We start from the raw sequence: 69,342 nt of genomic DNA on the forward strand, positions 1-69,342 counted from the left end.
ACCCAGCGTTTTCCTTCATCACCACGAAGGAAAACAGTCTGTGGTCGTCCGAATTTGGTGATTTTTGTGTCACAGGTCTACGTGTTTAATACAGGGACTTCCACAGCCTTTTCAACAGCGCTGCGGACCGCGGGGTGGGGGCGGGCAGTGTTTTGGAAATGACAGTCTTCATTACAAAGCTTTCTTCGTTATGAATTAGCATACATGTTTTTATTGAACATTTGAAGAACTAGCAAAAAAACCCCACAAACTCTTGTAGAGGACATAAAGTCAGAGATAGAAACGACAAGGAGCAGGTGCATCTAGTACAGGTAGAGCTGCTGCAAAAACCCACAGAGCCCAGCAGCCAGCAACAAATTCTGGATCCTTTGCTTTTAGTTAGCAGTTAGCATTAGCAGCACATCCTGCGTCCGATGTGAAAGGACTTTTATGCTGCGCACTGTGACTCACAGCAATGGTCCTGGGTCAGCCCTGACGTTGTGTTAAACTAATCCTAAAGTAATAATGTATTTCTAACCACTGACATACCACAACTTTATCATTTCAACAGCTGCTGAAAGTAAGGGGTAGTGATGTTCGATTCGTGAACGAATCGTTCAATACCCGAGAATCACTTTACTGACTCGTGAATCATGATTCACAAGCCCAACTGACTCACTGACTCATCCCTGTTGCTGTTAGCAAACTAATTCCATTAGTAGAAATATATCTAGCTTATAATTAAAATTGTGGGGGAAAAAAACAACAGCCAGTTTCGTAACAAAAGCATTTCTGCTCTGAACTGGAAGAAAAAACCCTGAGTAGAAGCTCACATCAAGAAAATAGCTCCTCGGTTCAGAGTAGCATCGCGCTGCTAACAACACATTTGAGCTACTCACCCCCTCCCTCCTGTGCTGAATCAAAGAGCGAACGAATCACTCAGGACTCACTAACCCCCTCCCTCCTGTGCTGAATCGTAAGCGAATCACTCAGGACTCGCTCACCCCCTCCCTCCTGTGCTGAATCATAGAGCGAGCGAACGAATCACTCACTCACTCACCCCCTCCCTCCTGGCTCACAGCTTCTTCTTCTTCTTGGTTGGCAACCAATGTTAAGGCGCATTACCGCCCCCTGGCTCACAGCGCAGTGGACATTTAGATGAGAAAATATATATTTGACACACTTAAGGAAAATACTAATAAAATACAAATAAACAAAATAAATGTTTATTAAGCAATTTTGATAGGAAATTGCTTAATTTTAGAAATGTTTTTGCTCTTTTTTTTCTCTATAAAATAGTTGTTGTTGTTTTTTTAATCATTCATCTTAGCAGTAGGATTTACATGAAAAGGGAAACAAATTAAGTTTGAGTGAAAATGTAAAATTTTGCACTCTCTGATCAACTGACTCAGTGAATCAAATGACTCAAAACACCCGATTCACTTTGGTGAGTGACTCATTAACACTCGATTCAGTAAAAAGAATCAAATTTACCATCACTAGTAAGGGGACCTAACTGCTATCGGATATTTATATAGAGATCCTCCAGCTTCAAACTGTATCACCCTTCAAGGACCTGCAGTTCAAAAAAGTGCCCCTCCGACAGCCAAACCCATCTGTTCTCTGATTGGATTGTTTAATTTGTGATTGACATGACATTGACCAATCAGCTTAAAGGAAGAAAAATAGGGTCAAAATTCGTAGTTGTGACTTGCAGGGTTTTTTTTTGGCTAAGTCCACACACAAATCTTTTTTTACACATACAAATCTTTTTTACGCACGCACAAATTTTTTTTACACATACAAATCTTTTTACAGTACCAAGTACAAAACCGATTTACAAGTACAAAATATTTATGACCATATTTTGAGCCCATACAATTCCACCATCAGGCCGGGGTCTTTCTGTGTGGAGTTTGCATGTTCTCCCCGTGTTTGCGTGGGTTCCCTCCGGGTACTCCGGCTTCCTCCCACCGTCCAAAGACATGCAACTTGTGAACCCTGATAAGGATAAGCGGTAGTGGATGGATGGATAGATAATACTAACAAAAGTCAATCAAATGGACCAATGCAGCAAGGCTGTGATGATCCACTTGGTAAAATAAATCCGTTGGACATGCAACACAGAGCACCTGTATAAAAAAGCCCAAAGCCAACTGTACTTCCTCAGGAGGCTGAGGTCTTTTAACATCTGCAGGAAGCTCCTGAGGATGTTTTACCAGTCGGTGGTTGCTGGAGTACTTTTCTATGCTGTGGTGTGCTGGGGGAGCAGCACAGCAAAGAGGGACTCATCCAGGCTGGAGAAACTGATCAGGAAGGCTAGCTCTGTGGTCGGCATGAAGCTGGACACTCTGGTGACAGTGGCAGAGAAAAGGACATTAAAGAAACTGCTGGACATTATGGACAATGCTGGACATCCTCTGCACACGGCCATTAACAACCAGAAGAGTCTGTTCAGTGACAGGTTGCTTCTCCCCAAGACAAGAGCTAACAGACTTAAAAACTCCTTTGTCCCACACGCCATCAGACTGTTTAACTCCTCTCTGGAGGGGAGAGGGAGGGGAAACAGGAGGACAAAGGAGGGGGGAACAACTAAGCTGTAGTGCCTCTGCACCTCACTGTACAATACCTTGTGCAATACTTTTTGTAAATAGTCAACAGTGCAATAGACTCAATACTTGAAATGTGCAATTCACTTGTATTTTTATTTTTATTCCTATTTATTCTATTTATCCCCTTCGTATATTTTATTTATATTTGTCTCTGTATTTATATATATGTGTGTGTGTGTGTGTGTGTGTGTATATATATATATATATATATATATATATATATATATATATATATATATATATATATATATAACAATTCTGTAACTGTAACTTCGGTCGGTGCTGTGCTTTTTTTGGAAGTCGAATTTCCCAGAGGAACCCACCCGAGGGATTAATAAAGTTCTATCTTATCTTATCTCTCTTATCTCTTATCTTTCTTGGCCTTCAGACAATTCCGATTGCCAAAGAACCAAACGGGACATGCAAAACAAGAGAAAAAAGAACAATAGGCTTTATTGAGTGAGTTGACACTCGCACAGAGAAGGAACACACCTAGTTGTTGGTGCCTAAAAGCCACCAGGAAATGATTTTCTAGGCGGCTCATTATAACCCCAGGGCAGGGCAAGTGGGATATGATAAGATTTGTGCACCGATGGTGTGTGTCATACCTGGACCGGGTTAACCAGCCAGCTGTCCCAAAAGCACCTTTGCACCCCTTACCATTAATGGAGGCCCTGTTTGAACGCATTGGCATGGACCTCATCGGGCCATTTCAGTGGAGTGTACATAGACATCGCTTTTTATTAGTTGTGGATTATGCAACGCGATACCCAGAAGCAGTGCCGCTGCGCACCATCTGTGTGCCCCTGTCAGTCAGCCATCACCTGTTTCTGTTCCTCCCTGGACATGTGCAGTCATGTTATCCTATTCCTGACAGCACTACTGGAAAATAATCTTTTACCACACCTTCCTTTTCTGAGTCTGTTCTCCTGCATTTATCTGGCATCAAATTCACCTAAACAGACAAACATAAATATAGTTCTACTACATAGTTCTTGGCACCAGTTTTGCTCTCTTCATTTTAATTTTGACCTTGAAAGTCGGCCACTACATTTATCAAGCTTGTGAAAGTCTTTCTTTTTATAAAAGAGTTTCACATTTATTCCATATATATTACACTTCAGTGCTCAGATAAACTATGTTTGAAGTCATTTATGACTTGTGTAGTTTGTTAATACACATTTTAATGTGCTTTATGTCAATGGTCCAGTAATACCACTTAAAGTTAGGAAGTGAACCCTTCTCTCTATGTGCAGAAATGTAGATCTTTAAGATTTTTTTAGATTGAACTATAAGAATGAGGACAAATGATGTTTTTTCTGCTGGTAAAGTGTTCGGAGAAATCACTGAAAATTGCTTCTTTGTTAAGTTGTCTATTATGGATGCAACACAGCTTTACCTCTTCAGTTAGGAGCCTTCTTGTGCTTGAATGATTCACAGGTCAGTGTTAAGTGGGTTAACGAACACAGCATTCCTGTGAAAAAGGGCAGGTACAAGGACCGGATTGAAAATGAGTGAAAAGCAGCCGATGTCTAAATAAAACCTTTGAATCAACAGGCTGCTGCTGCTGTGCATTAACAGAATAAGAGTCTTTTCTGTTAGTAGAATTTATGGTGCCGTCTAACAACAGCAGCATGTTTAAATGTCCAGTTGACATTTAAAGATTAAAACATCAAAATGGTAGGTTGCTCATGCGAGGGAGAGGCAGAGTGGATATATTGGACAAAGGATGATGAAGATGGAGCTGCTAGGCAGGAAGAAAAGAGGACAAACCCAGAAAAGATTTAGAATGTAGAGAATGAGGACATGAAGGGGGTTGGTGTGACAGGTATAGGGGTCAGATGGAGGCAGATGACCTGTTGTGGTGATTGCTAAAGGACTAAACTGAAAAAAGAAAAGCATTTTATAGCTGTTTATAAGCTGGCTGCCTACTGTACACATGCAGTACACAGAGTTGGGCCAAGTCTTGCAAGTATTTTTACCGCACTGCATAATTGTAGCCACGTTCTAATAAATTTAGTTATTTTTGGTTCCTTAAAGTATGTTTATAGAACTGTAAATTTATATTTGTTTTAATTTCTGTTGCCCTCTTTTGATTTCAATGAAAAGTTTTACCCAGGATATCTAAAAGCCACTTTGTTACAAACTGATGGCTGCTTTTAATTTGTTATAGTCAAGTTATTTCTGGCTTAAAATTACTTGATATGATTCACGGTTGCATATATTTACAAAGGTTTGGCCTTCATATTTTTTACAGCTTGGAGTTGTTCATGTCTAGTAGTAGATTTGTCACGTTCCCGGGTCTGTTGATACAGCGTTTTGAGTTTTAGTTTATTTTGATGTTTATGGGGTTTTTTTTGGGTTTTTTTTTTTACTTTTATTTAACTTTTTTCCCCAACAAATATAAGACTGGTTCACATCCAAAATAATAACACTACACAGCACTAGAATATTACAACATTATGTCCATAATTGTTGTTCACTAGGATCCAGTTTACAGGTTACACCCAGTGCTTCCAGTGGTTTCTTCCATTTGTCCACAAAAATTCGGGAGCTCCCATCAACATAATGTCCCAGCCTGATCAGAGTCATAACTTCAATGACGAGCGACTTCCATAGAGGAATGGAGGGAGGCTCAGCCCCCACCCATCTCAACACAATGGTTTTCCTGGCCAACATTAACAGTGACTGAATTACATGCTCATGTTGTACCAGTGAGACAGGAATATATCCCAATATACACATTAATGGGTTTTCTGTCACCCGATGACCAATGGCTGTACTAACATTGGCACAGACCTCTTTCCAAAGTGACTGGATAATAGCACATTCCCACAAGCAGTGGAATCTAGTGCCCACTCTGACCTTACACTTGAGACAGTTTGGAGATGTTCCCATATTATACTTACTATAAATATACGGAGAAATCTACACATTGTGCAAAATTTTGTGCTGCAGTTCTTTAAATTGGTTACAAACAGAGATTTTAGATGGAAGGAGCAGGATTTTGAAGGTCTGTGTCCTATGTCAGTATAGTCAGCTTTGCTTCCTTTGTCTCGTTATGTCAGACCAGTGTCCGCTCTTTCCCCGTGTGTTCCCACTTCCCCTAATCACCCTTGTGTGTATTTAGTCTGTGTGTTTCTGTTCATTCCTTGTCAAGTCGTTTGTTGTTCATGCCACGTTTTCCATGGCATGGTTCATGTCTAGGTTCTTCTTGTTGTTTATTTAGTTCTCCCAGTTTAGGTTGATGTCAGTTTACTTCAGTTTGCCCTTTCTTTGTACCTTTTTTACCAGCCTTATTTAACGGCTCGCTTTTTGTTAATATTCAAGTTTTCTTCCACGTTCTTTGTGTCTGCATTTTGGGTCCTTCTCGTCAATTCATACAGTCTGCCCTCGCCAGAATGTGAGAAGATTGCTCATGTGAGGGAGAGGCAAAGTGGATATAATGGACAAAGGATGATGAGTGATAAGGATGCCAACTGTTACGACACACCTTTGTCAGTTAAAGCCTAACTGATGGCGGCCTGATGCAACATTGAGGCTTCTCACAGTTTGGCTTCGAGTTACGACACGAGCTTTGTCCGTTAGGCTTCCTGAGAAGTGACGTTAGTCTCACGAGGAAAATATTATGTCCTGCTTTTTTTCTTTTTTAAAGCAAATGGCGTCATCACTCAGTAGGTGTTATAAATATGAGCTCTGTTTTCACATAGGCCAGAGCATTTGTAGGAAGAAGTGAGCAGCTGCAGCTTAAAGACACCAATTCAAGATGATTGACAGAGAGGTAGCACTTGAAGCGTTGGGTGTAATCTGCAATGCAAAAGTAACTTCAGTTCAAAAACTAAGATCCGGAGCACGCAGTGCAGCTTTCCAAGGCTTGGCCTCTTCCAGTTCTGCAGCACCAACTCTGTCTGCAAACCAGCTCATTTCTGCGGTCTTGGGTGGCGATGAAACCTGGTAAATATGATTGATGTCACTCTTGTTAGTCATCAAAACTGAATGCAGGTTTTATCTTTATGTATTTAGTCTTTTTATTTAGTGGTCTAGGTAGAGACTTAGGACCTTAAGTGTTTGTTATTTTTTAATTCAAATTTCGACATTGTTCATCGTATGCTGGATTAAATTTAAACTACCCCTGAGTCTCGATTTTTAGTCTTAATTTAAGAAAGATTAATTTCACCCAGAGATTGTTAACCTCTATAACAGAAAGCAGCCTGTTGAGGATAACATGAAGAAATGGCTAATCTGCTTTGAACCTGCATCCTTTTCTGCTAACTTACAGCCCACTGTCAAGAAACAACTTTGCCAGGATTCAAAGTGTTCTCCAAGGTGGAAAGCTTTCTGAAAGCTCCACCAGCTTGACATTTGATGAAAGGACAAGAGGGGGAAAGACTTATATCATCGATCAGGATGAATTCTTTGACCGCAAGTTTGACTTCGACTTCACTGGGCTGAGAGACACAGAGACCTATTGCAGAGGTGGAGAGGTGTATGAACGTCCATGTGGTTGGCAACGCTTTGCCATCAAGGTAAACACAGATGACTGACTTCAGTACTACTACATTACACAGTAAAAGATCTGGGCAGTCATCATCGATATTATCAAATATATCACAGTATTCGTCAGTAATGCTAAATCAGTAACATAGTCCCTCAGTTCATCCAGTTTAGCACCAGTCGTAAAGCTCACCTCAGCGCTGGCGCCTGTGGAGAAAGTAACATGCTTTAATAGCTTTTGCTCCTTTATTCATCAACGGTGATCAACGGTTTTGTTCTGAGTTTCGCTCCAAACTTTGCAAAGCTGTTCCGTTTTTTAAAGTCATTTTGTTATTTTACGAAAATGTTTTAGGTCCTGGACAAGTATGATGGAAATGCATGGCTCGGAACCCAGTACCGGAGCACCCAGTCAGTGCCGGGGGAGTGGCCCGTGTCCTACCACGGGACGTCAAAGGAAGGTGCTGAGGGCATCATCGAAGGATTCTACAAGGTTAGATTTTATTATTACTGCTGTTAGTGCATTATTGTCTCCAATAAAACTGTGTTACTGGTTAGCCCAGAGTAAATTGTAGCTGTAAATGTAAATTATGTTTCACTTTTATTTAACAGCCGGGCCCGGGTCAAGTCTACGGCAGAGGGATTTATTCCACTCCTTACATCAAAGAGGCCATCCCTTATTCCAAAATATTCACCTCTGCTCATAATGGCAAGAAGTACAGAGTGATTCTGCAGAATCGGATCAACCCAACTTATAGAGAGAAACACTACGACAGTAAATACTGGCTGGTTAGCATCCCAGCTGGATTACCGGTGGAAAAAGAACAGGAGATGGTGAAACGGGCCATCCGTCCTTATGGCCTTCTGCTGAAAGAGGTCTAAAATGGAGAGAAACACATCTCAATAAAACCCACAAATCTGACCTATAAAGTATTTTTTTATACTTGTATAAGTTTACTAAACGTAAACTCTGTTGTAGTTGATATAAGAAAAAATGTGGGTAAAGGATTCCAAGGCTGTGTGACTGCTGTCTGAAAGCTGGAATAAAAAAGCTTCACTAAAACTGCTTCTGTGAATTTCTTGCACTGAAAACATGTTTCTGTGTTCAGATGTCAGTAAAGAATATCCCATTAAATTGTGTTTTAAGAGGTGAAGCTACAGCCCAAACAAATGTTTCTACTATCAGACCAGGGGACAGGAGTTATTAAACTTTATAAGAGAACGCTAACCAACAAAGCACGTTATTCAGCATATGAATGAGTTTTAATGAACAATCTTGGGCATTAGATTATGACAAAAACATACACTAGTAAAACATCCAAACTCCTGTCTGAGGGTCAGTCCTTTACGAGTGTACTTGGATCACGGTGCAGGTATTCTGTCCTTCTACAGCATCTCTCAAACAACGACTGTCCACAAAGCAAAACTAAACTTTACAGGCACAAAACAAACAAAATATATAAAACAGTTAATAACTGTATATTTTCATCCTCGTGAAATCCTCCACTCCTGTTTCCAGACAGAATAACAGATTCCTGTGATTATGTTTATCAGAGCAGTGTCTCAAACGTCAGTGTGAAAATAAACATTCGTATGCTACAGGACGCTCCAGCACAGAGTGAACACCATCCCCACAGATACAGCCGTCAGGGAAACAGAAGAACACCACATCATCAAAGCCCTGAGTAAATGTGCTTGTCCCAGCTGGGCATTTGTCAAAGCTGTGAGTGGGCGATAAGGCGTCTAGGAGAGGATCTCAAAACTAGATTATAGGTGCAGACAGGTGTAAGCCAGCTCCTCTGTTCAAGGATGGTCGTTCACAGTGGACGTGGACGCCTTCTTTCACTCACACCTTGTGTTGATCTCAATAACTCACACAATCAGGTGAGGCAAAGTCTCACAATAATTGTGGTAATCTTTACTGACTGTACATCACCTGCAGAAGCTTTTACATGGTATTTAATTTTAATCAAACGACAACAAACAAAATGTTCACCAACTAACTGACAGAAGCATGTTCTGACTCACATCAGTCCTAGCTGAGTTTTCAGATTAAAACACACTCTCGGGTCGGACATTTAAAGGTTACTGAAGTGTCCTCTTGAGAAACTCGACCAGAAGGTGATGAGGGAAACCAAAATCCATCTGAATCACCACAAAGCCCTGCAGCAGAGATAAGAGGCAGAAGCTGTGAGAATGCAGGGATACAACACATGCAGAAAGAGAGGAAGGAGAAGACTCACGTCCCGGGGAAGCACCTCAGGGTTAAAGAGATCAAACTGGTACAATCCCTGTTTGTCCAGAAGCCTGGTTAGCTCAACTCCCAGAACTGGAACAAACCACAAAAGCATCCTTCAGAGTGGAAATGACACACTAACTGTACAAAGGCTTATTTACACCATCTGCTCTCGCTCTCTGACACAGATGTAACACCGGCTGTGAAGCTGGATTTAACCTTCTAGCACCTGCGTCCACATATGTGGACATCACACTTCGGGTTATTTAGACCAAAATACTCAATTTTGCTCTACAAGGGCCTGATATCCACTTACGAGGACATTATACTGCTACTGTTCTATCGAAAATTTAAACGAATATCCTCATAAGTGGCTCTGATTTTTCTTAGAAACAAAAATCAGGTAAAAAAATAAAATCAGGTAATTCTTTGTTTTTACATTCATCGGGCCCCAATCAGCCCAAATAGCAAAGAGAAATTAAAAATGCTGTCGTGGAAGAGTTCATGTCTTAGGAGGTTAAGGAAGAAGTGCTTCAAGTTTTTAGAAAGTGTCTAGCACCATCTTCTGTCAGTACACAAGGTTACGTCACCAGGTTGATTTGTGCTATTAGATTCATTAATGCCAGCTGACTAATGACAGGACCAAGAAGTACTTTGAAAAAATGTAGGCAACAGAAAATAGTTGTTTTGATGAAATTCTCCTTCACTGCACGTGTCCGACATGACAGACTGAAGCTTTCGTGACAATTAGAACTTAGATTGGACTAATATTGTTTCCTATTATATTAACATAGCAAAAGGTTCAGTTACCTTTTTACAAAAGTGGTGAGTAGAATTCGCTACTCTTTACTTTCTAACTATATTTCTGAGGCTGCACGGTTTTACTTTTACTGGAGTATAGAAGTTATTTAGTGCTTAAACTTTTTACAGGAGTATTTGTAACACAGAGATCTGTAATTTCGTAAAGAAAGTCTACACTTTTGTCAACGCTGATCCAGCTTCACTTACTGACCTGTTTTTGAGAGCGAAATGGTGTAAATGAGCCTTTATACATGCAGTGAATATGTTCACTTTGAAGAATCATTCAAGCTGAAGCACTGGATCAGCTGTTTGATGGTAAATCAACAAGTGCTTTCATAAGTGTCTGGCAGAGAGGCGTAGTAATGATAAAACTCATGCAGTCTTATAGACTTTAGGAAAGCTTTATAATAATGTGAAAGGTTTGAGGACGGAGCTGAGGCGCTGTGTTTCTTACCAGACAGGACTTTGGGAGTTCCAACTTTCACCACAGCTTCCTTTAGGAACTCGAGTGCTTCATCATGTCGCTAGAAAGAAAGGGAAAGGTTACCGATGAAGTCTAACCAGAAATGGAAATGTTCAGTTTAACTGGGAATTAAATAATCTGAAGAAAGACTGAATTATTCACACTTAACAGTTCAGTAATAATGTACAAATCTGTGCAGCTTGTCATACATCTAAAATAACACTTTAACGTGTGTAGTGCTTTCAGGGTGAATTCATGAAAATTACTTTTTCAGCAGTGATTGAATTTTTTAAAGCATAAAGTTTGACGTGTTGTTTGACAGCAGCTCTATAAAGGATGTCAAAGGTACAAAATTAGCACAACCGCACCACAATATCCAAAATAAAGGAAATGGAGCAGGTTAAAAACACTCGTATTACTCTGACTGCCTACCTGCTGATCCTGTAACGGCAGCTCAGCTCTGAATGCTGAGATCCTAAATGAAAGAGGATCACAATCACACACAGGCGTAGACGAACAGGACAAACTGACCGAAGTTACATCTGCAGATAAGTTTTATATCAGATATCAGAGTCTAACACTTACATCCTTAGGTGAGAACAGTAAAAGTAGAAGTCAGACAGCACAGGTGAGCCTTTGGAGTTCCTTTTAAATCTTTTCTCCAAGCAACAGACTAAGGCTGCGTTCACTCTGCAGGTCTTGATGCTCAATTCAGATTTTTGTCTGCTCGTTCACACTACAAATAAAATGCGACAGCAAACGCGCTCTAGTGTGAACGCTTAAAAAGAAGACGTCACACACAACGCGCTCTGTTTAGACCCAGAGCAACAGTATTGTTTGATAGATGGCCTTAATATAAAGACTTCGGACTTCACGTTTCCCAATTTTTGCTTTAAGTTATTTTGTTATTTACATAATAATGTAAATAACCTAATAATGATCCTTATTGCTGTTTGAGAGGAGCGCTGCTTCAAAGGATAGCTGCAGATTATACAGAACAAATAAAATATTCACGTTTCTCCAACGTTGTCTTTCCAGCAGTTTCACCGGATGGACAGGAAGCGTTCACCATGTCTTCTCCGGCGCTGATAATCGGCGTCTGTCTTGTGTCAGTGACGTAAAAGACGGATTTAATGCGACGTGACCATCAAATAGCAGTCGCTTTCTAAAACATCGGATATCTATCGGATTCAGCACCACATACGAAAGTGACCCAGATCGGATTTGAAAATATCGGATTTGTGCCGTTCACACTGTCACACCATGATGGATAGATGGTCGCAGAGGGTCAAAGAAGTCGGATTTGATGCGCTTTCGCCTGCAGTGTGAACGCAGCCTAAGATCAACACCTTTGCCTTTACACTAGACTCTGAACTAGTTTGTTTTGATACCAAGATCACCAACTTGTTATTGGGGTCATTGTATAAAACACAGTGTGTTACACATTCAACCACATTACACTGTCTGAATATTCACTTAGCAAAAACGTAAAAAAATGAAAATTAAAGCCCAATCTTTCCAGGAGTGGAAGTCCCAGCAAAGGTCAGACTGTGCAAAGCTCAGAGAAATTACCCACGAGCACAAGATCTCTGGAACAATGTGCTTTGGACACACGAGACCAAAGTGGAGATGTTCGTCCATCATGCTCAGGACCACGTTTGGAGGAAACCAAACACCTCATGCACGAGCTCCTCTGTACACCAAAGCATTCTAGAGCCAAATGTTAGGCCACAGCTGCCGCTGGGACCAAACTGGGTCATCAGTCAAGGTGTTCAAAAATATGAGTCAACCAGTCTTACTCTGTTGGATGACCTTGCAGGAGGACTTTCTTGTTAACATAGGAAGTTGTGATGTCTACGGCCATGTCCTACACATCAAACACAAAGATCAAGACTTTGTAATTCATGGCTTTCTTATTCACTGCACAGACGCAATGTGTCAATACTGAGAATTAGAAGTGTTTCCCAGTTTGTCTCAGTATAGGAAAAGGCAGCTGGTACCGTCTGAAAGAAGAGTACTGGTGTGCCTTGGCCCTCACAGTGGAGCCGTCCAGATGCCTGCACCCAAACTGTGGTTCCCGAGGTGGAACTGTTCAAATGTGGAACAGATGAACTCCACAGTCTTAACTCTGGGGAAGCTGCATCCAGCAGACACTGAACACAAAAACACAAAATGCTTTACGTCCCATCTCAGAAAGTATATATTATATGCAGCTTTCACTCCTACCTTCCTAATAAGCTCAGGCATGGCAGTAGAGAGGTTTGTCCTGAGGAGCGTCTGAAATGATATTCAAGACTCAAACATGTACAGTGGTGTGAAAACGTGTTTGCCCCTCCTGACTTCATATTTGTGTATGTTTGTCACACTTAAATGTTTCAGATGATCACACAAATTTAAATATTAGATAAACATAACACATTTCTAAATAAAGGTGTTTTTTATTAAGGGGTAAACAAAGTTAAAGTCTTCCTCCAATAGGACCTGCATGGTGGCGTAGACCAAGATGAAAACCACTGCTGAGCAAAGGAACACAAAGGCTCGTCTGTGGACCGACGAGACCAGAGTTAAACTTTTTGTAAGGTGTGTGTCCCGTTACATCTGGCGTAAAGGTAACGCAGTAGTTCAGAAAAGGAACATCATACCAACAGTAAAATATGGTGAGCGTGATGGTCTGCTGCCCCGGACCTGGAGGACTTGCTGTGGTGAATGAAAAATTTGTTTGATGATCTGAACATTTAAATGTGACAAACATACAAAAAAATAGGAAATTAGGAAGCAGGCAAGTTCAAACATCTGATCCCAGATCGAGCAAGAAGATACCACAAATGTCTGACTTGGAGCTTTTAGGTCAGGCTGAAGTACTTACGGTGAGCTCTTCTCCAGAGACATTGAGCTGAAAGCGACCATCTTGGTGAGCTGCTTTGAGCATCGGGTTTAAGAACTGGTCTGCAGCCAAAACAACATTTGCATTAATAGCTTTCCACGTACAAATAAATGTTTTTCAATATATTTAAATAAAATTGTTTTTATTTTATTTTTGTACAAATAAACCTGTGAATGTTAAAGAGCATGGATGGGACACAGTTTGATCATCCTTTATCTGGTTTCAGTGTTTCAGCTACATAACCTCGACACTCTTTTGGCTCAGTGTTGACGGCCTTGAGGAGAAATGTTCCAATTTCAGGTTCCAGTCTTGTGTGGTGATTTGAAGCCTCGGTTTCCTGTTCTTGAACAGATGTGACACCTGGAGGAGTCTTCTGCTGATTTTGGTTTAAGGTTCAGAGACGCTCTTCTACATCCATTGGTTCTAACTTGGGCTTATTTCAGTTTCTGCTGCTCCTCTCTCTGGATATTCTTCTTTTTCAGACCATTTTCTGTGAACCCAGAGATGTTTGTGTGGGAAAATCCCAGCAGATCAGCAGCTTCTGAAATACTCCGACAGTTCGTCTGGCTCCAAAAACACTCCACGTTTACAGCCACTCAAGCCCCATTCTGAAGCTCAGACTGAACTCCAGCAGGCCGTCTTGAGCATGTCTATGTGTTAACCAACATACATGCTGTTTTTCATGTTTCTTTCTTTTGTGGCAGACTTCCAAAGCTACAAATTAATCTGAAACTTGTAAAGCCCCAACAAGTGGATGATCCAATATTAACAAGGACTTGGCAACAGTGGGGAGGAAGAACTCCCTTTAAACAACCTCCAGGAGGACCGAGCTCACAGAGGGCCACCCCTCTGCTGTGACTGGTGGGGGTGAGGGGATAGAGAAGACAGAAACGGGGAGCGTGGTCATTGCCTTCTATAGTACCTGGTGGAATTTCACTTCACAAAGGTGTAAATTACCTGGAAAATAAAATACACAAGATAAACAGAGCGTCTGCGGCTAACCTGAAATCCAAAAGTAGATCATCCTGTCTTCAGTCAGGTGACTCGGCTGGAAAACCGATTCATTGATGACAGCAACCTTGTTGTTGTACTTGGTCAGTCCCTGGGAGAGATGGAGCCCCACAGTGACCAACGAGATCATTATTAGACCCCTACGTGTCCTCCAGTACTGAAGAATTACTGCACATTACACTATTTAAAGGAGATCCAGCACTGCTGTGTATTCAACTATGTATCTAAAGTCATCATTTACCTTGTGGTATGATTCAATGTAGTTTGCTGTGATGACCGGAGCAGCAGCGATACCGATGTCCACACTGATGTCTCCATCAGTGAGGAACTGCTCTGCACACATGGATAAAATAGAAAACTTCAAAAAGTGGTCGATCACATAAAAGGCCAAAGACCTGATTTCTCTGGTATCTCACTGAAACAATCATATGTTGTTCCTTTGAAGTGTTGCTGGCACGCCTGCACGCATTTATAGGAAACTGTGGAAAGTGAAGCATTTTTCCCACTTTCTGTTGCTTTGAACATGTGCAGTGATAACTTAAAGAAGTCTATTCTCCTTGGCGTGTATGACCAGGGACGACAGGAGAAGAAGTTGAGCAATGACTCGCCACCACTGAGAAAAAATAATCCATAACATGAAAACTGACGCTGTACAAAATCAAGACACAGCTGCTTCATTGTCTTAAATATCTGTTCAAAATCCAATGAAATCTAATTTTTTGAAGAATTCTGGAGCAAAACATCAATTTCAGCTTCAAAGAGTTCGTCTTCCTGTCTTATTTTAATGTGCACTCCCTTAGCGTCGATTTCAAACAGATAAAAAAGGAGGCAGTTTGACAGGACTAATTCCTCACTGCACCTCGTCTGTCTGTATAGTCAGAAGGTTAAGACCACAGTCTTCAGACACCACGGCAGTAGAGAACATTTGTATGCAGGCTGTTTCACACATTTACATCCACACTGCCCTCCATGATTGGTAGTCCAACATGTCCTGGAAAACTGTCAGTTTATGACGAGCTGGAAGCGACAAACGATACAAAGAAACGACAAACATAGCAGGAGCCGGGCTTTTCTCAAGAGCTCTACGCTGACCTTAATCCAACAAGAACAAGAGCTGAAAACCTCAAAATCAAAAGACCGCCGCAGGAGCACCGTGCAACTCAAACACCCGCCGAGAAGTAAGAGTCACACTATGTTTTAGCATTTCTATTAAATATGTACTAAGACATCGTTCATGGGAGATTATTTGGTGCCAATAATAAGCTTGTGCAGAAACAGACGCTTAACCCTTTAAAGCCGGTCGGAGCGGGTTACTTTTAAATCCCAGTAGCTCTGCAACCTTGTAAGCTAGCGCAATAATTTTTTTTTGCATATGAAACCGGAGGAGTTGTACTTACATCTTATGCCATCAGCTTGTCCTCGGTCACAGTTTCCTTCCACATAAAGCTTTGCAAAAATTGCATAAAAACCACTTGCAGCAACAAAAACATAATATTCCAGAAACACGCTTTGCCGATTCGATCAGCTGTTTGTAACACTTCCTAGGTTGGAATAGACGTCAGCGCGAACTTTTGCATGTCCGCCATGACCTGCCCGAAACCGGGAGTGACGTCATTTTAGCGGAAATGTAGTTTTTTTTTTTACTATCAGGGCCTCATGAGCCTATACTGGTGTTTTTAAAAGTTATCTTTGACTTTATGACTTTCTGTTTCGTTTCTGGGATGCTTAGGACTCATATTGCACTGCTGGAAATAGTTTATTGTGATGCACATGCTGTTTTTTTGCAAATCTGCATTATAATATTTATTTTCGTTTTTCCTGCAGTATATAAAAATTGGTGTATTTCAAAAATAAAACTATGAAGACACTCAAAATAAATTTCCTGTGGTGGGAAACTATTTTGTTTTGAGGGATAAGCCTCTTAAATTTCTCTAACTAGAAATATATGTTAAAAAAACAAAAACAATTTTCAATTTTTTTTGTAGTTTATTGCACTTTTTTGCAATTTGTGTAATTACTATGCACTTAATGCAGACATATTATTAAAATTTGGGCTATAATGGTTGTATTGATGTATATCAACTTGAAATGCTCCCAAAAATGGCTCCACAGCATGTACAAATATAATACAAGCTCTGGCGGACTTGGTTCTATGGTAGGTCTTAAAGGGTTAAGGAAAGGAAAGTGATTTTAATTCTAGATTTCAAACACTTCCTTCAGGTCTTCGCGTACCTGCCGTGTCCTGTATGAAGTCAGCCAGTATATTTGCCGCCTTGTTGATTTCCTTACAGATCTGTATTTGAGAAGACACCTGTCACTGCTTTATTCTTCTCAAAAATCATTGTTGTGCACATCATAGGTTTGTCTCTGTCGCCCTCACCTGTCCCTTGATGACCAGCTTGACAGTAAGCGTGATGAAGTCGGTGAAGAGCTTCTTCAGCCAGTTCGGCCTGACCACAAAAATGTTGACAGTCAGACACTGAGATTCATGCAGATGCTTCATTCCCACTTCTGTTACTTACTCTTTGTCTCCCTGCAGGTGCAGACGCAGCTTGTGAAAGTTCAAGTAACAGTCTGCTGTGTCTGCTGCTACCTTTCCATCACCGCAGTCTGACGGGGACACACAGGTGACAGAGGATAGCTAGTCAGTGTTTATATGATGCTTCATTGTGTGTCAGCTGGAACAAAAGAGACCGCCACATGCTACACTAGCAGCCACATTTTAAGATGGTGGATGATGACATCAAACTTTCACTGTATTATTATTATTATTATTATTATAAAATACACAAACATGGTTGCTCTTGGGAGTTACTGCAGTTTTCTGTGGAGGAAAAGTAAAATGCTACTAATAACGCAGTGTGAAATACAATACAGATGTAAAGTATTAATGGAAAACAAACATAAGGCTGACAAGCTGCAACACAAACGACACACGTTAAATCCCTGCAATATTTGTGCAGCGGCGCAGTTAGACTGAGTTTGTACTTCACTCAATCAACCTCTTCAAAAAAAATAACTAAAACTTTCACCACCAGGGGGCAGCCTTTTGCTAGATTTTTAGTTTTGGTGTAGCCGTCCAAGATACCAGGGCATGCGTCTGCTGTGCCTTCATGGGTTTCTTCCCATACTAAAGGCACACATGTTTGTTTAAGTGGAAATAATCTTACATGTTATAAAGTAGACCCTGCTTGTGTCAGACTGGATCTCCTTTCACCATCAGAACTGCCAGCACCTTCAAAAAGGTACTGGAAACGTTCACTCGGTCCATGCGGACAGTTACTGCACATCCGAGATGATAATCTCCCATCCCACCACATCCCAAAGGTGCTCTTCAGGACTGAGACCAGGTGACCGTGGAGGCCGTAGAGTGAAGTCATCATCATGTTTATTAAGAAACCAATGTGCGATTATTTCAGCTTTGTGATGTGACATGGTTTTCCTTCTGGAAGCAGGCGTCAACGGATGGCTGCACTGTGATGGGCACGGTCAGCAGGAACACTCAGGTAACAATGCTCAGTGGCTACTTACATGTGCCATTACAGCAACAGCACCACAAGCCTGAATCCCTGATGCAAGGCAGGATGGATCCATGTGGTTTATGGCAAATTCTGACACTGACATCTGAATGTTGCAGGAGAAATGGAGGCTCCAGTCTTCTGTTGTCTAGTTTAGGTGAGCCTGTATGAACTGTCCCCTCAGTTTCCTGTTCTTAGCTGACAGGAAGGCATCCAGTGTGGTCTTCTGCTGCTGTAGCACATCTGCTTCAGGTTCAGAGAGGCTCCTCTGCACAGCTTGGTTGGAACAAGTGGTTAGAACTTGTAACAACTGCTGCCACCCTGTCAGTTCAAAGCAGGCTCGCCATTCTCCTCTGACCTCTCATTATGCCCTTTTTTTGTTTTACTAAACCTTAACAATCCACTGAGTTTTATGTGATCATTGTATGTTTTTATGTTCAGTCCTGATACATTCTGAAAGCTTTGAATACATTAATGGAGCTAGAACGTAAAGCATCAAAAAATGGAAAAAACTACCAAGATGAATGTGGAACAAAACACAAACCTAACCCAGGAACGGTGACTGCTGATGGGGTGGCTTGTTGAGAGGTCAAACAAACTGGTACATGATGTACTTACAAAGTTTGGGGTTGATTCCAAGATCAATCTGAGAGTCAATCTCAAAGTCAACTGAATGTCCGAAGTTAACACTAAAGAAAAAGAAAAATACAAATGAGAGTAAGGTCAAAGATCACAGGAAACAGGAGGGATTACTAATCCTCACTGCCTGAGAATTAGTAATCGCCCAGTCGCTGAAAATAATGTAATTCAACTAAAAAATGTTTAAAAACACCCACAAAATGCACAAAAGTCCATCTACCTATGCTAAAAACAAAGTATTAGTGCAGTGGTTTTCCCATCAGACTCAAACTGCAACAAAGCTATCCCAGCTAGTCAGCCATGTTGCTGCTATTTGACATTTAAACTCTGTGTCAAAGTTTAAAAAACCACCAAACAAAGAAAAACTGCTCGACTTTCAGTCATCGTTGAACTGAATCATTTCTAAAGCCCTGAAAACAAAACTACAGGAGGAAATGACATCAGATCGCTGCTGTGGTCGTATTACTGAGAAATAATCATTGATTCCAAAGTGAAGACTCATTCATTCAAATTAAATTGGAAGTTTTGGGCGCATTGGAGTATGAAGAGCATTAGCATGAAAGAAAGTCGGTCTCCATAGAGACCCGTGTTAAAACTATAACCTGTTTTGAGCAAAACCAGGGCTGCTCTCTAATGCGAACGTGGATTTGGATTTTTTATGGTTTAAATTAGCAGCGTTGCTTCTCTGATCTTGTTTTAAAGGTAACAATTGTGCAGCATGTGGCTAAACTACAACCAAACACAACTTGACAGTAGCATCACTGAGTCCAGTATCCACACTTCTCATCAGACAAACAGTAACATGATTCAGCGAGGTGATGTGCAGTAGTCTCTAAGAATCTGTAGATCAGATCATATGGTGGTGTGTGTGTGTGTGTGTGTGTGTGTGTGTGTGCCACTGTCGGTCACACATACTCACAGCCAGCTGCCGTATCCATACTGGATGCTGCCCTTGAACACTGCAGACACATTGCTTATCTCCATGGCGATGCCTTCAGCTGGATGCAGCTCAAACGCGCTCTGACCAATCGACAGGTTGTGAATCTCCAAACTGGACGGTGAAGGACGGACACGCTTTTTCACCATGGGTGTCACATATATGTTTATAGTGTGTGTGTGTGTCTCCTCACTTGTCCAGGCCGTACATGACCTTTCCAATGAAGAGCAGGGACTTCTCCCCCTTCATGCTCGGGTATCGGGCGTGTTGAAAAGCAGCCTCGATCACTTTAGTGGTTTTCTCATTCACTGCAAAGATAAAAGCACGTGTGCTCTAAAACACCACAGGGTTGTGATCTGTGGTGACCTAATCTGACAGATGAGCCGACGTGAATACTTCCCATTAAGTAAAACTTTCAGAACTGGCTGAAAACAAGTCTTATTTTCCATTTAAATGTTTTAATCTTTTTGTTTTATTAGCACCAAATTGCAATAATCACATGAATGAACTTCATAAGACCCTAAAACATCAGTGAGGAGAAAAGAAACTTTAACACAACCAGACTGAGGTTTGTGGCAGATAGATGTGACGTGCACTTCACCTGACGACCAACTGAATGAAATCATGTTAAAGCTGCTGCTGCTATTTCACTGCAAACAGGGAAAACTATCCGGAAACTTCACTGAATGTATGTGTTTGAATAAAATCGTCACTCTGTTCCTGCTCTTTGGTTCCAGAAAGTCGCTGCTTGAGTGGATGATTAGATAAAATCAATAAATGGAGTCAAATAAATTCCAGGAAAAAAAGACTCACACACGACAGCAGCGGGGTAGGTGAGCCTGCACACGGCTCCGGTGAATCTGTAGGCTGAAGCGGGGTCCTGCAGGCAGCAGTGGGATGTGCCGAACCAGGACAGCAACGACAGCAGCAGCAGCAGCGGGACTTTGCCGGGCATCGTGCATGAGGTGGTTTTCCCTCTCTGAGAACTGGCTGAGGTGTCTAACCCTGTGGACGGTTCTGTCGGAGCACAGCAGGTGAATCCTGGTTCCCTCGGTTCTGGCTTTACTAACGGATCATCAGGAACATGGAAAACTGTGCTCCTGATATCTGTGCTGACAGAGAAAGACAAGTCTTGTGCTTCAGACTCGTTGAAAGGACAAACACTGACTCAGGTCTGTCCCCGTTAAAGTAAACTGATCAAAGTCCAACCTGTCCTATCACCTCAGGTATGAGCACAGACTCTGGAGTTTTGAGCTCTTCAGCAGGACAAAGAATGCATCCCTTTCTTTTCAAACTGGGACAAAACAAGAAGCAGAAGGCAACACTGCCAGCATACGTACCCCACAAAGACGCCTTAAAAGTGAGCAAAAGGACACGGAGCCTCTGATTCCAGCCTTTCCTCCTCTCATCAGGGGACTAACATTCAGGGCCAGCGTTCCTGAATAAATGCAGGGTCACAATGAAACAGGAGCTCCCTGTAAGAGGAGACGAAAGGGGAGGTACAGCTGACGGAGCCTGGACGTAACAACAAAGGGGGCACTGATCTAGCTGGGGCCTTAACGGGAATCAATAAGTGTGGGTGTTTTATGTGCGATGGCATCAGCTGACTTTATTGATTGGTTCTTCCACTCTAAAAACACGAGTGTGAGACAGAAACGAGAGGCTGTGGGAGGCACAAGTTCACCAACCTGGACAAAGGCAGCCCGCTCTCAGCTGCTGCAGATGATTGGTCCAGTGACACGAAGCTGCTTATTGCTCTGTTCCTGAAAGGTTTGGACACACTGCAGGTACTCCCGAGCTCTGAAACCAAGTCAAGCAAAACATCTACATGAATGAAGAAACGTCGCTCAGCAGTCCGCATCTTCTGTGCTTCTGCTATCAGCACATGAACATGAGCTCACTGCATGAGGATCCAGCGTGGCTGTCTGCATCCAGGTGGATGAGCTGCTTGCTGTGGTAACGTGTCAGCTCCAGTTTGATTCCCACACGTTACCTGTTTACACTGAGGGAGGAGGCTGGAGCAGAAAACTCTGGAGGCAGAGCTACAACATGCGTTTTCTGGACACTTATTCATCAGCTACAATAACACCATATGGAAAAAGAAGACTGCCCCCTGGTGGTGAAAGGTTTGACTTCGCTTTTCCCTTTACCAGGAAATTTTGCACTACCTAAATAATTATTTCTGACTTCTAATGCAATAACCTGTGTTTGTATCTGATTACATTTTAATTTCAAAAGGAAATACACTAAAATTCCATTTAATAACAGGAGGCTTACACCCCTTGGATGCAGGCAGAGCAGCCAAACTTTGCATTGGCCTGTTTTTAACTAGTGGATTCTGTAGTATCAGGTAAATGTTAAGTGGTAGGAACGTTGCTGCTGGGTTGTTGTTGTAGGGGGGGATGGAAAAATAATAAAGGACACTCATGGAGTAATGGCGCGTCTCGTGTGTCTGTGAGTTATGCCTCCAGTCAAATAACATCCATAACCACAAATAACGGAACATGGTGTCAGAAGACAATTGGAAACGTTAGTTGGGCATAAGTGAAAGGTTTCGGCGTCGGTGCCAGGTTAAAGGTCGGCCATAGAGGAGCTGCGCGAAAAGAGACGTGGCGTCATGAGTCAGTTTCAAGTCACCCCGCCGGAGAAGTTCACTTTTAGGTCCGACGACTGGACCAAATGGATAAAGCGTTTTGACAGATTTCGCATCGCGTCTGGATTGGAGACGCAAGCGGACGAAAATCAAGTGAACGCCCTTATCTACACTATGGGCGAGGAGGCAGAGGACATATTGGTATCCCTGCACCTGACTCCCGAAGAGGCGAGCGATTATGAGGCCGTTAAAAGGAGGTTGGATGCTCACTTCGTAGCCCGAAGAAACATCATATTTGAGCGAGCGAAGTTTAACCAGCGCCAACAAGAGACGGGTGAGTCAGTTGACAACTTCCATACTGCACTGCATTGTCTGGCAGAACATTGTGGATACGGGACTTTGCATGACGAAATGGTGCGAGACAGATTTGTCGTGGGTCTGAAAGACAAACGATTGTCAGAACAGCTACAAATGGATCCAGAACTAACGCTAGAGAAAGCGCTTAACAGAGCCCGACAAAGTGAGCTTGTAAAGAAGCAACAAGAGATGCTAAGCACTAACTTTAAAATGGATATTACCAACTCACAACTGAACCGCGTCCATGCTAAACGGCAAGAAGGGGCACGTCCCAAGCAGCTGACACCGCCACATAAACAAACCGCCAAAACACAGAAAGAAAAAAAGACACAATGCAGAAGATGTGGAGACATAAAAGGTCACAATCTTCAACAATGCCCTGCGAGGGAAGCCGCATGTAATTACTGTAAGAAAAAAGGACATTTTGCCAGGATGTGCAGAAACAAAAAACTGTGTGAAGTCAATGCTGCAACAGTTTCAGAGAACAGCGATACAGATGATGAGGTCGCTTTCTTGGGTTCCCTCTCTGCGGACACCAAAGAGAGTCCATGGGTAACAGAGATACATGTGGACAAATGCAACACATTCTTTAAAATCGACACCGGAGCGGATGTCACAGCAGTCCCAGAGACTTTCTACACACAGCATCAGTTGGGGAGATTGGATAAGCCCAAAAGGGTTCTGCAGGGCCCAGGAGGAACACGTCTGAAGGTAAAAGGCATGTTCACAGCCACTCTCAGCAAGAACAACCACAAAACCAAAGAAGACATTTATGTCGTAAAGGGTTTATGCACACCGCTGCTGAGCGGGCATGCTGCAGTGGCACTACAGCTGGTTGCTAGAGTTAATCATATTAGCTTAGACTCTATTGACGCTGTCAAACAAGAATTTCCCAAGCTTTTCAACGGCTTAGGCAAAATGGAGGGGGAGTACAATATTGTTCTGAAACCAGAGGCACAGCCGTTTTCCCTCTCGACCCCTAGGCGAATCTCTCTTCCACTCTTACCAAAGGTTAAAGAAGAGCTGAACAGGATGGAGCAGCAGGGTGTCATTTCCAAGGTGGAGGAGCCCACTGATTGGTGCGCGCCTATGGTGGTGGTTCCTAAGCGCACAGGCAAAGTGAGAATATGCAGCGATCTCACTGAACTAAACAAATATGTCATGAGAGAGAAGCATCCACTCCCTTCAGTAGAACACACACTAGGACAGCTTGCAGGAGCAAAAGTGTTTTCAAAGCTGGATGCCAATGCAGGATTTTGGCAGATTCCCTTATCCAGGGACTCTTCTTTGCTCACGACCTTTATTACACCTTTTGGTCGGTATTGTTACAATCGTCTGTGCTTTGGAATCTCATCAGCCCCAGAACACTTCCAGAAACGGATGGCACGCATTCTTGAGGGTTTAGAAGGAGTCCTCTGCCAGATGGATGATGTGCTCATCTGGGGGACGTCACAAGCAGAGCATGATGAGAGACTTCGAAAAGCACTGGTTCGACTGCAGGAGGCTGGAGTAACATTGAACGACAAGTGTGAGTTCTCCAAGAACAGGATAAAGTTCCTGGGGCAGGTCATTGAGGCATCGGGGGTTAGTGCAGATCCTGACAAGACGCATGCCGTGAGTTCCATGGATGAGCCCAGCAACATAAGTGAGGTGAGACGCTTCCTGGGCATGGTGAATCACCTAGGAAAGTTTCTTCCTCACCTGGCGGAAAAAACGCGCCCCCTAAGAGATCTACTGAAGAAGTCCAACCTGTGGTCATGGGGGCCACAGCAGCAGCAGGCTTTCGACGGCATCAAAAAAGAACTGACAACACCCCCAGGGCTTGCTCTGTATGATCCAAATGCTGAAACGTGCGTATCAGCTGATTCATCTTCGTATGGCTTGGGAGCAGTGCTTCTCCAGCGGCACGCCGATCTAGGGTGGAAACCAGTAGCATACGCTTCAAAAGCTCTCAGCGCGACAGAGCAGCGATATGCTCAAATTGAGAAGGAGGCCCTCGCTTCAACATGGGCCTGTGAGAGGTTTGCAGAGTTCCTAATTGGGAAAACATTCCACATTGAAACAGACCACAAACCTCTGGTCTCGTTGCTTGGCTCCAAGGGCCTGGACGAGCTTCCACCTCGTATACAACGTCTACGCATGCGATTGATGAGGTTCTCTTATACCATATCTCATGTTCCTGGTAGAGACATTGCAACAGCAGATGTACTGTCCAGAGCTCCTGTATGTGACACAACTGAGGGTTTGCCGGAGGAAGAAATCAACTTGTATGTGGAGTCCGTCATAGCAAGCCTGCCAGCCACAGAGCCACGACTCAGAGAAATCCAGACACATCAGGACAATGACAGCATTCTAAGCCAGCTGAAGAAGTTCTGTGTGGAAGGATGGCCAGATAAGTACTCCATCGGAAGGGTTTTCCAGCCTTATCTGCCATTTTCAGGTGACCTCACAGTCCACAATGGTTTGCTTCTTTATGGGAGCAGAATAGTGATTCCCACATCGCTCAGAGCAGACATTCTGTCTAAACTACATGAGGGACACCTAGGAATAACGAAATGCAGAGAGAGAGCTAAACAATCTGTTTGGTGGCCAGGCCTGAGCAGTGAGCTGATAAAAGTGATTGGGACCTGTGACACTTGCTGCCGTGAGCGGACTAACCACAAAGAAACCATGCTACCTACCGAGTTCCCACAAAGACCGTGGGCCATGGTGGGAACTGATCTGTTCCAGATAGAGAATAAACAGTACCTGGTCATTGTGGATTACTTTTCCAGATTCTTCGAAGTTGCCAAACTGACATCTACAACATCAGAGGCAGTGATCGAGCACTGTAAATCAATCTTTGCACGTCATGGCATACCAGAGCGGGTTCGCTCTGATAATGGACCTCAGTTTTCGTCTGATTCCTTCAAAAGATTTGCACAAGAATGGGGTTTTAGCCATAAGACATCCAGTCCCCACTTCCCTCAGAGCAATGGGGAGGCCGAGAGGGCAGTCAGGACCATCAAAAGTCTTCTTAAAAAGTCTGGCGATCCCTATCTCGCCCTTATGGCATACCGGGCCACTCCATTGGCAAATGGCTACAGCCCAACGGAGCTTCTCATGGGTAGACTGATAAGGACAACTATTCCTGTCATCCCATCACAGCTACATCCAAGAGGTACGGACACAGACAAGCTCAAAGCTATAGAACAATCGTACAGACAAAAGCAAAGACAAAACTACAACCGCAGACACAGAGCACATGATATGCTACAGCTCAATCCTGGAGACAAAGTGTGGGTCTCAGACATGGATACTAGAGGGACAGTCGTGTCCATGGCAGGCTCACCGAGGTCCTACATCATCGAGACAGCAAAGGGCACGCTGAGAAGAAACCGTTACCATCTTACATGGACACCTGGGGCACCAGAGATTTCTGGCGATCCACCAGAGGCTTCACCTGAGAACTCTGTTCCAGCTGCACAGATTGTGTCGGTTCCAGACACTATCTCACAGGAGGCCAGCCAGCAGACTCCTGAAGCTGGGAGCCAAATCCAACCCAGGTCTAGGAGGCCTCCAGCATACCTAAAAGACTATGTTTGCTCATAGGGCTTGGAACTGAGTGAGCACTGGGGCAGAATAATCCCCACACTCAGGCTGAGGGCTGGGTAGTCTACCCCATCCCTCATAGAGACAATGAGAAATAAAGCAAATGGTTACACTGTTTAAACATGTTGTTTGTAGCTGCACTGAATAGTTCAGAAATGTGCACTTATGCTTAGTGTTCAGAGTTGTATACTTTGAGAGTTTATTTTTGGACATTCTGAGTAGTCTGGTTTGAAACCAAGCGAGTTCAGTAAACAAGCTGTTACCAGATAAAGCACAAGGACATAGTAATAGTATACTTTAAAGCGTGCGGGTCTAATCTGTTTTCTTGGTTATATTCCAGCATCACATCCTATTTAGTAGGGGGGATGTAGTATCAGGTAAATGTTAAGTGGTAGGAACGTTGCTGCTGGGTTGTTGTTGTAGGGGGGGATGGGAAAATAATAAAGGACACTCATGGAGTAATGGCGCGTCTCGTGTGTCTGTGAGTTATGCCTCCAGTCAAATAACATCCATAACCTCAAATAACGGAACAGATTCTACTTTGTATTAATTATTTGCATTCGGCAAATCAAGCCAACCTGCAAATATAATTGTTAGCTTGCTGTGCTGAACCTATAATTTGAATGTATTTGTACTGTGACTGTGCCTGCAGGCAGCACATGCAGTGGGGGGACTTGAGCCTCAGTATGTTTAAACATGCGGTCATCAAACTCAAACATCAGAAGAAACAAATCCACAAAATAAGGAATCATTAAAGTTAAGAATATTTATTGCATCCATTATTGGAAAACACACTTCACTGTACAGCATTCATCCATTTGTAATGGAAAGATGATTAAAAAAGAAATTTCCAATCGCACACTGTGACCCACGAGCGACCGTCGTCCCCTCACAGGGAACCGGAGTGCTAACACCCGGGGCTTAAGCGCTAAGCAAACTAGACTGGATTACAGGAAGGGCTGTGACCTTTAACCTCTGCTAAAAGCTGCTTCTTTTCAGAGGCATTGTTATGATATTAACATCTGTTTATTCTCTTCTGAGGACCAAAGAAAAAACCCAAAACAAGCACAGCTGATGAACTGAATTTCAGTTTCACATCAAGTCACACTTTAAAACGAAACTTTGTCCAGTCTCTGACAGTAAAAGCAACTCGGCATTAATAGAAATCACAACCTCTCTTTGCATAAGATACATGTTATAAAGTGCTTCGTGTACATACAATACAATTACAAAACGCATTTTAAGCTGCACCACCATCACTGTTTTACAGATGGATTTCAAATTGTATTTGGTCACAATTGCCACTCACTGAAAGGGAAAATAACATGAGTAAAGTGTCGTTTTCACTTGTGTTAATGTGGATGTTTGGACAAACCTTCAGCTTGTTTCTGATTAACTATAAAAAGTGTAAGGAAGCAAATAAAGGTCCCTAAATATATGAATAACAGAAATCCTTATATATACATATAATTTTGAGGACCCTGATTTTAAAAATTCAATGCGAAGATAAGTTTAGCCGCTTTTGGAAGAGGCGAACGTTTCAGTCCGATTGAGTGTTACAGACACCCGTGCACCCACGCGTCCTCAGATGAGCCGAATACTGATTCACGGAGCCGGGCCACGCAGCGACCACGGCGTGGCACATGATTTTAAATCAGAAGGCATGTGGATGTAAACGTCGTTACATGAAGAGCGTTTTAGGCACAACAGTTTCAGCTTTCAGGAGGATTATCGGCACCCGCTGCCACTTTGTGGACAAAAGGAGGGAACGATCAGGGTGGGGGGCTGGTGGCAGGCAGTGGATGTCTGTGGTCAGGTCGGCTGGGATCCTGTTGGAGGATTTATTAATATATTTTCAGGTCTTGCATCTTTGATTCTGTCCACATTTTTTGGCAGTTCTTGGGGATCTTGCTGGTGTGGTTTGCTTCCCGCTCACTTGAAAGATCAAAGTCACAGGAACTTGGAGCACTGAGGTGCAGCGCTCTTGTCTGCATCCATTTATTATTCGGTAAACGCCTTCCACCCACGCTTCAAGAAACATCTCCAGAGATGACAGAAGAGCGGGAACTGTCTGCAATCAGTCCTCCGTCCCAGATGTTCAGTTAGGCCACAGCCTGAGCGGCCTCGGGTACGAGGGAGGAGAAGAAGGTTTTGAAGAAAACCCAGGCCGTCCACATGACGGACACTCGGTGAGGAGGCACCAACACCGCTGTCATCGTTCCCTCTGATCCTTCAGCTGCTGGTTCATCCTGCTGTCTGTCGGCGTGCTCACCTGCCTGAGGAGACACACGTCACACATCAGCCTGCAGCATTTAATTCACCCACTACAGCAAACATCAGGGCCTGTGTGCAGGTTAGCGACTCGACCTGACCCGGGTCTCACTGCTAGCTCATTTCAAAAACATTCAGTCTTTTCTCAGTGTGCAGCATTTAGCTGGAGTTTCATCAATGTAGGAAAAAGTGAACAAGAGAGAAAAATGATGAGTTTCTTACTGGATTCAGGTTTGGGTTCCTGTTCTGGTTCTGCTGGTTCTCGGGGGGCTGCAGCTGGTTGGGTTCTGGGACCTGCACTCTCCTTCTGAAGGGAAACCAGCCGACGGTGTGTCTGGAAGACAAGGCAGGAAATTCAGGGGTTACAAGGAAAAGCTAACCATCTATAATCCTGAAAGAAGCTCCAAAGGTTTGTAACGTCACATCGTGGTTGGAGCTTCCTGCACCGTGATGCCCACATAGAGCTGCCAGTGCCTGGTTTCAGCACGCTAGTCTCCATCAGAACGCTGGATCAAGAGCTCAGGCCTGTGGTTAAAAACTTCTTGCCCCCCATTTTCTGTGGTTAAGGAAAACTGCTGCACCACCTAAACACCAGTTAGATAAATCTGAAAGTGAACACTAGGGGTCAGCAGCGGGCAGCTGGGTGCAGCACAAGGCTCGAAAACATGATCTCACAGAACTCGATATGAGTCATTTATTGAGAAAAACTAAATGTCAGATCAGATTTCTGCTTATGATGAGAAGCTGAAGACATTACACCTGACATTTAAGCACTTAATAAAGTTGTCACGGCAACAAAACACGTGAGCGCTCGTCTAGAGCCTTTTATTCCAAAAACTAAGAAGTGATTAGAAACTAACTGCAGGTGATGCTTTCAGTCAACCTTCAGCTGAGTGCTGACACCTGTGAACTCATTTGTGAGGATTTAAAGTCTACCATCATGATTAAAAGTAAAAAACAAAAACAGAACTGAGCCGTAGAGGTCGTCGGTCAGCAAGAGGGAAGTGGGCCGGGGGCAGCACGGCTGATGCTGACAGCGTGATCTCCAGCCTCAAATAAGAGTGAAAGCACGACCAGCAGCAAACCCTTCAAACGAAGCCTTCGGTGAGCGCTCCTTTCTTTAACAGCTTCCAGAGTTTTAAGATTTAAAGAAAAACTTTTTAAAGGAAGCACATCCTGCCAACACGGCTGATAGATGTCAACAGCAACTCGTATGCGTCACGATAGGCTATCAGTGCAGCCATCATTAATGAAATCACTCGACTTTAAGTCAGCAGTACACAGCTGAGCCCGGAAACTCCCTCCTTCACAGAGAGATGCAAATATTTCAAAGCTTTTGCAGTAAAAATGATTGTGTGGCAGCCCCGCAGCACGAGGAAGTACTGCGGTCTGAGCTTTATCAGTAAGAGGAAGTTCAGGCTTTATTCAGTGGTTTAGACTCACTTAGGACAGGAGTCAGTACATATGAAGAAGCAGAGTACTGACAGAAACATGACTGATATTCGTCGACCCAAAAGAGCAATAATGTTAAAAAAAGAAATGACACTTCATTTAACTCTGAACGTGTCTGCTGTCAGATCATAGGTCTACCATCTTCACTTCTAATGCACTTCCACTTTAACAGTAAATCACTGAAAAAGTTTATTTTACTTTGAGAGGTGACGGTTTCAGATCATATTTACATTTTCATATTTGTCTCCTTTCCAGCACAATACCAAGAAGTTGGCAAAGGGTAAGCCGCTCTATAATAAGGCTGCCCCTGAACAGTACGGGATAGAAAGAAATAGTTTGTTTTTCCACTAAATTACCAGGAAAGTAGTAACTGAAGCACCTGCAGTGCTTAACTTATTCATTTGTCTTCTGTAGCAGTGGTAGAATAGTTATGTTATATAGTTTATGTCTTGCATATTTTCACAACCATATTCATAATCACATACTGTGTATGCTACCGTTGCATGCATGTATTATCTTACTTATTTTTAATTTGTTTGTACTTTTTTGGTATTTTTCCTTCTGATATCTGTACCTGAGCTGAGCTAACGCAAAAAATTTCCCCGTCCTGGGATCAATAAAGTCTTATCTTAAAAATCTGACATTACTGCCTTATTTTAGTGTACCTATCACTAAATATCAAGTGTAACCAAAGTGTTACCAAAACTGCTCTAACAGCAGCTCGAGTCTAATTTGTACAGGTCTGCTAGACAAATAAATATAATATTTCTTATATCGGTCTGTATAGGGACCTTTTTTTGTTCCCCTTGCTGGTGTAACAGGTTTAAAGGATCCATGTCCTGCAGGTGGGGCTCTGTGTATACACACTCCGTCTGTGACTCAGACAGGCTGCTGGGCTTTAAATGGGCGAGGCGTGTTGGTGTGCAATTCACCAAGAGACGCTAAAAAGGGAGAACTCAGAAAACCAGACTCTTGTTGACCCCTGTGACTTAAATCTAGTGATTACAGCAGCTCTCTGAACCCACAGCTGCACACTTACAGGTACATGAGGAGCAGGGTGCCCATCACCAGCAGGAAGCGGCTCAGGTTGGAGTTGAAGTACACGATCATCATCAGGACCCCGAATCTTGCAGCAGAGTACAACCAGTCCAGCCAATCGCGCTCCATGCCCTCCTCGTCCTCCACAACGGCTCCGCCCTGCGCGTTCATCCGCATGTTCTGGTTGGCCTCCCCGGGGTTGATGAAAGCGCCATCCTGCACTGGATTCTGATTGGCTGGCAGGTTGTTGATGGGGTTCTGATCAGCTAGCGGGGCAGGGACGGGTACTTGGTGGGCGGGAACAGGAGGGTACTGGCCAATGGTTGGAGCTGTTGTGGGAATGCTGCCTGCTGCTGCTAAAGCTGCATGGCTGGTGATGGGAAAATGAGAATTAGTAGTCAGACAAACACAAGACGTGGCTGTGTGTGTAAAACCTTCAGTGTGTGAAGCAGAACTCACTATTGCATATAATACTGTCGAGCGTAGACATGCTGGAGCCACAGCAGCTGCTGGGGGCTGTACAGGGAGTAGGTGGGAAAGGTTGGCTGGGTCATCTGAGGAGCTCCAGTCCTGCCGGGGACATGACACAAGACTGTTAATCTTCACTTCTCTTTAGGAAACAGAAATCATTTTCTGACATCTGCAGTCGTTTATACGCGAGAGAACATCTCTGTGCTGGGACTGTGTTTGCCTTCAGTCCCATACGTGGAGTGCAGCAGAAAGAGGCCGGTACAAAGCAGAGCAGGCACTGAGCGATGGTGGGTTGCAAAGCGGCCTGCAGATGCACAGCAACTGTAGACTAAAGCAGCTTTAATACGATGAATAAAATGAGATTTAGTAATTGTATGTGTAGAGCGGGGTCAGCGGCGCTCCAACTAACATCAGCTGATTTTTCAGCTATGCTTGATTATTTTCAGTCTTCTTGGTTCCAGGAACTACAGTCACCATCTCTGTTTGTTGGTGGTTACTTTTGAAAATTCAAAACACTTTGATATTTGCTGTGAGCTCCTGAAACAGTGATCTTTGATACTGGTTCCAGAGGTAGTGCTCTGCACTGCTTAAATGAAATTAACTACAAATTATACCTTAATCCACCTTAAAAGCAGCTACATGTTTGCAATTTAAAAACGGCCTGACACAGAAAACAGTGGCCCCTCAGAAAGCCCAACCTGCAAAGCTGTGGCTTCTTCCATGTTCTGCATCTTTATCACGACTGATGATTTTTAAGTTCAGCTTTTGGGGTTTTTGTTGAATGTCGCTGACAAACAATAACAAAGATCCAGAAATCACATGATCAGGATTCGACTGTTCTTCAGCTTTTAAAAGGTTAGTTTAACCGAAGGCCACTTGGTTTTGAAACTGGGATTCCCCCAGTGGGGAAGTGGAGAAGGGAAGTCAGCGATGGCTTACTGTACAGTTAGCAGTCATAGCTGCGTTGTATTAAAGGTGAATAAAAAATGTTCAGTGGTTTGGCTGCATAGCGGTCATTCTCTCTGACAGTGCAAACACTGCTGCGATGGATTAAAGCACACTGACACACAAGCTGAAGTTCTTCCTTTGTTGCTTACATGGCAGCAGGAGGCCACACTGGAGTCTGTGTGTGTGCTGGAGCTGCGGAGGCCGGCCTCCTCTGCCGCAGCTCTGGTGGGCTGGGAGTCTGGGCTGGTGTGGGCTGTGGACTGGAGGAATGTGGCTCTTTGGTCTGCAAAGGAAAGAAGAGTTTGATGTCATTTTTTTTCTGCAAACCCCCCCAAAACAAAATAAAACAAACAAAAAATCCCCAGCAAGAAACATCTGCTGAGACCTGTGTTATCAGATCTACCACATTTTGTTTCTGCAGCTTTGTTTCCGGCTTGGAAGTGTACTGATACTAATGCATGCCAGCTTTAGTGTCTGGGCTGACTTCTGGTAGATAACAGCTGAAGCAGAACAGTTCCACTACACAGCGGGGCAACAATAAGGGCGGAGGTGAAGAAGCACATCTGCAGCGCTCTTTACCACAGTGTCTTGAGGTTACTTACAAAACCTCACACTGATTTCTTGATTGGAATTTGTCATCATCAGAGCCCAAACTAACTCAGTCTGAAAATATCCTCGAAACTTCAACAAAACTTACAAAATATTTAGAAAAGCATTTGAAGTGCAAACTACACTGTTGCCTCAGCCAGGTGTCATTTCTGAGACACAAGGATGGTAACAGACGGCACACAAGGACGCTGTGTGAAACTAGCCTGTATGCAAACGTAGGGACACGAGGGCGGCATGAAGCCAGCTGCTTTGTTTACAGGAGCTCAGAATTCAAATACCTCACCAACAGGAGTTTCGCTGTGAACATGCAGGTCTTTATAAAGCCAGGAGGACCGAAACAACGTGCTGATGTTAGAGAAAAGTCACTGGGTGTTACTTCTAAAGTGTTCTCACCTTGGGTCTGGCTCCCAGAGGTCCCTGGGCAGGATTCCTAACAGCACACACCAGGTGCAGTGTGGGAATTGAGTCCGTCTGTGGAAGTGGAGGTAAAACAGTTAAACAACATGTGACATCCACCCAACACATACAGACTTGTGTCTGAATGAACCCCGATTAAACTTTGAGAACCTCAAAGCCTGCAGAATTACACCAACGTACGAGCTCTGGAGGCCACTTAACGTCACCTGTGTCGATCCCACAGACTCTGATTATGAGGCATGTTTACAGCCTGGTTTGAAAAATGTTTTGGCCTGCACTGACCGTGAATTTTTTTAGAACCCGAACGTACGATTTGGGGCGTGGCCACGGTGACTTCCATTAGTGCCATATCTAGGGATTGGTACCGGTGTCCGGTGCCATCATGGCACCGGTTCTGACATAAACGGTAGTAACCAGACTGAAAAGCAGCGCACATTTCGGTGCTTTATTTCGGTGCTTTTTTCCCCCTGAGATGTCATACACTTTAGATTCTAGCCAATCATTTTATGTTTCCGAGGATAGTAGGCGGGCCCAGATACGTACGTTCTTTTATGCAGAGCTACAGATTAAAAATGCCCAAGGCGAAGCGGTCAAAGTCTGGCTGTACTTCACAGCAAAAGATGCAAACTCAGCAGCAACAAGTGCTTTAAGCTGATACTGTGATACTGTCAAAGGAGGTAACACCTCGAATCTGATGAAACACCTGGTGACGCATAGCGTTTTTTTAAAAGCTGAGAAATGCACCGTATTTGATAGCTTGCTGCGAGACCTCACACCGAGCACATCTACTGCGGGTGTGGTGCCTGTTATCGACCCGGAGTTAGCAACATCCCCCAAGAACCCGAAGAGGAGAGTCCTGGCCCCTAGCCCTGCCAGTGTAGCAGAAATGATGAGGATGATGAAGCAGCAGCAGCCGTTCTTCTCTGCGTGAGTAGCTTCATGTTGTTCATGTGTAATTTACGTTGAGTAGGCTAACCACGTTATTACATTAATGCATGTAAGGTGAACTAGCAAACACCGTCGTAGCTACATGCTGCTGTCTTCTTGTTTGATAGAGTGATACCATATATGCCCTAAAGCTGCAGAAAAGGCTAACATTGTTATCTTTTTACAAACAGCTAAATATGAGAGGTTTTAGGACAAAGTTTGTGTTTTCCATTGTTTAAGCACCGGTTCGAGCACCGTTTAAGCACCGGCACCATTTCAAAAGTACCGGTTTGGTACTGGTATTGGATAAAACCTAAACGATACCCATCCCTAGCCATATCAGGCAGATGATAGGGGTCTACTAGCCTTCATCTGTGCTCATTTAAGCCACTGAACTAAACCAACTTGTTTGTGCTGTTGATGCTTCTGTGGAATCTTTTTCTCAGAAATAATGAAGTCATTTTGTACGACAGTGTCCAGGTTGTGACTTTTTCTTTTTGCATGTGGCCTTTCACTGCAGTGTGTGTGTGTGTGTGTGTGTCTGATAACCAGTGACAAATGAAAGGAAAAAAACTGCACTCTTGACCCTTACAGTGAGGGAAGCATGGCTCTGGTACGGTATGAAGCTCTTCTGCTGGGTTTCTGTCTACTCAGAGCAGCCAGTGGTTCTCAAACTGTGGATGACCATGGGAGGAAAAAAAACTGAGACTACGCCAAATCAATGATTTTTACAGAAAACAAACAAAAAAAGTCCACAGTTATTTTGTTTCATTACAGCGCTGTATACAACTGAAATTTAAGTTTATATCTCCATCTCACCCTATCCCTGGCCTCCTTCACTACAGCCATGAATCCTCACTGAAGTCCTTTTCTTTTCCTCCTACCTCGCAGCACCATCTTCATCATCCTTTGTCCAACAGATCTGCTATTGTCCCCCCTGAACGTGTCCAAACCATCTCATCCTCAGCTCTCAACCTTCTCAGTCCGAGCTGTCCCTCTGTTGCACTCTTTTCTATAGTGGTTCCTCCCAGCGCTGACAGACAGACAGTAAGATGAGTTTTGTTTGTTTTGTTTTTCTAGTTTATAAGGAAGTGGGGTCGGGCCCACAGAACTAAGGCCGCAGAAGCTCCAAAGCTTGCGTGCAGGTTTTCTACAGCTGTATGCTGATTGGTTTACAGAATAAATGGCTGACAGCTCCTTTGTGCACGGTTGGTATTGTCTTACGTCTATCATGCCTTCTCAGGCAATGAGCCTCTACTGGGATTCTTGAACAAAAAACATGAAATAGTCTGTCCTAGTTTTTGTGGCACAGCCCTTTCACAGGTCTCAGTAATTACTGTGTACTTCCTTATTCTCCTACAAGCAGCAGTGAGAGCAGCCCTCTTCCACCAGTTTGTCACCAGCATAGTGGCACATAATCAGCTCGTGACATTTACAACTTGACATGACAGCTCGTGCTATCACACACACCTGTATGAAGAGTCCATTAATGTGCAGGTTATCAGGCAGCAGTTTGCCAGCGTAGATGAGCCTCTGGTCACTCACAGCCTGGAGACGAAACAAGAATAAAGTCAGTAACGAATCAGATCTCCTTGCTGCTTTGGGTTTGGTGGGGGAGCTTGTTTTTTTTAAGGTACTAAACTGAAACCATGAAATATGGCCAAAGTAGAGTAATTTGTTTGCAGTAGATCACAAAGACTTATATCTAATTGTAGTAAAAAAATTATTCTTAGTATCAAACAAAGAATAAACAATAAAACAAAGATTTTGATGAGAACATTTCGTAACCAGAAACACATGGCCAAGTTCCCACAACATTTGGGTAAACCTGGCTCCTCACTTGAACCTTTTCAGTCCACTGCCTGTGCCTGGCTACACCCCACTGAAGCGTAGATCCTTTGCTTCTCTGCTTCCTGTCCAAAACTGATGTTTGACATGTGTAGTCCCCCCCCCCCCCGCCTAAGACACACCTCTGGATGTGGTCTGAATAGCACGAATGTTCCCGTGAAGTTGTACTTATTTCAGAGACATAACTACAGAGAGATACCAAAACAACAGACAGACAGAAACACGTGTTCACTGCAGGTGTGTCAGTCACAGTTCAGTTCATTAATTAAACAGAAAAAAATGACATGACTGCGAGCTCGCGCTCATGGGACTCGCAGGCACGCTGCGCTGGTTTCGTGTGAGCGCGCGCATATACACGCGCGTGACCGGGGAAATGGCTGACAGCTCCTTTTTACTCTCATCACATTCCACAGCACAGCCGCGAATAGCTCCGCCGCCCTCTGTGTAAACTCACCGGTTTGGTCGGGTAGACAGCGGACAGGTGCGCTTTCAGCTCCTTTATGGTCCACTGCAGGCTCACTCCCTCGATGGTCCGGTCCTCCTGAGCCTGGTTGGGCGTCTTTATGATGAGAGTGATCGCCTTTTGTTCAGAATTTCCTGCATCCATTTTTACCGTCTGCCGGTTGTAATGGCGATGTGTGAGCTAGAAAAACAGGATGTCTCCGTGACTCGCTGGACTCCCTAACACGAAGAACAGCCGGGGGAAAGTGCGTCTTATGTCAAAGAGAAACTGCAGTGACCTGGGTGGCTCTAGAAGTGTCTCCGCTGGTCCTCATACGGGACTTTAGAGGAGGAAGGTTGTTTCCAAACACACTGTGGCCGCTCCTGATTGGCTACCGTCTGCTCGTGCTCAGACGTGGAGGTTTGCAGAATATTCGCCGCTTGAGCATGCGCAGTTATGATTATGCTTCCAAAGATCGTTTATTTAGGAATAACCCACACTCTGGTGCCATTTGAGAAGGTATCGAAAAGCAGAGATAAACGCGCTTAGACCCGGGCTAAAGTCCAAGTAAAAAGCGAACACACACCACCAAAGTGAAACATTTGTATGTTTTCTTTTGTACACTTCCTGTGAGCTTTCTTCAAGGTTTTGCTTTTGCTATTTTCTAAAACACAGTCATAGTGAGAGCTCCTGTCAACTTCCGTCTCTGATAAGAGAAGCAAAACTATCTCAGCTGAAGTTGCATCAGGCGTGTTACATCAGCTGTAAACTTTCAGATATTCCCACAAGATTTATGCAGAAAAGTGAACGGAGCCACAAGATGTTAACGACACGTCTGAGCAAAACATCGGAATATAAATACTGCCGTGAAAAAATGACCAGAAACTACAACAGCACCTTTAAACATATTTAATACTGTATCATGTTTTGATTATATGCATATACTTACAAATACAAGTATTTATTAATTTAATGATCGATTTATTACATAGCTCGTTGGTTTAACTACAAGAGAGTTACAACAAGGACATGTTGTGATACCGTGTGTTCCCATTGTACCTCATTACCTTAATATTGTACCTTAATATTAAAAAGAGTACTGAAGACTTTATTTACAAAGTTAAATTAGACTGATGGTGAAGCTATAGGAGACCATTGCTCCTGTGCCACAAATCAATAAATAGAAAGATTAAAAAAAAAAAGAAGCATTAGCATTTTCTGTAAATATCAATTATCTGTCAAACAAAGACCTGCATAATTATTTCAATTATTTATGTTAGCTATATTTATTATTTTTTATTGTATATTATGAAGTGGAGAGTGCAACATTAGCATGAAGGGACCCTAACTGACAAACAGAGGACACTGTACAGTAGACGTCTTTTGACTAATTTTTGTGATCAGAGTTAATCAAAATGTAACAAAGCATTTCATGTGCTCATTACTGAAGAAAGTACATTCACTGATACCTGAAAATCAAATTACAAGAAATAAATCTATGGAAAAATAAATGTCTTCTGTGGCCTGAAAGGTGTTGTAATGTCAGGATAACTGGTTTCATATATGTCCATTGGTCTCACTGGAGATGTTACTGGCAGTAGAAGGTGAGAACGTTCTCCTGGTTTCCTCTGACCAGAAGGACTGGAGGTCTCAGATCACGAGACAAGAAGTCGAGCCACGCTAGGTAGAGCGTGCTGGGACACACTCCTCTCCTCCCCACTGGCATGGTGCTGTCAGGAAACACAGCAAACCGCTGATTTTCACCCAGTAACAATGAGCTTGAAACATTCTCAGGTGAAAGCTTCACAACACCTGTAAACTCAGCACTTTCCATCATTTATTAAATAAAAGCAGAAAAACTACTCACGTTATAATGAGAGCGGCCTCTCTAGAGTAATCCAGCAGTACCTCATTTAGACGGATCTGGCGAAGAGACTGAATTCCACAGGAAAAAACAAACAAAACGTTCAAACTAAGATGGGATGCGCGAGGAAAGAAGAAATGTTTTGGCTTGGTTTAAACATATTTGATCAGTTTGTGTCTGACCTTGGCCTTGTTCTTCTCGAAATCCTGGTCTGTGATCATCCAGGGCTCCTGATGTTGGCTTGCACATCCAGAATCTGAGTCCGGCTTAGAATTTGTATCCACCCTGAAGCGACTGACCATCTTCTCAAACTGATGGACACTGAAGCACACAGAGACAGAGTTTGGAGTTATTCCATCTCAAATCATCGTGGGCCTTCTGTTCAACTGTCTGGTTTTAAATTTTAGCTTCACATATCATACTGTACTTTAAGACTTTTTTAAGTCTTTCAAATTCATTTAAATAAATCAGCTGTAGTCTGAGATAGACACATTATAAAATAAATAAATAGGGAAGCTAAAACTTTATATCTCCCTATATATGCTCAAACTCTGAACCAAAACAATCCTGTTCAAATCTGAGACGCCCGAGCAGAAAATGTAAAACAATTGCTGATTAGTTTTAGAAGAAAAAACTCCTAATTCAGCTAAATTGAATATTTTTAGATGCAGCAGCTCATAGATTAAGTGAAATCTTAAAACAGTTATCTAAAGATTTTTCTGAAATACTGTGTTCAAATATATTCTTTGTCATAAGCAACAATCTCTAAAGTCAGCATGGCGACAAAAGCTGCAGTTCGTCTAATGGCCACTAGAGGCCGCTTTCAAAAGTGAGTCAGTCCTCATAGACTCTCCCGGCTCTTCACAACAGCTGTTTGGTGGGTGGGGATATTATAAAAGATTAAAGTTAGTGATTTGGCTAATTTACTTCATATACCACAAAAAAAACAAAACAAACAAAGCCTAAAATAAAATTAAAAAACCACAAAAAACTGAGTGATCGGGATTCTTATGTTAGCTGACAGCAGCTTTTTTGGCTCACATTCCCAAACATCCATCCTTCATTCTCATCTTCAAGCTTACTTCATCTGCTGAGGAGGCTGGTTGATTTCAGGAAGGACTTCGACACTATGGAAACCAAGACGGAACTTCTTGATCAGCTCCAACACCCTGGAAAGAGAACGTGAGGCTGGAGTGAGCACATGTCTAACAGCGTGCAGTCTGTGTCTGCGAGAACGCAGGATGTCAGACCATATACTGCATTTCCCCGTTTCTTGGGAAAACAAAGTAAGTCTTTCTGATGGAATATAGACTGATGATGATGCAAGATTGTTTAATTTTACGGTGAAAATAGCAAAACTTGGCTGTCAGTAAGATTATTTTTATATTACTGACCAATTAAAAAACAAACTACAGTTTGACTCTAAAGTGCTGCGTTCCTGAGATGATTTGGGCATTTGGAAAAACTCCAAGAGAAGAAAGAAACTTTTTGAAGCGATCTACACTGTAGACCTGTGCATGATACTTACTCCTGCTTCTGCTCGTCCTTTTTCTCTGCGTCTCCTCCCACAAACACTCGGACCTTACACTTGGCCCAGCGCTTTCTGCGGGTCAGCAGGTAAGGCAGCAGCAGGGTCAGACCTGGAATACACACACACACGCACGAGGAGTAAATGTCTGTGGACATTCTTGAATTAAGACATAAAGCAGGCGACTAATGGAGATGTACTCGGACCTCCATCATCAGACAGCCAGTACACGTCGATAGTCTTCTTTCCCTGTTTTTTCTGAAACTGTGTACTATGCTGAGGCTCGGGCTCGATGGAGACAGAAGCTGCAAACAGACAACGTGTTTTATAGAATTTAAATGACACCATAGAGGGTCTTTGGGTATTCTGTGTGTCTGTGATATTATCATGCATTTACATACATGTGGGGTTTGTCTGAATGCAGGAAGGAACAGAGATGCTGTTGATGCTCTCTGGTCCACCGTCAAAACTTGGATTAACTGAAACAAAAACAAGAAATTTCTTTGCACATTCATTTATTTGCAGGCAGCTACTTAAAAGATGATGGATAAATGTGGACTGCACATCCTAGCGCGCCTCTTGTTGATGCCAAGAGCAAAGTGCCGTGGGAACGTAGCAGTGGCTGCAGCATTCCCGGGTTCATTGATGTGCAGCCTGCTGCGATATGCATGCAGGCTCTCACCGTGTGACTGAGAGGGACTGGAGACCTCTAATCCCTCTCTCATCCTCAGCACGCACACGCCAAACTGCAGGTCGAACGCATCACTGAAAGCGACATTTAAATGAATGACCATGTGCATCAACACACACTCGTACCCTTTAGCTTTTATGGAATTGAGGTTCAGTTTTTAAACAATAAATATTTGATATCGCAAAAATAATACTCTGTTAGCAATACTTTAGCAGCGGTATTGGTCATAAAAGTTTTCTGGCTTACCGCATTACTCCTATGTAGTTGTGAGCAGCCTGAGGTGTGTCACTCCGCCAGTCTTTCTTGAAACCCATGATGAGAACATTTGGCTTCACACGGCCCAAACCTGCCCCCTGGTGGACAGTCAGAACACCAGCAGGTGAGGATTCACAGGTGTGCTTTTCACACCTCAGTCACTACAAAAGGGCAGCACTGGCATTGTGGGTGGGCCATGCCCCTCAGCCCAATTCTGCTGATACATCTCAACTATCAATTACAGTATTTCACCCCTGACCTGTAGCAACACGTTAACCCCAGATTGCAGATCTGCAGCCACCACTCCTCTGTAGAACGACCCGGCCTTCCTTTTGTTGAGCCAGTTCAGGTGACTGTCGCTCATGGCCTTCTCCAGTACTGAAGGAGAGGGATCATCCTGCGAAACACGGGGAGGAAGGTAGAAAGATTTCATCACTCCGCTTTCAAACAATTAATCATTGTTCCGATTATTGTTTGGATTTATTGTGCGATCAGTGGGAGAACTCACAGTTAACACATTTCCACACAACATAAGACTGAGATCTTTTGTGAAACAGCTGACGAGGTCCACCAGGGCTGGACGACTGCTGGGAGGGCCCGTTAGCACCAAACACTGGGGCCTGAAAGTGTTGGAGTTAGATACGGAGCAGTTTACTCTTCATGTCTCACGTATTTTGTCTTTTCTCTTCCTGGAAAATCACTAAATAAACTTCTATCAGTCCTACTCTGCTTTTTGTCTGTGAAGGTTCTCAGTCATCCAGGTCATCGTAGTCAAAGGAGCTTGCAAAGAAAAGCGTCTGGACTTACAATAACAAGTCTGCTTTTTGTATCTTGGTGCATAAGCTAGACTTTACCATTTATTTTTGAGGGGCATGTCCTTGGTGACCAAGGTCATTGCAGTCCTGAAAAAAGTCACTAGACTTCATGTCTTCATGAATCCAGAAGTTAAAATAAGCATCAATCGTTCCAGAAACATTGGTTCAATCTTAGAACGTAAAAGTAAAAAAAAGCTTTGCTTTAAAAGTGTTCTTCCTCCCCACCGTTGCCATAATGTCATTATGAGGTTAGTGAAAGTAACTGAAGTGTTGATAAAGTCCTTCAAAACAAACTTTAAACTACTGCATTTCAACCGTGGATCCAACTTTAGTAATAGTATAAAAACTGGTAACACTGTTGCAAACTGAACGAAAAAAAAAGAATCCCCTGGACTAAAGAGGAAACTTAACTTCATTTAGGATCTCCAGAAACACTCATCCAACCTTCAAATTTTGATAATAATAATAATAATACATAGCATTTTATTTGAAAGCACCTTTCAGAACTCTCAAGGACACTGTACACAGCAGAACAATAAAAGCAACATAAAAACAAGCAGTTTAAAGAATCATATAAGACATAAAACAAATTTAAAATAGCGGAGTGGAGAGGTTATGTGGGATAAGCTATTTTGAAAAAGTGAGTTTTGAGTTGGGACTTAAAGAGAGAGAAGGAAGAGATATTTCTTAAATCAGGAGGTCAGGAATTCCAGAGTCGAGGAGCAGAGGAGCTCCCCATGGTGGCAATACCGGGAGAGGGGACAGAGAGAGAAAGAGAAGAAGAAGTCAGATTTAAAAGTGAGTTCCTCAAGTGTGAGCTAATAGTGGATCTTCAGCTGTTTGGGGTGTGTACCTCACAACAGAAAGAGACACTGGAGAGGCTCACCTGTAGTTCTTGACGTGGTCCTCTACGCTGTTGAGGCCTGCACACCTGCTCAGAGCCATGTTGTAGGAGCTCGCCTGCACTGATGAGCCCCAGTTCACGTCTAAACGCAGCAGAGAGGGAGTGAAGCAGCAGCATGGCTTTGTTTTTACACACGTGTGCGTGAGAGAGTTTGTGTGTGTTTACCTGGCTTCTTGTAGAGTGTGTATGCCAACAGAATAAAGACGACGCCAAAAGCAATAAGGGCCGCCCACCACGTCAGCAGGAACATGATCACCACGGAGCATATGGCGCCCAGCAGCGACAGCCACTTACTGTAGAACCTGAAGGACGGACGCCAACCTGCACACACAGACAGTTAACATATGTTCATATTTTAACTTGAGATGATGATTCATTCTTATATACAATGATAAAGTCAGCTCTGCCATCTCTCAGCTGGTTACCTGGTGAGTTGGTGATGGATGCGTGGAAGCAGCTGAAGTTGATCAAAGAGTAGGAGCAGAGGAAGAAGTTGGAGATGATGGGCGCGATGGTGTTCAGCTCAGCTGGTGATGCAATAAAAGAGAAGAGGATTTGTCTGTTTTCTGTGATGGCTTCACATGAAAAAAAGCGTTTGATATGAAGCCGCAAGGAAAAAGCTTGATAGCATAATTAATAACTTAATACAGTTTTGATTTGGCATTAACAGATATCAGCAGTAAGATGAGCTTAAGTACTTGGCTGCCTTTGGGCTTCATAGAGCGTATGCCATCACACATATCAAAACTGTTTGATTTCATGTACATTTGGTAACTTGGCTGACCCTTTACAAAGCAAACGCTCCTACTGAAACATCTTACTGGATCTTTATGGCGCTCTGTAAAGCTACAGAACAGTCATTTAATGTGCAAAACGGTTCTTTTTAAACGTTCTCTCTGCAAAGAGCTGGTTTATTAAATGCTATTGAAATGCATTTAAAGAAATGACATGAATTTGACTAAAGGGATTAAAGATTTTAACTGATCCTATGGTTATTATGATTTTATTAGATAAATTATATGTAATATGATTATATGAAATAACATGTATTTCTAAACAGTTTTGAAGAATTTTTTTTTCTTAAATTAGATGAAAACAGCAGAAATGTTTGTGAATTAGGAAACTCTTTCTCAGCAGCTACCCATCATTGGTAGTCTCTGCTGTTTGGGTTTGAAATGTCACTCACATACTGACATTTAAAACCCCAACAGCAGGGACTACTAATGATGAAAGATGGACACACTGTTCCCAATGCAGAAGTGCCTTGAAACCGCATTCTTTCTAACTGCCAGCAGGGGGAGACTCCTCCAGTTTGTCAAAAGCATTTTGATTGCTGCATCTCTGATTCCGTTATTGCCCTCTGAACCTGTCGGGTATGCCTCTAACTCATCTTATTTGAAAGATATTACACAACTCGGACTCTTTCAAAGTCTCACCAATGAGGATGAAGCAAGCAGCGATGATATATGTGAGAAGGTATCCTCTGATCGGTTCATTGTTCTTGCCATAACTTTTGCCAAAGAAGCCAATGAGAGGGTAGAGCTGATCCTTACACAGACACTGTGAGGGGGGGGAAAGGTTAGAATAAGAAACACATTAATACAAGAAAGAAGACACTCAGGGACTTTCATCGTTAAAGCTGAGTTTGCGACCTGTGGAGTAAGAAACAAGAAAATGTAATATTTGGTCTAACATGTTCACCCTGTGTCTAAACAATATTCCTGCAGATATCCCAGATTCCTCTCATACTCTATAAGTGAGTTTACTGCCCGTATCTACGGATGTGAGACTTCATCTCTTTAAGCCACAGTAAAGCAAACACTCTGTAAAAACATTTAAAGAGTCACAAGAAATATCTGATGGTTGTAAACCTCCGTGAAGACCGACTGTGCGTGTACCTGGAAGACTTTGGGAGCAGACACCAGGCAGGCCAAAGCTGATGACAGAGTGGCTCCAAATATCCCAGCTGTGATGAGAGGGCCGAAGGCTGACACCATGCTCATCGACTGCAGACAGAAATACGCTCACTCAGTACACTCAGAGGGCAGAAACATCTTTGTGTTTACAAGGTGACCTGCTGTGGCTGCTTAATAGAATGGGAGTGTGACCGTGGAGTGACAGTAAGGGGAAATTACAGAAAAGTAGTGAAAGTGTGTAAACGGGATCACCTTAGTCAGGTAAATGGTCAACGGCCTGTATTTGTATAGCGCCTTACTAGTCCCTAAGGACCCCAAAGCACTTTACACATCCAGTCATCCACCCATTCACACACTGGTGATGGCAGCTACATTGTAGCCACAGCTGACAGAGGCGAGGCTGCCGGACACTGGCGCCACCGGGCCCTCTGACCACCACCAGTAGGCAACGGGTGAAGTGTGTCTTGAAGGACACAACGACCGAGACTGTCCAAGCCGGGGCCGGCAACCTTCCGATTACAAGACGAACTCCCAACTCTTGAGCCACGATCGCCCCATAGGTAGGACAGGGTAGAACAGACTAGAAGTTTCCATGATGACCAGGAAGAAAATGCAGCACTGACTTTTATTTCCTGTGTGTGTGTGTGTGTGTGTGTGTGTGTGTGTGTGTGTGTGTGTGTGTGTGTGTGTGTGTGTGAGTTGACCTGATAGTAGTTGTGAATACCATAGACGCACGTCTTGTTGTTGATGCACCCTGTGAAGTCCCAGCCATACTGGCATGCTGTACCAACACAATCCTCGACTGCTGATGAGGGAGACAGCGTGTCGTTCAAAACGCCAGACGCATCCCGCACCACGCAGGATCCTGGGAGGACACAAAGACGAATTTAAGGGTTGCTTATTTTGGTCTCCTACAGGAGGAAAACTGTGCGATCAGGGAGCTGTAAAACAACAATTATTGGGATACTATGCACATAGAGCCGTGTGTGTGCGTTATGATAAAGTGTGGTGGAAACGGCTGCTCTGGCAGAAACTGCAATAAAAGTGGTTTGGATACTTTGCAGGTGCAAAATGCAGTTACAAGACTTGCTTGTAAGCTTATTTCACATAAATAAAATAAAAAAGTATCAACTCTAAAGCAGAGCTTTTTCCAGAGGCATGCAGTACCAATGGTAGCAGAGATGATGAGGTAGGATACTGTGGTCCAGAAAATAGCCAGCAGCGTCCCTCGGGGGATGGCCACTGCTGGATTCTGAGGAGGAGACGACAAAGGCTTTTAAAAACATGAACATATGTAAATTTAATTTAAAGCTGTGTGTGTGTGCATGAAGCCGACTGGCTTATCTGTATATCATTCCCACTATTAAAAAAAAAGAAAAGAAGCATTTGTATAACATGCCTTCAGATCTCCGGAGATGTTCGCTCCTGCCAGGATGCCCGTGGCAGAGGGGAAGAAAATGGAGAACATGCCGAAGAAGCTGCCCCCTGGCCCCCGCCAGTCAGGTACAAAATTTGCAGCAAAGATATTTGCTGTTAAAGGGAAGAGAGTGAGTTTACAGGAGAGCTCGGCAATAAACTACCGTAAACTGCAAGACCGGCTCACTGCATAGTCACCTTTGTAGCTAAAGAAACCTTTGGATTGTTTCTCAGGTGAAGCAGGAATGATTGTTCCAACAATGTAACTGGCAAATGAGACCATGATGACTATGAAGAAGAGAACCTGTGCCTGTGGGAGGAAGAATAGGCTGTAAACATGCAGATGCACACACTGTAAACAAAAGATGGACAAAGTCACATCGTTATGCATCGATTATGTATCCAGGTTGAACTAAAAAGCAGTTTTTTGATTTTAATTTTTAATTTTATTTAGATTATTTATTGAGCCAGAAATGAAGGTGGTGGAGATGGAAACATGGAAAGCTTGGTTAGCAAGCATAAACACGCCCATGCATGAATAAAAAAAAAATGCAGAAAAACGGCCATTAAAATGTGACAGTTTCACCAACGCAAACTTCTCAGCTAACGGAGGCGAGACCCAGGAGCTAAGCCTGCCTGTGCCAGCACACCTTTCAGTTAAGAACACCACACTGCTGAGTTACCAAAATCTGAAGGGGACATTAGCTGCTTTTGCACCAGGCTGGAAACGTGTTAATTTTATTGCTGAAGTGTGGCTCAGTCTTTCATCATTGGCGGCTGTGACTTGGTGTCTTGCTTGTCGGGTTTATCACAAAGACTAGCGTCAACATGCTAACTAGGAAGAGGGCGAGTCCTCTGCTCTTATGTGAAAGAGTGAGATGGCTTCAAAAATGTTGCATTAATGATTTTTCCAGATACCGGACTGGTTAGGGACTCTGGCTTCATAATCTGAATACAAAATTAGCAAAAATTCTATTCATTTAAATCCAAACCACTATGGCAGCTTATCATAGTGTCACATACAACTGATTAAGCTAACCTTTGACTCCCAGGCCATGCCAGCCATTGAGATGCCCAGCAGACATGTCACCGTGATGATGCCGATGATGCGGATGTCGTTAGTTCGATCCACCATGACGGCTCCATTTTCCTGATGGCGCACAAAGACATTTCACGCGTAAAGACAATGAACAGACATTATTTACTGTATTTTATAAAAGCGCACGTATAAAACGGCATGCTACTCACACGCATGAGGTCAGTAACAGTCTCAGCAAAGCCCACGGTGTGCATCGCCACAGCTACAGCATTCGCAAAGGCAAAGATGAGACCGATTGACCCGCCGAGCTCTGGACCGAGGCTGCGACTGATCAGAAAGTACGTCCCGCCTGCAGATGAGAGGGTAGATTAAAAAGTGAGCACTGTGTGTGGAATCAGCAGCATTAAAAGTAAAGAGCTAGGCTGTTGCATGTGGCAGTGAACAAATCCAACCTCCTTTGACTTTGCCATTGGTGGCGATGGCTGAGGTCGAGAGACCAGTGATCCCAGTTATAGTCGAGGACAGCAGGATGATGACCCAGGTCATCCCTGATGAGAACAGGGAAACACACCGTGAGTGTGAGGGATACTCACCGTCTGGGAAACATGTGCTGTGGATAAAGGATGCTGTCGTTGGACATACCTATACCAGCCTGAGCAGTAATCCAAGGCAGCCTCAGGTACAAGATCACCCCCCATATGTTCAACATGCAGCGGATCTGAGAACAGATGCAACACTGAGTGAAGCCTGCTGGTGTCTAAGTATCATCAACGGCATCACTGTGGAGGCTCAGTAAAAGTCCTGTTTCTGTCCCAGCCTACATGCACGGTGAAAGTGAGCTTGTAGAAAGTACATCAAATATGAAATCGTCATCAATCTACTTTTTTTTGGTTTTGGAAGAAACTTAAAGTTTCACACGGGTAATATTTTTAACTTCCTTTAACAATAAGTCGTTGACTGTACTCTGTAACCCTTTAATGCCTCAGGGAGTCAAAAACAAGCAAACATGTTCAGAAACAATTTCACATTTTCACAGCTTCACGTGCAAAAACAGGCGACAGTTAAATTACATTAGTCTCAGATTTTAATCTTTTCTAATTCCTTGTTTAAGTTGAATTAAGTTGCAGGAAACACAAGACGAATGCTGCTTTAGAGGCCTTCAACGTTAAGTCTAAGAAAAATATCTTTTAACTTCACGTATCTGGAGATTCAAGATTGCTCCAAGTTCAAAAACAGCAGCAGAAAAATCGCCTCCCATCGGTCAAAGCCTCCACCTACCATGACCCCCTGCACCCATCCAAAGCGCGTGGGTTCAGTTGGCGGCTCCTTTTGCTCATCCTCATCTTCCTCAGAGCTGTCCTTCCCTCCTGCCTCCGCCCGTCCACCTGTTGTCTCTTCATACATGGGAGGTCTGGAGTCATCCTGCTCAAGACACAAAACCAAACTCAGTTCTTCTCTCTTAGTTTTCGTAATTAAATAAATAAGAGATCCCTCACCTCAGGGCCGGCGTGCAGCTGGAACAGAGACGGCCTGAACTGCCTCCGTCGGCCCCACACCTCCGTGTTGGCATAGAAGTCGTAGCGCGGCGGGGCATCCAGAGTCTCGTAGCCAGTTAAATCAACAGATACGCGAGATGCGACACTGCTGCCATCCCCATCACACGTGTAGTAATCGGACTCAAAGCCTCCTGATGTCGCTTTACCATTAGCCACTGGCGCAGGGAGATTGGCTCTGTAGGCAGCCAGGCGAATGCCATCATTGGCTCCTTGTAACTCCATTCAGAACAGCAGAATTATCTTTTTAAAAATGTCTGTGACCACGAGTCTAGTGAAGAAAGGGAGCCGACGCTGAGCGTCCTATCCCAGCGTCTGAGTCAGTGACTGTGCAGGAGCCATGCTGTAGCTCAAGATGAAAGAGGGGTTGGTTTTATATTTGACCTTAACTATGCAGGAAGAGCCTGAAGCCGTGGTAGAGGGCTAGTTCAGTGAACAATTAAACAACTTATTACACAACCTATTAAGCCTGACACGGACAATTTCACATGACAGGGTCAGCCCCTTTTGGACTGAGCAGGGCCAGTTAACACACGGTTCCATTTTTATGGAGTCACATGCGCAACGCCCTTCAACACTTCAAAGTTTTCCAAAAGCTCAAATAATGGAGGAGTTACCAGAAGTGGGGGATTTTATAGCCTGTGTGTACTTCTTATTGCTCAGTTTCGAGAAGTTGGTAATCTCCTGAGGGGACTTTTTGTTAAGATGTAAAACAGCATCATTACAGACAAACACGCACCTGCAGCGTATCCTCGACAGTTAAATCAGTCAACAGAGCACGAAAGAGTTTGAAATTATCATGACTTTTCCAGTCGCATTTCAGTTTCACTTGTTTCTCTGCATCAAACCAATATGGTGTTAATTATACCCTAACAATCAAGACAAATATCTAATGTCTGAAAATGTAAATTTAGAAGAAAAAAAATCGACTGGATATTTTGTTTGGATATCTTGGCTAAAAGACAGAGTTACAGACAACATGCATCACTGTGAAAGTTCTTCTTGGCGACGCTACACAGCACCACAAACGTGTATCACCCAAAATGGGAAGGGGGGGTCAGGAGGGCACTGGCCACCACCCAAATACTGGGCCTCCCCTGGCAAGACTGCCCCATGTTGGCAATAATTTTAGTAAACGTGAGCAGAAGACCGAGGAAGACACCCTACAATGAGCTGAAACATTTACTTATTCATATAGAATTGTTGTCATTCACACTGTGCCACTTTGTCAGCCCCTCACAATTTCCCGTCGCCACCCCCTCCCCTCCGTTGTTCTGTTTTTGGTGTACCACCCCAATATTTTCAGGTGCCTCGATGTGGCCACCCCTATGAATACGTTCTGGAAGAACGTCATTGTTCCCCCACAGTAACAAATGCCAACCTCACTGTTTAAAAGTCACAGGCTCTCCATACAAGCTATGATTAATGCAAACTTTCACAGAGATTCGTGTCATATTTACTACTGCATGATGCATGACAACTAAAAATGATCTTCAAATATTTAGTTTGTTGTGTGAGATCCTTTAACCTCCTAGCACCTGGCGTCCACGTATGTGGACATCACATGTTGGGTTATTTAGACCAAAATACTCAATTTTGATACGTTTCATCTTTTCAAATTTAATGAAGATCAGATGCTTTTAGTCTTTGCTTTAGAACAATTTAACGTGAGCGTGCCAATCTGTGATTACAGCAGAATCGTCACTTTATCGACCACCACATGGAAACATTATGGAACAAACATACACCCGAGACTGTGACAAAATATAACTTTTAGTCTACTGTAAACCTAGAACGTAACCAACCCGTCCTCAGAAACAACAGTATTAACACTTCACTGATGTATTCTTTTCGTACTCTGCATCATGTTGGGAATAAACCAGATTAACTCATACTACATGCATTCATGGAAAGATACAAACGGTTGTTAATCTGACAGATGTAACTTGTTGCATCTCTTCACGCTGCTTTGTCACAGTATAACACCGTCACTCAGCTTCCTCAGACGTTCTTGTCATATTCGAGCTGCAGAGCACCTGAAACATTTATTTTGCTCACAGGACTAATTCTGTCTTTTTCCGGACCACCGTAACACAAAATCCAGAATCTTACTGTTTGTAAGTTTTGGGCTGTAAGAGTAACTTTGGTGACATCACTGTGATGTCACCTGGTTATTTTTCCAGAATTAAACTTCTTAGTTTTTGCCTGCAGCTGAACAGTGCTGTTACGACACCTTGATAACAAAGAAAAGACCCATTTCCACTTAAAGGTGGAGGCTCATTACTCTGAATTACTTCTTCCTTTTTAAAACAGTTAAATAATTAAGCTGGGCTGTGTGTTCGGCAGCTGCAGCTCTGCAGTTTAAAGAACTGACCTTGAAGCAGAAAAACAAACAGAGACACCCAGCAGGTTTTAAAGCTCTGGGTTTATCCGTTTTCTCTTATATAAATCTGAGATAACTGCAGTGTCCTTCAGTGTTCAGGTAAAATGTAACTAAGCCCCACATATTGTTTAAATCTGTACCGTCTACTTAATTAACCTTCATTTTGTCATTTACAACAGTGCTATTGGATTTTGCATTTTAAGCTCTGCCATGCTTCCCATAGATCAGGTATAACCAAACTCATTTTACACTGTGAGACAACCGAGTAAAATTAAATATGTAAAATAAAAGTTCTGCTAGTTCATTGTCCAGCCTGTTCTTGTAACTGGTTCTTATATAGAGTTTTTCCCCACTGCGAGCACCCAGAGTGCTTTACACAACTTGCCTCATTCACCCAGTCAGACAAACACTTTCTATGCTTTTTCATGGTAAGAGCCATTTTTAATTACAGAATTTGAAGTTTTCATTAATTCCCAAAAAGTCTTTTAATTTCCAAACAAAAATGAAAAACAAAATTACATTTATGTGATCGACAGTAGGAAAAGCAACTTTGTCTAACTCTGTTATTAGGTGTTGTGTCAGTGGTGAAGTAAGCATCTATCTCAATAGGAAAAACTACAAAACTATGGCCATATTTGAACTTTTGCCAGGGTAACTGTGGGCCCAGGACTTATGTTTGACACCCCGGCATAGACTGCACCAAGGTAAACTGGACAGATAAACATGACTGCTTTTTGTTCTGCCCTCATTGACATTTCGATGTAGCTGATCATTGTTATGTTTTATCATTTGATTCCTTACTGAGGGAACAAAACCATCGCTTCCTGTAATGATGATCTCATCAGGAAATAGTTACATTGATTCCACTGAGGAAAACCCACAACTGTAATGAATTTCAAACGCGATACTGCAGCAACAAACTTTTCCTTATCTGCTCGTTTTTTTTCCCCCTCTTTTTTTTTGGGGGGGGGGGGGGGCACAGTGGATCATCTTCCTCAGTCTCATCCTATCCCAGCATCCTCCTCTGTAACGTCAACATGCATGTCCTCCTTCACTACGTCTGGAAGCATTTATCTGGTATATTCACTCTCCCTCGGCTGCACGTGTGCAAACCATTTCTGACCTCTCGGACTCCGAGCTTCCCTCCGAGGACTCATTTCTAATTCTGTTCATTCCCAATGAACATCTTAACTTCTCAGAGCCGCTCTCAGCTTAAAAACCTTTCCTTTTACTCTCACTGCTCTGAGTCCATCACAAAACACCCCTGACACTCGTCTTCACCCATGTCGCCCTGCCTGCTCTATCCTCTTCTCTCTGCGCCGTCTGTTGTTTTGGACGTTTGACTCCAGGTATTTAAAGTCCACCGGCTTCCTCTCATTCGTGCCAGATGTGTTCGTTACACTGGCAAACTGTACAAGTACTCAGACTAGTTATTTTCAATGGAAAATTTATATGGTTTGGTGATATGGATGTAAATATGATATTCATGTCCTCAACTCTTGAACCCAGTGAAAAAGTAAAGACCTTTAATAATCTACAGTCAGCCAATTTTAAAAGGGCAATTAAAATGTGTGTGAATGGGTGGTGATTTTCCAGCACACTAAGCAGCAGTAACCTCACTTCAAGAGCTACGTTGGAGTCCTCTTCCTCCTCTCCCTCTCGATGTACTTGCTCCTTCAACTACTCCAGTGAGTTCTCATCGTTGAATACAATAGACGACACATTTGTGAAGAGTCTTGAGATTTGACAAAGACTCTGAACTGTTTTCACTGGAGCTAATAAAAACTAAACGGGTACCTCAACACTATACCCCGCTGTGATAAAAATACTGGGTACGAGCAGATTGGGTTTCAAAAACGCAAAGTTACCAACTTGCAATTAGAAGGGAAAAGTAAACTATGAGAGTAATGGAGGCAGTGTGCAAGGTTTGCAGTGGCAGTGGGAAAAACCTGAGCTCCCACGGAGGCGCCACCAGATTCCCACTACAAGTATCACACATGATTCTCTTTAGACAAAGCTAAAGACAACAAAAGCCACTCCATGAAAGTGGAGAGTTACTTTTCTGGGAGTGTGAAAAAACAAGACCGTGGTGAGTAAAGCAAATAAAGGTTAAATATAACTAAATGCTGCTTGGCTAGCCTCATCTGCGGAGGAGACATTTGAATAACAACTTCAGCCAGTACCACAATATTTCTCTCTTTTGCTTTAACATTTTATATTTGTTAATTTAGCTAGCAGAGCAGTCTAGTGTGTCCAACTCTGACTGAGACATGACTGAGCAGAGTGATCAATTTGTCTTTACACTGTTTAAAACACACTGGTGTTTGAATATTTCTTAGATATTAACACGGGTAGAAGGGCCGCTCAGGGCCCCACCAGACTCGCCAGTGGTGGAATAACGGGAATCTAGGCAGACTCATTATTTATGCTAACAATTAAAAAATGCCAGTGGTGAGCAGATAACTTCATAAACCAGTTTTGCATTAGGGGAAAACAAAAAAGAAGGTTTAGGGATGTATTGTTGGGGGAGGGGGGGGGGAAGCCTCGAAGAGCTTAGATTTGGAGACTAATTTTTTTCTTTTCATACAAAGGGTAAGATCCACCATTCAGTGACTTTTAGAAAAACTAAAAGCAAGAAATGTTTCAGAGTTGGCCAGTATATAACCATGAAATGTTATTGGATTGCTTTACACTCAATACAATTCTAGAGACCAAAAAGGATGAGTGACTAGTTTTCTATAGATAGTGAACATCGTTTATTTTCCATCAGTGCCACTCTTCCACAAGTGGTTAACCCACAGGTCAGACTACAAGATGGTGACCTAAGGGTTATAAACCATGTAACAATCACGTAACTGACTATGTTCCCAATCACACCATTTACAACTCTGTTGGATCTGTTGGTAATTAAAGTTTGAGCTAATGCAGGAACTAAAACACAAAAAAGCAAGAAACAACACAAGACATTCCTCTACCTTTAACTGAAAATGCTTTATGGTGGTAAACTCTTGGCCAGCCAGACTGCTTCTCTGTGGCCTGTAGACTGACTTCAACCATGGAAACCCTGAGGTTTCCAGATGTGCCTCCTTCACCTTATCTTAGATTAATGTCCTAGTAGTGATGCAGTGCCAATGCAACAAGTGCAACAACTTGTCAGTGTTTTAATCTCAAACCTCTAACAAAAACATGAAAACAGCCTCTTTGCACCTCTGCATTTATACAGTTTGAAGAAACTACAGGTCACTGTGCTCGGCTGCAGCTCTGTGAAATACCATGACATCCTGGAGGCTTTTTGCTGTGAAGCTGCAGGGCACAAGATTAGACTAAAAATCAGTGCACCCGGCCACACAAACATGGAAAGCTGCGCTCTGCAAGAGCTAAATCTATACTTCATGTTTTTTGTATGGATTAAACAAAAACAAAAAGACTTCGGTCAGCTTAACAGGTTGAAGTAGCTAGATATTTCTAGCCTTTGCTGTCACCTGCTTTCAGTTTATAGTGCACAGACATGACTGTCACTGTTTCGTCTTGAGAGCAGCCAATCAAAAGACTTAAACAGGATGGAGCATGGGCACTTTCACATGAGTAGACAGTAGATTAACATCTCTTCAGTTCAAGTGCACAACTGTAAGACAAGAGATTCAGACATACCAGTTTTCACAGATGTATTCAAATCACAAGAATGTAATGACTCACCTAAACCTCAGGTACTTTTTGCTTCCAATTGAACTGACAAGGCTGTTATCAAAGTGTTGTTAGGTAGGATGAACAGAGGTGAGGATGAAAATGGTTCCAGATTGTTTGGGTTTGTATCCTGGTTGTCACTGGAGATGAAATCAGAAGGGCTGGTGGCTGGATATGAAAAAAGAAGTCTTGGAAGCAAAGGGATGAACTGTGAACTCTGATAGTTTTTGACAATTGCAGATTTAAAACCTTGAGCCTGAACTTGTTAAACATAAGCAAGTTTGTTATGACCATCACTTCCAGCCACATCAAAAAGTTTTGGGTAGTCGCATTTCCTGTTGAGTTTGTTTCTGGCAGAGTCCTGTCTTTGGACTCTCATTTGGCTTGAAGACATCGTTGACCTGTCCTGAAAATATGGCCAACTGTCATAAGATTGCATTTTGGCATGAACCGGCTCATAATTCTGACGTGCAGCTGCAGAGTTAAAGGCAGGCCGTTCTGATCCAAAGTGGGTTGAAGTTGACCGCGACTTAAAGTAAAATGGCTCATAAGCCTGTTGTGCTTGTGAGTGTCCAATAGCAGCATAGTTTAAGGCAGGCCAGTTTGAGGTTAACCGATCTGAGCTTGATTGTGGTTTAATATGAAATGGCTCATAAGTTTGCTGCTGTGGTGCTTCGAAGTTCAGGAAAGGCTTTGCAGATGCAGCCATGGTTGAACTAGATTGTGGTTTAATTGGATATGGCTCATAAGTTTGCTGTTGTGTTGTTCCAAAGTAAGGTCGCTCTGATACAGCTGGGGTTGAACTTTGTGGTTTAATGTGAAATGGCTCATAGGTCTCTTGCTGTGGTGCTGCAAAACTTAGGAAAGGCCTTGCTGATGCAATGAGGTTTGAATTCGATTGTGGTTTAATGGGATGTTGCTCACGAGTCTGTGTTGTTCCAAAGTTCACAAGAGGCCGTTCTGTTCCAATATGCTTTGAACTTTGTGGTTCAACACCAACTGGCTCATGAATGTTTTGCTGGGGTGATGCAAAACGTAAAGGCCTCACTGGTTCCACCAGGGTTGAACTGGACTGTAGTTTGATGGGATATGGCTTATAAAGCTTCTCCTGTGCATCTGCACCAGCAGAGTTTAAGAAGGGTTGCCTTAATCCAATTATGGCAGACTTCGATTGTGGTTTAACTAGATATGGCCCATAACTCTGGTGTTGTGTTGTTCCAAAGTTCACAAAAGGCCGTTCTGCTCCAACCTGATTTGAACTTGGTGGTTTAGCACGAACTGGCTCATGAATGTGATGCTGTGGTGATGTAAAACGTAAAGGCCTCGCTGGTTCAATCAGGGTCAAGCTTGACTGTAGTTTGATGGGATATGGCTCATAAGGTTTCTCCTGTGCTTCTGTACCAGCAGAGTTTAAGAAGGGCTGCCTTAATCCAATCATGGCAGAGTTTGATTGTGGTTTAATAGGATATGGCTTATAACCGTCGTGTTGCGTTGTTCCAAGGTTTAGGAAAGGCTGTTCTAATTCAGTCATGGTTGAACTTGGAGGTTTAACACGAACTGGCTTATAAGTCTGCTGCTGTGTTGTTCCAAAGCTTAAGAGAGGCCTTGTTGACTCAGCCAGAGATGAACTTGGCTTAATATGAACTGGCTCACGAGTCTCTTGCTGGGGTGTTGCAAAACTTACGAAAGGTCTTCCTGATCCAAATAAAGTTGAACTTGATTGTGGTTTCATGGGAAATGGCTGCTCCTGTGTTTCCGTCTGGCCCATACTAGCAGAGTTTAAGGAGGGTTGCCTTGATTCAGTCGTGGCTGAAATGGGTTTTTCTGGGTTTAAAACATCAGGAGTCTCTGGTTTGTGTTGACTTGCCAAGTGGACAAAATGGCTATTGGTTGGGGTGTTGAGAGACTGAGAGACAGATGAAGAGGAAACAGATGAGCCGACCTGAAAACCTGGTTTGGCGACAGCAGGCGCATCATTTCCACCATCATGTTTTTTATTAGAAGAATTCTTTCCATCATTTCTTATCAGGAAATCAAGAAAGGGAATCTTCAGATTGAATTCATAGCTTTTGGGTTTGGGTGACAGATATTTCTTCTGTGGTGGAGGCTGGGGTAGAACAGTCTCCTTTGGCCATTTGGTGGCAACATTAGATCGTGGCTGCAAGGGGTTTGCAGGCTTGAGGTTTGAGGCTTTTTGGTACACTATGGGATGGTTTTGTTTACAGATATGGAAAGGGGCCGTCCTAAAACGTACCTGCTTTTCCAATGTTTTGTCCTGGGCACTGATGTAGTAGAAAGGATGACAGTTCTCATAGTTGTAGGCTTCTTCCTCTCCTTCACTTTGCCACACTCCCGGTTGCACAAAACGTCTGGCTATGAAAGAAAACAGGCGAAGGTTAAGTTACAAATTACATTGTAAAATTTGGACATTTAGACTATATTTTCCAAACCAACACCTCTAGAACCTCAACAGCATATTTCTGCAGGAATCTATCATGAGAGCATAATTCATTTGATCTATTTAGCTTCATAATTGGTGATTAGCAGCACAGAAACAGTTTGCTAATGTACAGAGCTACATTACCGTTTTTTCAAATGAGGTTTCTCTGGGAGGAACAAGAACAAAGCAGAGATGTGCCATAAAGAATAAACCGGCCTGACAGTTGGCTTAAACAAGGTTCTTGTTTAGTTCCCTGTGCGACATTTTAAGCAGCGTAACATGAAGCACAGGACAACTCATATTTAATAGTGTGGAGCATTTAGACCCTGTAACTCCATAACATTAAAATACTGCAGATATACTCTACACAGTCCTGTTTCAATGTACATGGTCTTGAAACAGGACTGTGAATAAAGCTTACTTTTAATTAAATTTTTTTTTTTTTACTTACACTGGTATTTAACTGACAATATTTAATCATTTATTAGATTCAGATTGTAAAAATTACATTTCAGGACTGAAGAAGAGTGCCACCTCGAGTCCCCTTTATAGATACTCCATTTGCTGTATAGCAAAACAATATTGCAATAAAGGAAAGAGCAAAACAGTTACATGTGGATTTTTGTATTAGTTCCCTCTTTTTCCTGTCAGTCACTGACTTAATTACCGACATATTGCTTTATTCTGCCACACAGAAATGCGGTTACATCAGGAAAGTTGTTAATTTAAATTACTCAACCTCCAACTTTCTGTCTGAATCCATGAAGGCGGAGGAGGAATGGCAGCAATCCCCCACGCCATGGACCCAGACAGTTTTAATTTGAAAGGCTAACTTAACCTGTTCCTAATCAGAAAACTACATCAAGATACAAACAAAAGCAAATGCACAATTTGCTTAAAGCACCACCCTGACTTGTCAGTGCTGTGTATCAGATCGTAGGCCTAGTGTTTGGTCTTACTTTAATTAGGGGAGCTGTTAAATTGTTGCTAATGGCTCAATTCTTAACAGGGTTAGACTTGCAGGACGTTATAGCAACACAGGTATTTTAACAAGAAGAGTTTTAGCCCCATTTCCAAACAGCAGGAGGTGAGTCAGGCTTACCTCTTGGAAAAGCTGAGGAGTAGTTCACCTCACTCAACAAACAGACCAGCAATAATCTGTTAAACAGTTACAAATACACAGTCAAGGTAGACTCAAGTAAATAAAATGGACCTAATAAAACCCATTTGGTTTCATATTTAATGTGTTACCTTGTAATTAGGAAGCCAGCAGCCATGACTGCTGCAGTCGCTGTGTCCTCACAGCTGCGAGCGCTGAGCTGGACTGTGCAGCACAGCTGCCCTGTCAGCCGTGGATCCAGAAAGCCCAACTTCCAGCTCCTCCAACTAAACACCCACGAGACTCAAAGTCGAGCATCCAAGCCACGCGGCTGTCTGTGTGTGTCTTTTCCATCTTCCTAATGAAAAGTTGGGCTGAAGCAAACTCTGCCTCACACAGGTGCAAACACTTGATGTGATTGGCCTGGCTGAGACGTTAGAATGATTGAATCTATGCCCCAGAGGGGATGTGGACAACAAGAACACATTTGATTTTAACTTCTACAGTACAGCGCTGTATTGTTTTCCTTTTACAGTTTTATGCGCTTATACACATTTTGACATGAAATAAAAGACTAATAATAAAAGTCTTGCATTGAGCTCAAGCACCAACATAAAATAAATCTGCCACATTAAAGGCAAATTTATCAGAGGTATGAAATATATGTTTTTTATGTTAAGAAAGCAAACAAAAAAAGACTTGAGATACTTTAAGATTAAATAGCTGAATTGTTCTTGGGGTGAGGCAACACTACATGACTGAATGTGCTGTTTAGCCTTCAACCACAAACTGAAGCTAATTTACCTGCCTGGTCAACGACACACTACAAGAACCTGAAAGTATCACCACAACCAGATTTGGCTGTGGAAATTCATGAACAGCTGAAGGAGGATGAGTCGGTCTGTCATCTGTGGCCAAGCCAGGAAATAAACATGTAAAGGCTCCAACATACACACAGTGAAGTTGGGTGCTTTTATTTTGACGTTACTGAGAAAATCATGAGAGAAATAAATGAACACTGAACAGAAAATGGTAAAGGGACAGAACACATTTACAGTGTGCGTTAATCAGCTTGACATGTTTGAATACAGCTCTAAAAGCTTTCAAGCTATGTTCAAAAGGTTGATGAAAGATGAATAAAATTTTAATATCCGATTCAAACTCTAGAGTAGACTGTTTTTCCTCTTTTTTGTACAGAGGAGGGAGAGTGGATACACTGACAAAGGATGTCAAAAATAGAGCTGCCAGGCAATAAAGAGGAAGACCTCAAAGACGATTCATGGATGTAATTAAGGAGGACAAGCAGAGGGTGGAGTGAAAGAGAAGGATGCTGGGACAGGAGGAGAAGGAGGCAGACGACCCACTCTGGCTAAAGAATAAGATGCACTGGGATTTAACCCAGTGAGCTCAAGTTCACACAGACTCACCAAAATGTGATAACAGAAAATGTTTTATTTATTTATTTATTTTTAAAAAAAGCAACTTCACCCGATCTGATGATTTTCTTTGTGTGGTTGGTGTGAAAAACCAACAAACCCCCACCATGGACACAGCTGCAGGAATGTAAAACTGACCTACAAATCAGTCAAGCATAAAACAGGCATCTAACACATGAGCCAGTGTTTATCTACACAACAGACAACTTTAAAAATAAAAGAAACTCCAACGACAGCCATAAAATTTTATTTTTCACCAATAATGGAACTCCCAAAGAGCTGGTTGCTGAAAATGTGGCATCTCTCATGGCATCTAGTGGCGGTACATCTAGCTATGAAAAATTATCATATTTGTCCATATCCAAGGGATGACTTGAAGTAAGGCTAGGGCCACATGTACACAGGTATTTTTGAAAACGCAGATTTTTCTGTGCATTTGCACCTTTCGTCCACACGTAAAACTGAAAACAGATTTTTAAAAACTCCTGCCAGGGTGGAGAATCTCAAATACTCAGTTTTTGCGTTTACGTGTGGATGAGGAAAACTGATATTTAGCCACGGAACGTCACAGGTGTGCGCTTTGTTCGACGCGACGCTGTGCGCCATGTTATTGTTTACATGAGATGAATTTCTACAATGGCAGATAGAGACAAAATACTGTTGCTGTTAATCTGACTATCTGCAGTTCTTACACAGTTACTGTCCGTCCGTTTAGAAAGACAGAGACATCAGAGGGAACTTCGGACGTGGCCTCTACAGTCAACACAGCTGCTTCCACAATCCTAACGTGGTTTTGAATAAATTTACTTTATATTGTTCATTCCTAGTTGCAAGTCTACACCAACCAAAATACTTTTAACATTTGAAATGCTGAAGGCATTTGAAAAGTAACAAATTTGTCTGCCTTTCCAAGAAAACAAAACCTTTTTGGAAGTACTTTAGTCTTTCCGTCCCAGGCTTCTGATTTGCCAACATTTCATTTTTAGCGTTTACATGTGGACAGAAATATATATATTTTTTTAAACGAAAACCTCCATTTTTACCCGTACACAAGTGTGGGGCTGCTCAAGCTCTTGCCAGTTCTAGGCCAATCAGCATTTTGTCCATTGCCTCTAACAGGGCTGAAACTGGTACCTGAGCAGACTACCACTTACAGTTTTGCGCTACATCCAGTCACTTTAATTTTCAAGTCTGATTTGGAGGAAAACGCAAGGTTCTTGAATGATATGCTAGTAGTGGTGTGGCAGGCGTTAAAAGCTTGAGAGCCTGCAGCATTAGGTTTCAAATCAGGCACACTCAAACTTAACAGCCTCAATTTTAGGGGCTCGTCTAGAGGCAACATGTTGGTGAATACTATAATCTGAGAATTACATATTTTGCTTAAAGGGATTTAGCCAAGGCCAGCCAATCTGGACTGGGTGCAGCAGAACGTCTTCTTTCAGCAACTGCCAAACCTCAGTGCTCCACTGCATTTGATAAAGGCTCAGGAGGGGACAGGTCTCATTTAACCCTTAGAAGAATCATCTTACCTAAATCTTTGTCATTATTCACCAGGGAGAAAACTTTAAACATTCAAGTCATCCTCTGCAGCCAAGAACTGTCCTGGAGAACAAGTTTAAGATGTGAGAAACTATTCAATAGTCTGCCAAAACTGACAGTTTGGGTGGCTAATCTCGTGTCTTGGCAGGCAGCGATCCCAGCTTGAGACTCCTCAGAGCAGGAATTCGACTGAAGTGTCATTCGATGGCCGAATGGAGTTTCTACATAAATTGGAGTGCCTGCGATAATTGTGAAATACTGGGCTCAGTTACATCTCTAGATGCAGTTCAAAATGTACATCACCCAAATATTTAATGAGCTGCAGAGTCAGTGGCTTTTAACATTCGGGCATAGACTTGTTGCTTGCAAACACATGAATGTCATTAGCTCTAAAGATCAACCTCAACCCAAGTGTTCAGCTATTCTTTCAACCTGACAGAAGACGAGAGAAACTGCAGGAGAGCTTTCACACTTTATTTTAGATAAATACAGGAGATCCTTGTTGCACTGTAGAGCTGTGGAGGAGGAAGAAATATGAGGAACAGGTTTTAACCATCAAGAAATGCCATGTTGTAATATCCAAAAACCAGTGACCCACCTGAGCCCTGCGAGTTTGGCTCGTCTCTTCCATCCATGTCAGTCTGAAGCTGACCGATGGAAATTTGGCCAAGGGTCAGAAGATGGATGCTTTACATGACCCCAGTGAGGTCCATGGTAATACCACCAGTAGTCGTTCCACGTAGGATTCATGTGGTAGTTGTAGTAGCCACTGTAAGGGTCGACATATCTCTGAGGATGGCGCGGCCTTGATGGGCGTTCCAGTCCATCTGGCTCTGGAAATGCAGAGTCCCGACCAGGGCGGCCTTCGTCACGATGATGATGCTCGTTGGGGTGCGGCCTTGTATGAACCGGCACATAAACTTGCGGTCTTTGGTGACCCAAATCAGCTTCCTCAGGCCTGTGTCGATGTCCGCTGTGATGTTCCTGGCGGCGTGGAGAACCTCGTGAAAAGGGAACGGATAAGCTGAACTGGTAGCCCAGCTTGGAAGCGTCATGGCCATGGCGTCTGCCGGGATTATTAAAACTGTTGTCAATAATAAAGCCGCTTGGTCTGTACCGAGGAGGATTAGCACCATCACGAGACTGAGCAAAAGGAATCCTCAGGCTCAAGTCAAAGCTCCTGGGCTTGGCCACAAGGTGGTTTCTGTGTGCTCGAGGCTGGAGCGGATACGTTTCCATGGGTCTGTGGGCGGGAATATTGGAGCGTGGCTGATACAATCTCGGGGATTGGACTTGGACCTGATCGTGCACATTAGGGTTGATCTTTGGATCTGTCGGCCGCAGAGCCCTCATGTACTGGAAAGGACGAGGACTTCCATACACATTGTGTTCCTCTCTTCCACCCTGCCATGCTCTAGGCTGCACAGGACTTGTGGCTGAGAGAGAACATGGGTAAGAATACAGATTAAACCAGCTAAAAAAACAAAAAAAAAAAAAAACACACATCTACAGTTTTTCAGTATACTGATGCAGATTCATCTTAACAGGAGGAAAGTAACTTAAATTTGAGAGGTCTTCTCTGAGTGGACCAAAATTTGTTTCCTAATCTGTAAGGCGGCAAGAAACGCAGATGATTGCAGCTAAAGAAACCTTTTTGCACAGACCCTGCCTCCCCTTTTTTAAATTCTTTATCTTCTTCACATCTATTTAGTACACAGGGGATCTGCCAGGCATGGGAGCCGCTGCCAGTACCCTTTGCGGTCCCCAAACCGCAGCTCAACTGGCCAAGCCATTCACCTTTACCTACTAAAACACTGTCAACCCTAAAATGACGACGTGGGCCAAGCAAGTGAAATTTGCTTCTAGAATCAGTCATTTCAGTTTCTTCCCGAAAGCATTTACATAAACAGATATTTCCCTGTGTTTAAAACTTTACAAAGGGTTAGTTTTCAGTGCCATGAAGAGGATTTAGCTGTTTGTTACCATCTTTTCATTCAGTTGCAGTTTGGACTAGTGCGATTCTCTCCACTTTTTGGTTTGGACCAGTCCTCAATTTACCATTTTCAGGTGGGCCAACATGCAGCCGTTTGTCTGCTGACAGGTATCAAACTGATGGAGCATAACCCCAGTGCTAGCCTCCCTACACTGGCTTCCTTACAGGATCCAAGTTGTGTTTTTACATCATGAAAACGACCAAACCCCTTCTTTTAGATGTGTTCTTGATCCAACACAGCTGATTCAAATGGTTCAATTACCTCCTCAACATGCCTTGAAGTTCTCCAGAGGCCTGGTAATGAACTAATCACTTGATTCAGATGTGTTGACACAGGGTGAGATCTAAAACCTGCAGGACACTGGCCCTCGAGGCCTGGAGTTGGACACCCCTGCCTCTAAATACTGGATCTGCACAAACACTGGAACATCTTACGTTTCTAAAAGACACAGCTTTAATGGACTGACTTTCAGCACATGTTGACCCAAACATCAAATTTTACAGCTTTGGTCACTGTTGCTGCAGATGTTTATCTTATTGTATCATTTTATATTTTTATTTTATTATTCTAAAAATTTTATTATTGTTGTGCATTTTACACTTTAGTCTGTAAAGCACTTTGTTGGAAATGTGCTGCATACAAAACACCAAGAACCTTAACACCAGTCACCTTCAACTGGCGTTTTAGATGTCAAGCCAGTTTAGATGAAGAAAACCTGGCTTTTTGGTTTGGTCTGGAATACTTTGTCCCACCACTGGATCTAATCAGCATTTCCAGTTTAACGTTGCTCTAGCATCAGAAACATTCAATTCTTTAGAGTCTTCTGGTGACATTTCTCAGTGTCTGATACATTTTATCCACTTCAATTCTCTGCTTCCAAAGCAAACCAAATTTAACCTGCTGATTTGGACATGACAGAACTTTAGCCCATTGGCTGCGTTGTCCTTACAAAGGTAGACTGCAGACCCATTTAGTGGCATTAACAGTCAGCTTTCAAAGACTTCTAATGTATTAATTATGTGCTCTAGAATATTAGCTGTTTCCAAGGTTGTTTTGTCTCCTGTTTAGTACCCACTGAAGGCCTTCATACTTTCCCCAATAATCTTGAGTCTAAAGAATGATTAAGTGTTTTCTAAAGAGATGCTCCAGGTTCTGCGTGCAGGCATGACTTTGCTGGACTCTTCAGGTAAGGCAGTAAGTTGTTATAGTTTTTTAACTGTGGAGCAGGTTGTTTCAGCACAGGCTGAAAATGTTATTTGCTACAGGCTTTGGACAAAATTCATAACAAGATGCAAGTAAGGCTCACCTCCTGGAAAAGCTGAGGAGTAGTCCACATCACTCAAAACATAAAGCAGTAAAAACCTGTCAAACAGCACAAATACAGTAAAGATAAAACCAGACAAAGGTCCACATTTGAGTACAGGAAGTGTAGATCATGAAAGCACATTTAAACGTGGTACCTTGCAATGAGGAACCGAACAGCCATGACTGCTGCAGCTGCACTCGCTGTGTCCTCACAAACCCTCCAACCAGACTGTGCATGCAGTGGTGCCCTGTCAGCTACTCCAGCCAAACACCAGTGTGCTTCTGAGTCAAGTGTTCAGGACATGCTGCTGTCTTTATAGGTCCTTCCTACTGCAGGTGTTTCCAATTAGCCTGTTTTAATGAGAAGTTGAACTGAGGTACCCAACAGGTCAACTTCCCTCCCCCATACACGTGTGAGGGAGAGAGAAGAAATTAGTGGCTATATTTAGCAACCTGAGGAATTCGTTTAGGACAGCAACACAGAATTACAAAATCTTTCATTTGAATATCTTCCCGTTACAGGATAGAAGGAGACAACGTAGTTATTTTTTCCTGCTATTTTCCCACCCACGCTCCAGTAGGTGGCAGTAATGTGGCTTTAAGTTGGTTTACCAGCTGCCATTAGGCTTCAAAGAAGAAGAGCCTTCACGCTATGGACTTTATTATTTCTTATCCCAGTACAGTACCTTTATTTATCCAGGTAAAAACATCTAATTAAGATTAAAAATCCAATTTCAAACAGAGACGTGGCATCGTGGCAGAAGGAGTATTTATATTATATTTCTTTGTATTTATAGCATTTTCAAAAATGTTACCCCACGAGTTCAGATGGTACGAATCATTGACACTGAATCTCCCACATGGTTTTGTTTGGTCAGCATTACAAACGCCGAGCGTTCCCTCTGCACCAGGTCACAGGGTCGACCTCCTGATGCTCTCGTCCACTCAGTGCTGCTTGATGTTGTGACATAAACATAAAAAAATCACAAAGAAAGAACAATACAGTATCCTCAACTGCACCAAAGAGTAAAACAGTGAAATGTGGATTATTAAACATTAGGTCTCTCTCCTCCAAGTCCCTGTTAGTACATGAGTTAATAATTGATCAACAAATCGATTTACTCTGCCTTACAGAAACCTGGTTGCAGCGGGATGATTATGTTAGTTTAAATGAATCAACACCCCCGAGTCATTCTAACTACCAGAAACCTCGAAGCACAGGCTGAGGGGAAGGTGTGGCAGCAAATTTCCACACCAGCTTATTAATCAACCAAAGACCCAGACAGACTTTTAATTCATTTGAAAGCCTGATGCTTAGCCTCGTCCACCCCAGCTGTAAAACTCAGAAACCAGTCTTACTTGTTATCATCTATCGTCCACCTGGGCCTTACACAGAGTTTTCTGTGTAGTTTCTGTGTAGCCTAAAGCAGATAACTTGTAAGTTGGAGAGGAAATGGCGCATCACAAATTTAGAAGATCATCATTTAGCCTGGAGAAACTGTTTGTTGCTTTATGAGAAAGCCCTCTGTAAAGCCAGAACATCTTACTATTCATCACTGATTGAAGAAAATAAGAACAACCCCAGGTTTCTCTTCAGCAGAGTAGCCAGGCTGACAAAAAGTCAGAGCTCTTTTGAGCAGTGTTGGTCAACTTTCTTGAAAAAAGTAATCAGTAACTAATTACTGATTACTTCCCCCCAAAAGTAATCCCGTTACTTTACGGATTACTTATTTTCAAAAGTAATTAATTACTTAGTTACTTAGTTACTTTTTAAAAACACGAATTACAACCTGAATAGGTGATAAAGCGAGAGAATTTTCAGCCCAATTCTACTTTTTCTGCATAATCCATCATACAAAATGTAAACAAATGGAAAAGTCTGTTTTTAAAACTTGTTTTATCAATTTTAATCTTTTAACTTTATGCATCAAGCAAAAATAAAATTATATGCTACATTCTCTGACTGGAAGAAATTTGTTTAACATTTAAACCTATTTTCTGCACATTCCAGCACATAAAAGAAAATATTTTTTTGTGTTTACACACAAATAGATGCAAGTGAAACACAGCAGAAAATAAATAAAATCAAAGACTAGCGGTCCTGTTGCTCTAGGAGTGGGGCAGGCAGAGGTTTGCCCTGGTGCAGGTGTGCCGCAGCAGTCAGTTGAAGAATCCGCGAGTTTCTCTGTGAATTTCCCATTACGTCGTTGCGCACTTGGTGCTTGCTCGTAAGTTTAGGGTTTTTTTCGCTGTAGAAAGAAGTTTTCTTCCCACGCTGAACGAACGCTAATGTTTTTGTCACTTTTTATGGAACCAAACTCAAAGTAAGGTCAGTACTTCCACGCTTTAAATGCACACAGCTGTTGTCACGAACGTCACATTCGCTTACGTCACTGTCATGAGACATTCTCGCAAAAAATCGCAGTTTTAGTAACGCAGCATTCCTACGGGAAAGTAACTGTAATCTAATTACCGTTTTTGCAATAGTAATCCCTTACTTTACTCGTTAGTTGAAAAAAGTAATCGGATTACAGTAATGTGTTTGTTGAGCCAACTATCCCTTTAACGTTAACAAGTAATGACTTCATTAACATCTTCACAAATAAAATTTTAACAATTAGAGAAAAAATTACCCATAATCATCCCACAGATTCAACATTTAGAGTCTTTTTCTCCAATTGATATTTCTGAGTTAGCTAATTATAGGCCAATCTCCAACCTTCCTTTCATATCAAAAATCCTTGAAAGAGTAGTTGTCAAGCAGCTAACTGATCATCTGCAGAGGTTTATTTGAAGAGTTTCCGTCAGGTTTCAGAGCTCATCACAGCACAGAATCAGAATCAGAATCAGAATACTTTATTGATCCCTGGGGGAAATTATTTTTTGTTACAGTGCTCCATTTTAAACCAACATTAAGACAAGACAGACAATACGCTAACTAAGAAACAGCTTTAGTGAAGGTTACAAATGATCTTCTTATGGCCTCTGACAGTGGACTCATCTCTGTGCTTGTCCTGCTAGACCTCAGTGCAGCGTTCGATACTGTCGACCATAATATCCTATTAGAGCGATTAGAACATGCTGTAGGTATTACAGGTACTGCACTGCAGTGGTTTGTATCATATCTATCTAATAGACTCCAGTTTGTGCATGTAAATGGAGAGTCCTCTTCACACACTGAGGTTAATTATGGAGTTCCACAGGGTTCAGTGCTAGGACCAATTCTGTTTACACTATACATGCTTCCCTTAGGCAGCATCATTAGAAGACATAGCATACATTTACACTGCTATGCAGATGACACCCAGCTCTATCTGTCCATGAAGCCAGATAACACACACCAATGAGTTAAACTGCAGGAATGTCTTAAAGACAAAGACCTGGATGGCTGCTAATTTTTTGCTTCTTAATTCAGATCAAACTGAGGTTATTGTACTCTGCCCTGAAAATCTTAGAAATATGGTATCTAACCAGATTCTTACTCTGGATGGCATTACCTTGGCCTCCAGTAACACTGAGTAACCTTGGTGTCATTTTAGAAATATCCTGTCTCAGAGTGACGCTGAAAAACTAGTTCATGCATTTATTATTTCTACACTGGACGACTGTAATTCATTATTATCAGGAAGTCCTAAAAACTCCCTGAAAAGCCTTCAGCTGATCCAAAATGCTGCAGCAAGAGTCCTGACAGGGACTAGAAAGAGAGCAGATTTCTCTTTTGTTGGATTCCCTTCATTGGCTTAAATAAATAATCAGGCCCCATCTTATCTTAATGACCTTGTAGTACCATATCACCCTATTAGAGCACTTCGCTCTCGCTCTGCAGGCCTACTTGTTGTTCCTAGAGTATTTAAAAGTAGAATGGGAGGGAGAGCCTTCAGTTTTCAGGCCCCTCTTCTGTGGAACCAGCTTCCAGTTTGGATTCAGGAGACAGACACCATCTCTACTTTCAAGATTAGGCTTCAAACTTTCTTTTGCTAAAGCATATAGTTAGGGCTGGACCAGGTGACCCTGAATCCTCAGTTATGCTGCAATAGATGTAGACTGCTGGGGGATTCCCATGATGCATTGGTTGATAGTTCTTCACTCACTATGTGTTAATACACCTCCTTGAATCATACTTGTCATTAATCTCTGTCTCTCTTCCACAGCATGTCTTTATCCTGTCATCCTTCTATTCTTATCTTACCAGTTATAAAAGTAAGTGAGGGAGTTGGAAATGAGGACCCATTCCAGCTGTAATAAGGCAAGACTACTCACTCTGGCATCCACACCCAACACCAATATAAAATCACTATTTAAACACAGAAACAGCAGGCCCTGATGTAAGATCAAACACTGCATTTCTTACTACAGAGGTGACAACATTCCCGGCAAAGCAGCCTGCTTGTGGTCAAATATCTTTGTAGAAGGCAATATACAGAAGTACGATAAAATGTTAAAGATTTCTAAAACTATTATTGGACATTTTAGAAAATATAAGTGAATACCAAGTTATTTTTGCCCTAAAGGGACTCGAGATGTATGAGTAAAAGTATAAAAATATAAATGACATCAGATGCAAGAAGGAAATTGTGTATTTATTTGCATGGTGAGTTACAGTCTTGGCAGAAATGCGCTCCAAAAGTAAAATAACCTTTGTGCACAGATTGAACAGAGTTGACACTGAGTTAGTTCCTGTGTAAAGCCTGTTGCAGAGTTGGTGCCATATTTAAGGTAGGCCATTCTGATCCATCCAGGGTTGAACGTGATTGAGGCTTAAGACCATCTACCTCAAAGGTTTGTTGCCGAGTCGGTGCCAAATTGAAGACAGGCCAGTCTGATCCACCAAGGGCTGGAATTGATTGTTGCTTAAGATAACCTGATTCATGAGTCTGTTGCTGAATTGGTGCTAAGTTTAAAGCAGGCCATTCTGATCCACCAAGTGTTGAACGTGATTGAGGCTT

At 42.7% G+C, this 69,342-nt stretch overlaps 5 protein-coding genes and 1 long non-coding RNA gene across 11 annotated transcripts in view; 1 reads left to right on the forward strand and 5 right to left on the reverse strand.

Moving 5' to 3' along the window:
* Positions 1-6,255: 6,255 nt before the first annotated feature.
* Positions 6,256-8,135, forward strand: LOC308391829 (uncharacterized protein). The gene is made up of 4 exons (XM_080874585.1): positions 6,256-6,545; positions 6,871-7,117; positions 7,438-7,575; positions 7,695-8,135. Exons 1-4 carry the CDS (start codon positions 6,358-6,360, stop codon positions 7,962-7,964), a joined length of 843 nt encoding a protein of 280 aa, XP_080730711.1. The 5' UTR covers positions 6,256-6,357; the 3' UTR covers positions 7,965-8,135.
* A 180-nt stretch (positions 8,136-8,315) lies between these two features.
* cetp (cholesteryl ester transfer protein, plasma) lies at positions 8,316-21,772 on the reverse strand. 6 transcript variants are annotated; one of them, XM_080873602.1, is made up of 20 exons: positions 21,473-21,772; positions 21,260-21,371; positions 20,912-21,009; positions 20,385-20,678; positions 19,765-19,879; positions 19,554-19,685; positions 18,614-18,684; positions 17,000-17,087; positions 16,858-16,927; positions 16,710-16,770; positions 14,719-14,810; positions 14,469-14,568; positions 13,449-13,528; positions 12,809-12,859; positions 12,583-12,735; positions 12,382-12,449; positions 11,015-11,057; positions 10,574-10,643; positions 9,326-9,411; positions 8,316-9,245 (listed from the first exon to the last, which is right to left on the reverse strand). In XM_080873602.1, the coding sequence occupies exons 4-20, from the start codon at positions 20,524-20,526 to the stop codon at positions 9,168-9,170; spliced, it is 1,500 nt and encodes a 499-aa protein (XP_080729728.1). In that variant the 5' UTR covers positions 20,527-20,678; positions 20,912-21,009; positions 21,260-21,371; positions 21,473-21,772; the 3' UTR covers positions 8,316-9,167. The 6 variants fall into 6 exon arrangements, with proteins under 6 accessions (XP_080729728.1, XP_080729726.1, XP_080729727.1 ...); XM_080873600.1 differs by having other exon boundaries at positions 20,912-21,046; XM_080873601.1 differs by having other exon boundaries at positions 21,260-21,772.
* A 5,091-nt stretch (positions 21,773-26,863) lies between these two features.
* Positions 26,864-37,263, reverse strand: herpud1 (homocysteine-inducible, endoplasmic reticulum stress-inducible, ubiquitin-like domain member 1). Its single transcript, XM_080871053.1, has 8 exons — positions 36,548-37,263; positions 35,716-35,793; positions 33,295-33,372; positions 32,442-32,575; positions 31,333-31,443; positions 30,875-31,243; positions 28,606-28,717; positions 26,864-28,388 (listed from the first exon to the last, which is right to left on the reverse strand). The coding sequence occupies exons 1-8, from the start codon at positions 36,698-36,700 to the stop codon at positions 28,215-28,217; spliced, it is 1,209 nt and encodes a 402-aa protein (XP_080727179.1). The 5' UTR covers positions 36,701-37,263; the 3' UTR covers positions 26,864-28,214.
* A 147-nt stretch (positions 37,264-37,410) lies between these two features.
* On the reverse strand, positions 37,411-48,926 carry slc12a3 (solute carrier family 12 member 3). The gene is made up of 26 exons (XM_080871043.1): positions 48,460-48,926; positions 48,242-48,385; positions 47,606-47,681; positions 47,416-47,511; positions 47,173-47,312; positions 46,964-47,074; positions 46,123-46,234; positions 45,908-46,038; positions 45,676-45,760; positions 45,213-45,373; positions 44,491-44,598; positions 44,029-44,152; positions 43,018-43,119; positions 42,758-42,913; positions 42,575-42,674; positions 41,382-41,493; positions 41,133-41,270; positions 40,865-40,971; positions 40,610-40,692; positions 40,329-40,406; positions 40,134-40,232; positions 39,928-40,039; positions 39,482-39,568; positions 38,582-38,720; positions 38,403-38,470; positions 37,411-38,265 (listed from the first exon to the last, which is right to left on the reverse strand). Exons 1-26 carry the CDS (start codon positions 48,739-48,741, stop codon positions 38,124-38,126), a joined length of 3,093 nt encoding a protein of 1,030 aa, XP_080727169.1. The 5' UTR covers positions 48,742-48,926; the 3' UTR covers positions 37,411-38,123.
* A 12,628-nt stretch (positions 48,927-61,554) lies between these two features.
* On the reverse strand, positions 61,555-64,675 carry LOC308391624 (uncharacterized protein). The gene is made up of 4 exons (XM_080874278.1): positions 64,552-64,675; positions 64,398-64,453; positions 61,696-62,533; positions 61,555-61,612 (listed from the first exon to the last, which is right to left on the reverse strand). Exons 1-3 carry the CDS (start codon positions 64,575-64,577, stop codon positions 61,734-61,736), a joined length of 882 nt encoding a protein of 293 aa, XP_080730404.1. The 5' UTR covers positions 64,578-64,675; the 3' UTR covers positions 61,555-61,612; positions 61,696-61,733.
* Positions 64,676-69,045: 4,370 nt separating this feature from the next.
* The window catches only part of LOC308391623, a 2,888-nt gene continuing 2,591 nt past the window's right edge, over positions 69,046-69,342 (reverse strand). Inside the window, exon 3 of the long non-coding RNA XR_013970671.1 lies at positions 69,046-69,342. This exon is cut by the window's right edge and continues 1,577 nt beyond it. This is a non-coding gene — a long non-coding RNA (uncharacterized lncRNA).

Source organism: Rhamphochromis sp. 'chilingali' (genome assembly GCF_963969265.1).
Source record: "Rhamphochromis sp. 'chilingali' genome assembly, chromosome: 2".
In the NCBI taxonomy this organism is placed as follows: Eukaryota; Metazoa; Chordata; class Actinopteri; order Cichliformes; family Cichlidae; genus Rhamphochromis; species Rhamphochromis sp. 'chilingali'.

Excerpts from the sequence above, each read along its gene's own strand:
- LOC308391829 (XM_080874585.1), top strand. The coding sequence starts at position 6,358 with ATGATTGACAGAGAGGTAGCACTTGAAGCGTTGGGTGTAATCTGCAAT. Across the intron at positions 7,118-7,437 it reads GGCAACGCTTTGCCATCAAG|GTCCTGGACAAGTATGATGG; the intron begins GTAAACACAGAT and ends AAAATGTTTTAG. Across the intron at positions 7,576-7,694 it reads TCATCGAAGGATTCTACAAG|CCGGGCCCGGGTCAAGTCTA; the intron begins GTTAGATTTTAT and ends TTTATTTAACAG.
- cetp (XM_080873602.1), bottom strand. The coding sequence starts at position 20,526 with ATGCCCGGCAAAGTCCCGCTGCTGCTGCTGCTGTCGTTGCTGTCCTGG. Across the intron at positions 13,529-14,468 it reads GATCTACTTTTGGATTTCAG|ACCAGTTCTTAAACCCGATG; the intron begins GTTAGCCGCAGA and ends TTTTGGCTGCAG. Across the intron at positions 12,450-12,582 it reads CAGTACTCTTCTTTCAGACG|GACATGGCCGTAGACATCAC; the intron begins GTACCAGCTGCC and ends TTTGATGTGTAG.
- herpud1 (XM_080871053.1), bottom strand. The coding sequence starts at position 36,700 with ATGGATGCAGGAAATTCTGAACAAAAGGCGATCACTCTCATCATAAAG. Across the intron at positions 32,576-33,294 it reads CTCTGGGAGCCAGACCCAAG|ACCAAAGAGCCACATTCCTC; the intron begins GTGAGAACACTT and ends TTTCCTTTGCAG. Across the intron at positions 31,244-31,332 it reads CGACAGTATTATATGCAATA|CCATGCAGCTTTAGCAGCAG; the intron begins GTGAGTTCTGCT and ends TCCCATCACCAG.
- slc12a3 (XM_080871043.1), bottom strand. The coding sequence starts at position 48,741 with ATGGAGTTACAAGGAGCCAATGATGGCATTCGCCTGGCTGCCTACAGA. Across the intron at positions 48,386-48,459 it reads AGCTGCACGCCGGCCCTGAG|GATGACTCCAGACCTCCCAT; the intron begins GTGAGGGATCTC and ends TGTCTTGAGCAG. Across the intron at positions 47,682-48,241 it reads GATGGGTGCAGGGGGTCATG|ATCCGCTGCATGTTGAACAT; the intron begins GTAGGTGGAGGC and ends ATCTGTTCTCAG.
- LOC308391624 (XM_080874278.1), bottom strand. The coding sequence starts at position 64,577 with ATGGCTGTTCGGTTCCTCATTGCAAG. Across the intron at positions 64,454-64,551 it reads GTTCGGTTCCTCATTGCAAG|GTTTTTACTGCTTTATGTTT; the intron begins GTACCACGTTTA and ends GCTGTTTGACAG. Across the intron at positions 62,534-64,397 it reads CTCCTCAGCTTTTCCAGGAG|CCACAAGTCCTGTGCAGCCT; the intron begins GTGAGCCTTACT and ends GTTCTCTCTCAG.